The sequence below is a fragment of the Ornithodoros turicata genome, chromosome 2 (genome assembly GCF_037126465.1).
Source record: "Ornithodoros turicata isolate Travis chromosome 2, ASM3712646v1, whole genome shotgun sequence".
In the NCBI taxonomy this organism is placed as follows: Eukaryota; Metazoa; Arthropoda; class Arachnida; order Ixodida; family Argasidae; genus Ornithodoros; species Ornithodoros turicata.
In genome coordinates, this window is record NC_088202.1 from 21,657,029 (window position 1) to 21,729,117 (window position 72,089).

The 72,089-nt window shown below is 43.8% G+C and overlaps 2 protein-coding genes and 3 long non-coding RNA genes across 5 annotated transcripts; 4 read left to right on the plus strand and 1 right to left on the minus strand.

Moving 5' to 3' along the window:
• Positions 1-20,530: 20,530 nt before the first annotated feature.
• Positions 20,531-24,056, plus strand: LOC135383202 (uncharacterized). Its single transcript, XR_010419734.1, has 3 exons — positions 20,531-20,597; positions 20,688-20,750; positions 23,928-24,056. It is a non-coding gene; the product is annotated as an uncharacterized LOC135383202 (long non-coding RNA).
• A 1,538-nt stretch (positions 24,057-25,594) lies between these two features.
• Positions 25,595-27,556, plus strand: LOC135383203 (uncharacterized). The gene is made up of 3 exons (XR_010419735.1): positions 25,595-25,827; positions 27,223-27,361; positions 27,453-27,556. It is a non-coding gene; the product is annotated as an uncharacterized LOC135383203 (long non-coding RNA).
• Positions 27,557-27,797: 241 nt separating this feature from the next.
• On the plus strand, positions 27,798-28,376 carry LOC135383204 (uncharacterized). The gene is made up of 3 exons (XR_010419736.1): positions 27,798-27,862; positions 28,029-28,153; positions 28,253-28,376. It is a non-coding gene; the product is annotated as an uncharacterized LOC135383204 (long non-coding RNA).
• A 336-nt stretch (positions 28,377-28,712) lies between these two features.
• LOC135384391 (uncharacterized) lies at positions 28,713-35,077 on the minus strand. Its single transcript, XM_064613595.1, has 15 exons — positions 34,875-35,077; positions 34,585-34,768; positions 34,284-34,331; positions 33,198-33,257; positions 33,044-33,097; positions 32,725-32,775; positions 32,476-32,535; positions 32,148-32,189; positions 32,025-32,069; positions 31,803-31,856; positions 31,431-31,475; positions 31,294-31,362; positions 30,911-30,973; positions 30,703-30,762; positions 28,713-29,141 (listed from the first exon to the last, which is right to left on the minus strand). The coding sequence occupies exons 1-15, from the start codon at positions 34,943-34,945 to the stop codon at positions 28,713-28,715; spliced, it is 1,335 nt and encodes a 444-aa protein (XP_064469665.1). The 5' UTR covers positions 34,946-35,077.
• A 1,081-nt stretch (positions 35,078-36,158) lies between these two features.
• On the plus strand, positions 36,159-48,959 carry LOC135384392 (uncharacterized). Its single transcript, XM_064613596.1, has 5 exons — positions 36,159-36,199; positions 48,258-48,317; positions 48,380-48,478; positions 48,532-48,618; positions 48,853-48,959. Coding segments are annotated over exons 1-5 (354 nt in total). The 5' UTR covers positions 36,159-36,198.
• The last annotated feature ends 23,130 nt before the right edge of the window (positions 48,960-72,089 follow it).

Below are 72,089 nucleotides of genomic sequence, written 5' to 3' on the forward strand. Positions count from 1 at the left end.
TCAACAAAAAAGCACCCCGCATATTAACGATTTTCACCCCAAAGGCTCATCATGGTCATTAGAATTACAGTAAACTGCCACTGTTCTTTTAAAATAATAAGTGAGACCACTCAACATCACCTCCAGGCTTATGTAATACGTGACCCTTTCTATGCTCATACATTCGTTGTCTGAGGCTACACCTGCGAGCAAAAAAGGCGCGGAAGCCGGGTGGGCAAAGTTCCATTCGCGCATTGCGAGCATAAAGGCGGGAAAGCCTGGGAGCAAAGTTCTATTCGCGCATTCCAAAGCACAAGACAGAACGCCTTTACGGGAACACGATAGCATTCCTATACTATATTAATGATTATTGCATTGCAGTTTAGAAAAACTACAACTAAACTATAATTTTAGGAGCCCATTAAAATTCTACTTTCTATGGAAACTATAATTGCCCTATTACTTGGATCGCTACTAATGAAGCGCTCCAATTTTTTCTCTCTTCCCATTTCAGCCTTGTCATGCAGGGAAGCAGACTCATATCCAAAATAATTAATTTACACTGAGGGTGCCGTGCTTCAGGAATTCCTATCCTGCGCTCAGATGCAAGCATTTCTTCACGGATACCTTTAACAGCTGACTTCCTCAACATATCGAACACCCAACAAAATCAAACAAACAATCAGAGAAACCCTCTTCTCAGCTGTACCATGCGACTGTCTTCTTCGTAAAATCGGTGATCTGAGGAAGAGAGCAGCGAAAAATTGCGCGCACTTGTGCTTGACTTAAAAAAACCTGAAGCATATGCCAATAAACCAAGAAAAAGACACTCATGTCTGGTATCTGATAGTACCACATACACAGACGCATTGTCGCAAAGAAAGCACAGGACAGGGATACACAAATTTCCTTAGGTGAGCAGGGAAAAGGCTTAAGACCTCAGGAATAATAGCAGAGTCACTGGACATCGCTACGCGGCTAACACAAGATAACAACAACAAGATAATAGCGGCGGGTAAAATTGCAACACTGCTAAACAAGCCCCAACATGCCATCATGACGTCGCAAACCAGGAAAAAGAAGCACGCGCGCGCACACAGCAGCTCAGGAATGCACAAGGAGAGGTGCTTTATAGGAATTTCTACTCCACACACTCAGATACCAGCATTTCTGCACAAATACCTATAACGGCTGACTTCCTCAACATATCGAGGAAAGCGAATACTAACACTCAACATATAACAAAAAACAAACAAATTCCATTCTCATGAACTCTCTCCTCTGCCGAGCGGCTTTCTCCTGCTCTACCTGGATGCTGACTGTTTCCCCTCATCTACATTCTGAGTAAAAGCCGTGAAAGGAGAAAAGAACCGCGAAAAATTACACGCATGTGTGCTCCAATAGCTGTAACTGCAAGAAACCGTAGCGCACGCCAATACACTGAGAAAAAGACACCTATTTCTGCCACCAGATAATTCTTGCATAATGCCACATACACAGTCGCATTACCCTTGCGTAAAGAAAGCACAGCACAGGGATACACAAATTTCCTTAGGTGAGCAGGGAAAAGGCTTAAGACCTCAGGTCACCACACATCGCCACGCGGCTAGCACAACATGACACCAACAACATACTAGCAGCGGGAAGAACTGCAACACTGCTAAACAAGACCAGACATGCCACGATGACGTCACAAATCAGGGGAAAAAGCACACGCACGCACGCACAGAGGACAACGCATTAAACACACGGAGCGCTCTGGAATAATCGTAGCGTTACCGCACATCGCTACGAAGCTCAACGTCTAACACAAGACGGCAGCAACAAGATATTAGCGAAGGGTAAAAATTGCAACACTACTGAACAAGTCTAGACATGCGACATCGAATGCGAAAACACTGGTGATCGGGGAAAAGGCCTAAGCCTGCGGCGGATCATCATAGAGCATACACAACTTCATTTTTCTATTTTGCATAAACTAAACGCGGTCTGCTTGGAAAACGACGTACAAATTTTCTTAGGGAGCAGAGAAATATATAAATTTGTACTCCGTGCTCAGATACCAGCATTTCTGCTCAAAAACCTGCAAAATTAAGCTCTGCTTACTTCGTCAAGATATCGAACACCCAACAAAATCAAACAAACAACCCCACTTCCACTGGTAGAACACTATACAGCTTTTACGCAGGAGGCTTTCTTCTACATAAAAAGTAGAGAAAATAAGAAAAGAGCAGCGAAATATTACACGCACTTTTGCTCGCATAGCTATAAGAGAAAAAAAATAAATAAAAGAACGACGCACACGCTAATAAACTGCGACAAAGACACCCTTTTCTGCTATCAGATAATTATTGCATAATGCTAAATACTCATTTGCGTTGGCCCTGCGTGAAGAAAGCACAGGACAGGGATACACAATCTATCTTAAGCGAGCGCAGAAAGTCACTTCTACTCGAACAGCTTAATACCATAAAGTCTGAATTTTTGCAAAGAAAATAAAGTCTGAACAGCGCTACGAAGGTGACAGACACATACTAACAAACAAACAAACAAACAAACAAACACTTCTTCGAGTCTGTATTATCTTTTAAAAAATAACGAAAGCACACATAAAAAAAATCAAATCGGCTAGGTAGCCTACCAGACGTTGCGCCTTAAAGTTGGCTGCACGCAATGCGCGAAAGCATGCTGTGAAGCTAACTTGCGGTTTTGCTGGATGCACATGAAGTCCGATTCCAATTGGAAATCGCGCTAAGGACGTGCCAAACGTGGAATTTTCGCAAGATTAATCCCAATACCTGGAATTCTGTTCATTTTAGCGGGAATGCTGGCGCTTGTGCTCCATTATTCGAAATTACTTACTTACTCGCGCTTACTCGGGCAATCGCGCGCGTCCAAACCGCGAGAACGGGTCCGCGTTGCGCTCGCGCCGCGGGGAATCGCACGCGTCGCGAGTCCAAACCGCGAGACCGGGCCCGCGCGCGCGCTTCGCGGTTCGGGCGCACTGTTTTATCACTTAAACAGCAACAGAGCTGACATCGTAGTACCCTCGCGATAAATCTTTTATTCCAGCGCCGGCAGAATGTATTCAGAAAAGGCTTTGGGTGTGTAAGGTCAGCCCAAGGCGTGTTGATAGGAGCGCGCTGCTCTGTTGGGTACCCAAGCTTGCAGCCAGCGATGCTGGAATGATTATTTTATTTTATTTTATTTGGAGTCATTATCGGCTCACCTATTTAGTGAAGACCTATGAACACGGTTTGGTTTAAAAATGATGAGAGCTACAGTGTGTAGCGAATGATGTTCACATTTACGCGTCTGTATAATGATCGCTGCGTAGAAGCACGGCACCGTTTTCTTCGTAGCGAACATGCATTCCTTTCTTTCTTTATTGGTTCGCGCCGGCCGAGTGACGATATCCTATTACATCCGGAACGAGGACCGATTGTCTTGCGTAAGCATACATGTCTGTGCCGTCTTTTGACGATGGCAGGATAATTATTGACCTGAGGAATAATATGGATTTATGTGGTTGTGAAAATAGACTTTGTGTTTGTGAGTGTGAAAATGTTAGTGTGTGTGTGTGTGCCTGTGTGTGTGCGTGCGCGCGCACGCGCTGGGACCCCACTTGACAAGTAAGTGTTTGCCTTTTCGTGTGGCACGAGTGATACATTTATGTACTATTGCGTGAAATAGTGGTTTAAAAAATAAGGGCAGTCGCGTTTGCATTGCTATCTGTAGGATAGGACGAGCGTTTTTAATGGAATTGCCTCGCGAACCTGGCGAAGTCTTTGTTTTGGGCAGGGTATTTTATGAGTGCCCGACGCCGGTCCTGCTGTTGTTTGTTTGTTTGTTAGTATGTATCTGTCACGTTCGTAGCGCTGTTCAAGCGCTAGCCGCGTAGCGATACGCGGTGATTCTCCGATTATTCCTGAGCGGTACGACTTAAGCCTTTTCCCTGCTCACTTAAGGAAATTTGTGTATCCCTGTCCTGTGACACAAATGCGTGTAATTTTTCGCGGTTCTTTTCTTCTGTCACTGCTTTTACTCAGAATGTAGGTGAGGGGGGAAAAAGTCAGCATCCAGGTAGAGCAGGAGAAAGCCGCTCGGCAGAGGAGAGTTCATGAGAGTGGAATTTGTTTGTTTGTTGTTATATATCGTTGAGTGTCAGTATTCACTAGAGGTGTGCGAATATTCGAAATTTCGAATATTGTTCGAATATTGTTGATATTCGAACCCTATTCGCATTCGAAAATTTGATAATCGAGAAATTCGAATATTCGAAAATTTCGAATAATGGAGCACAAGCGCCAGCATTCCCGCTAAAATGAACAGAATTCCAGGTATTGGGATTAATCTTGCGAAAATTCCACGTTTGGCACGTCCTTAGCGCGATTTCCAATTGGAATCGGACTTCATGTGCATCCAGCAAAACCGCAAGTTAGCTTCACAGCATGCTTTCGCGCATTGCGTGCAGCCAACTTCAAGGCGCAACGTCTGGTAGGCTACCTAGCCGATTTGATTTTTTTATGTGTGCTTTCGTTATTTTTTAAAAGATAATACAGACTCGAAGAAGTGTTTGTTTGTTTGTTTGTTGTTAGTATGTGTCTGCCACCTTCGTAGCGCTGTTCAGACTTTATTTTCTTTGCAAAAATTCAGACTTTATGGTATTAAGCTGTTCGAGTAGAAGTGACTTTCTGCGCTCGCTTAAGATAGATTGTGTATCCCTGTCCTGTGCTTTCTTCACGCAGGGCCAACGCAAATGAGTATTTAGCATTATGCAATAATTATCTGATAGCAGAAAAGGGTGTCTTTGTCGCAGTTTATTAGCGTGTGCGTCGTTCTTTTATTTATTTTTTTTTTCTCTTATAGCTATGCGAGCAAAAGTGCGTGTAATATTTCGCTGCTCTTTTCTTATTTTCTCTACTTTTTATGTAGAAGAAAGCCTCCTGCGTAAAAGCTGTATAGTGTTCTACCAGTGGAAGTGGGGTTGTTTGTTTGATTTTGTTGGGTGTTTGATATCTTGACGAAGTAAGCAGAGCTTAATTTTGCAGGTTTTTGAGCAGAAATGCTGGTATCTGAGCACGGAGTACAAATTTATATATTTCTCTGCTCCCTAAGAAAATTTGTACGTCGTTTTCCAAGCAGACCGCGTTTAGTTTATGCAAAATAGAAAAATGAAGTTGTGTATGCTCTATGATGATCCGCCGCAGGCTTATGCCTTTTCCCCGATCACCAGTGTTTTCGCATTCGATGTCGCATGTCTAGACTTGTTCAGTAGTGTTGCAATTTTTACCCTTCGCTAATATCTTGTTGCTGCCGTCTTGTGTTAGACGTTGAGCTTCGTAGCGATGTGCGGTAACGCTACGATTATTCCAGAGCGCTCCGTGTGTTTAATGCGTTGTCCTCTGTGCGTGCGTGCGTGTGCTTTTTCCCCTGATTTGTGACGTCATCGTGGCATGTCTGGTCTTGTTTAGCAGTGTTGCAGTTCTTCCCGCTGCTAGTATGTTGTTGGTGTCATGTTGTGCTAGCCGCGTGGCGATGTGTGGTGACCTGAGGTCTTAAGCCTTTTCCCTGCTCACCTAAGGATATTTGTGTATCCCTGTCCTGTGCTTTCTTTACGCAAGGGTAATGCGACTGTGTATGTGGCATTATGCAAGAATTATCTGGTGGCAGAAATAGGTGTCTTTTTCTCAGTGTATTGGCGTGCGCTACGGTTTCTTGCAGTTACAGCTATTGGAGCACACATGCGTGTAATTTTTCGCGGTTCTTTTCTCCTTTCACGGCTTTTACTCAGAATGTAGATGAGGGGAAACAGTCAGCATCCAGGTAGAGCAGGAGAAAGCCGCTCGGCAGAGGAGAGAGTTCATGAGAATGGAATTTGTTTGTTTTTTGTTATATGTTGAGTGTTAGTATTCGCTTTCCTCGATATGTTGAGGAAGTCAGCCGTTATAGGTATTTGTGCAGAAATGCTGGTATCTGAGTGTGTGGAGTAGAAATTCCTATAAAGCACCTCTCCTTGTGCATTCCTGAGCTGCTGTGTGCGCGCGCGTGCTTCTTTTTCCTGGTTTGCGACGTCATGATGGCATGTTGGGGCTTGTTTAGCAGTGTTGCAATTTTACCCGCCGCTATTATCTTGTTGTTGTTATCTTGTGTTAGCCGCGTAGCGATGTCCAGTGACTCTGCTATTATTCCTGAGGTCTTAAGCCTTTTCCCTGCTCACCTAAGGAAATTTGTGTATCCCTGTCCTGTGCTTTCTTTGCGACAATGCGTCTGTGTATGTGGTACTATCAGATACCAGACATGAGTGTCTTTTTCTTGGTTTATTGGCATATGCTTCAGGTTTTTTTAAGTCAAGCACAAGTGCGCGCAATTTTTCGCTGCTCTCTTCCTCAGATCACCGATTTTACGAAGAAGACAGTCGCATGGTACAGCTGATTAGAGGGTTTCTCTGATTGTTTGTTTGATTTTGTTGGGTGTTCGATATGTTGAGGAAGTCAGCTGTTAAAGGTATCCGTGAAGAAATGCTTGCATCTGAGCGCAGGATAGGAATTCCTGAAGCACGGCACCCTCAGTGTAAATTAATTATTTTGGATATGAGTCTGCTTCCCTGCATGACAAGGCTGAAATGGGAAGAGAGAAAAAATTGGAGCGCTTCATTAGTAGCGATCCAAGTAATAGGGCAATTATAGTTTCCATAGAAAGTAGAATTTTAATGGGCTCCTAAAATTATAGTTTAGTTGTAGTTTTTCTAAACTGCAATGCAATAATCATTAATATAGTATAGGAATGCTATCGTGTTCCCGTAAAGGCGTTCTGTCTTGTGCTTTGGAATGCGCGAATAGAACTTTGCTCCCAGGCTTTCCCGCCTTTATGCTCGCAATGCGCGAATGGAACTTTGCCCACCCGGCTTCCGCGCCTTTTTTGCTCGCAGGTGTAGCCTCAGACAACGAATGTATGAGCATAGAAAGGGTCACGTATTACATAAGCCTGGAGGTGATGTTGAGTGGTCTCACTTATTATTTTAAAAGAGCAGTGGCAGTTTACTGTAATTCTAATGACCATGATGAGCCTTTGGGGTGAAAATCGTTAATATGCGGGGTGCTTTTTTGTTGAATTTTAATGAGAGAATCAATGTCATTAAGAGTAGGACAAAGGAAATAATCTTGCGATTCGATAAATAATAGGAGTCTTTGTCGGTGTCTTCTTCAGACAGGATGTGATGACGTCACGCAGTCTGTAGCAATGCATTGACCGTTACTGGAAAAAAGTGTGGCAATAGAAAAATAGTGTGTATTGTCCTGGGCAGATTTATGATGAGCACTGTTTTTGAATAAGAGGAGTGCGTGTGCTTAGAAATAGTTTGATGCTGGTTTCCTTCTTTGTTTCTTTTCGCTTTTTCCCCCCTTGTCTGACAAACATGTGCTGACATGCCTGGGCTTGTTCTGACATGCTTTCCTTCTACATGTAGTTTTTTTCTTTTTGTACAAGGCATATTCTTGACGATAGTGCTGCCTTGAATGGGAGTAGAGCTATTCTTAATAATTTTGCGATTCATTTAGTTCAGAGAGTAACCGCGAGGGGGACAGGTGTGTGACTTTATGTCTTGCTGAACCATTTTTTTTTTCCTGTACAGTAAGACTTTGGGAATGAAATGCTACAATCTCCTCTTGTTTATGGTGCTCTTCTGCAATAGTTTCCTATGCAATCGTTATAGAAGAATAAAGGAAATAATCTTGGGATAGTGATTCAATAAATAATAGGTCCCCTGTCTAGAGCGCACGCGTCCTTGAGCCACGCAGGTGCATGATGACGTCATACCGTGGCTTCACTGCAGATTGACCAAAGGAGCATTAGTGGAAAAAAACAGGGTAGCCCTGAGACAATAGGATGACGTCACGACCAATGAGAACCGCCAGCAGGGGGCGCAAGGATTCACTTCTCTCTTGGACACTGACGGGTCTCGACACGCAAATTCTGCTCCTGGCGTTGGCCGTCAGTGGAAGAGCTTAGCTTCGGTGGGGTTCTGTCTGCCTCTGATGGGCTGCGGATGTGGTTCGTCACTGGTGAATGGTGTTCGACGATGCAGGTGGAATTTGTGACGAGCGGATTTACAATGAGGGAATGCTGTGAACAGGAAAAATGATGGTGAGTGCCTTTTTCACTCTGTTCAAGTGTTTGTTTTCCTCTGTTGCCCAGCAGTCGTACGATTTGTCCTGACGTGTCCTGACATGCCCCGATATGCATGCTTTCCTTTGTTGACACTTAGTATTTTTTTCTCTTTTGACAAGGAACATTGTTGTCTTGACGATAGCGCTGCCCTGAGTTCTGCGCTCCTGGTTACCCGTACTCTGTGCTGATTTGTTGAGTGTCTAGTCCTCTTATTTGTCGTTGATGGAGTTACGTGTTAGGATATTTTGTTCTTTTGCAAGTCTCATTTAGTAAGACTTTGGAATTCCTACGATCAGCTTTCATGCATGGTGCTCTTCTGCAATAGTTTCCTATGCAATCGTTATAGAAGAATAAAGGAAATAATCATGGGATAGTGATTCAATAAATAATAGGTCCCCTGTCTACAGTGTACGCGTCCTTGAGCCACGCAGGTGCATGATGACGTCATACTGTGGCTTCATTGTAGATTGACCAAAGGAGCATTAGTGGAAAAAAAAAAAACAGGGTAGCCCTGAGACAATAGGATGACGTCACGACCAATGAGAACGGCCAGCAGGGGGCGCAGGAATGCTCTTCTCTCTTAGCCTCACGACCAATGAGAACGGCCAGCAGGGGGCGCAGGAATGCTCTTCTCACTTAGCCTCACGACCAATGAGCAACGAGAGAAGAGGGCGCAGGAATGCTGTTCACTCTTAGCCTCTCGGAGGTGGTTGCCCCAGAGGGCGCTAGGAGCGCGTATGCGTAGCGGCCGCGGAGCGGCGCCCCAGTCAGTTTCTCTCCGGCTGTCGCAGAAACCAGACGTGCGCTCCCCGCGCTCGCTCAGTTTCTGGCTGGTTGTCACGAAGAGCAGTCGCATCGGTCTGCGCTCCTGCTGTGGTGAGGTGATTTGTTGCGTAACTAATGCTTTCGTCAACTTTGTTCCCGCTTTGTTTGCGATTTTCGTGCCAGTGCTGGTTGCTGTTGACCGGGCATCCCTGGCATTTTCTATCATCTTCTGCCTTGGGAACGGCAGTAGCGCTGGCGTGATTCTTAATAGTTTTGTTGTGAGATTAGTTGAGAAAGTAACCGCTAGGGGGTGCAGCTGCGGGGCTTTATACAGGACAAAAAAGCATTACGAGTCAGTTTCTGCCTGCCTCTCGGATGGAGCAGTCGCATGGTTCTGCGCTCCTGTTGTGGTGGGATCATTTGTTGTGTAACTAGTTCTATTTTCTTGTTAGCTATTGATGGTTTGCATACTCTTGCTTTCCCAGCCTCTGTATTACGAATGTTTTTCTCCTTGCATGTCCAGAGCTGTCCTAACTTGCCCAGACATGCCATGATGACGTCACAGCTGACGTCACAGGATGTCCGGAACTGGTGCTGCGATGCTTTGCAACCTGCCTCCGTGCTCCGTCGCCCAGCGACAGTCAGCGGCCGTTCCGGACCGCTTTCTACAAGATGGCGTCGTTGATCTTCAACTAAACTCCTTCTCTCCACTCTATCTCTATCTTTTTATTTTATTTTCTACCTATTTTTTTATTTTTTATCAGCTCAAGTAGCCGGAAACTCACACAGTGGTCTGGACGTGTCTTAGATGATCCCCAATTAGTGTAATGACTCCCTGAATGATCCTAATTACTGTGGGGGGTCCCAAATTGCTCTAATTGCTAATTAATGGCGTCCAGACGAAGATGTGAGTTTCCGGATACTTGAGCTGATCCCATACTACTGGAAAGCAGACGTGCGCTCCCCGCGCTCGCTCAGTTTCTGGCTGGCTGTCGTACAGGGCAGACGTGTGCTCCCCGCGCTCGCTCAGTTTCTGCCTGGAAGTCGCCGCGGGGGAAAAGGTGAGTGATTTGACGCGCTCCTTTTCTCGTATGTTTGCCGTGTTTAGCGGTGACCAACGAGTGATTTGACCGCGCTCGTGTTAAGCCTTTTCTCGCATGTTTAGACTTGTTTTGCGGTGAGCAATCCTGTTGACGCATGTTTAGCGATGTGTGCCCGGTGGTTCCCGCCTTGTGTTTGCGGCGTAGTGTTGTGACGTTGAGGTTAGGCCTAAGCGATCGCCCCCCGTAAGCCTTTTTCCTCGTATGTTTACCGTGTTTAGCGGTGACCAACGAGTGATTTGACCGCGCTCGTGTTAAGCCTTTTCTCGCATGTTTAGACTTGTTTTGTGGTGAGCAAGCCTTTTGTTCGTGTTGACGCATGTTTAACGATGTGTGCCCAGTGGTTCCCGCCTTGTGTTAGCTGCATAGTGTTGTGGTTAGGCCTAAGCGATCGCCCCCCTGTAAGCCTTTTTCCTCGTATGTTTGCCGTTTTCTTCGTGCTGTTTTAGCAGTGGCGGTTAGGCCTTTTCTCTCGCATGCCTAGACTTGTTCAGCAGTGCTGCCATTTTTACCTGCCGCTAGTATCTTGTTCTCTGTCTTTCTCGTCTAGAGCTATGATGGTGGCGATATCTGGTGTGATGCCTTGCAACTAAGTGGCCACCTGTCGTCGATCTCAGCAACTACCCGACGTCAACAAGCGCTGGTCACCCCGGAGCCGTTTCTTCGCCGCGGCATCGTTGATTTTCGAATAAATTGTTTCTCTCCACTCTATTTCTATCTTTTTATTTTATTTTCTACCTATTTTTTATTTTTTATCAGCTCAAGTATCCGGAAACTCACACAGTCGTCTGGACACGTCTTAGATGTTCCCCAATTAGTGTAACGACTCCCTGAATGATCCTAATTATTCTGGGGGGTTCCAAATTGCTCTAATTGCTAACTAATGGCGTCCAGGCGACTGTGTGAGTTTCCGGATACTTGAGCTGATACACTACTACTGGTAATAGCATTGACTATCACTTGTTTTAATCAATGTTATGGTGTGCCTTGTCCTCTATTCATCTGACAATGTAAACATTTCGGTGCCCCAGCTGTTAGTTTTTGAATAATATGATTATTTCCTTACACGTATTTGTTGTTTGCATGTTGGTTGATTTGTGACAATATATTGTGTTATGAAGAAAGCGCTGGTTGCGGGTCCCGCTCGTTTTCAGGAAAGGAATGTGTGAAAGCCTGAGAACCCAGCCTCTCTCTCGTTCGGTGATCCCTATCATATAATTGACTAGTCGTAGTTATTACTATGATTCGATCCTTCTAGTGGTTCTTTGATATTGCTCACAATTGCTTACAGAGTGACGTCACCCTGCTGGAGCTTCTGCTGTCGCAGAGGCAGTGCTGATATTTAAAATTTGTTTTGTTAATACCTAGGCAGTTTTCAGACAAAAAAAAAATAGCCACCAACACTGTTGGCAGACGCCGAACACAGTGGCACCAGATTGATAGCTGCGTTTCCGAATGCGACTGTCCCTTTGAAAGTTGTGTCCGTAGATATAAAGTAATTATTGATAGGAGGCGGTTACCGACAATGGACCTTCATTTGTGTCGCAAGGGCACAAAAAATAGAGTGAAACACGTCACAAGGCCCCAGTCAACACAGTATTGTAAATTCGACGTAGAAAATACGTTGGCGATCAACGAAATAAACGCAGAGTCCATGATGAAAGTGAACGTGAAATCAACAGGTCAAATGTCTGCTCGGAAATACGTTAATTTAACAAATGCCGGTCAACGCATATTTAACGTAAATGAAATGCAGATTATATGTGAATACAGCGTACGAGAATGCACGGCATCAACATAAAATCAACAATGCCTGACAACGTTTCTTCTACGACACCATGACAACGAGAATTCCCAGCAAACCAAAATCCATACCTGCGATGAACCCCGAACCACGCATTGGGGCGATGCGTTCGTTCCCGGTAGGAATGCCAATCCCCGAAAAAACTCCGAAAAACGCACAACTTGGCCACCCGAGTAACGTCCCCGCAAGCTACCCGGGGATCACCCGAGCGATCACGCTGGGATGATACTGCGTGCGTCTTTTGAGGTATTGCAGTGAAGCATGCGTGCAGCGCAGAGATCGTGCAAGCATCATGCAGCTCCTCCTCCCGCTACCCGCCCACTGCCGGGGCTCAGAATGGCGAAGAGCACTGAAACTACTACTTTGGAATTTCAGTAAAATATATTTATTTCCTAAGCGCACATGGCCTTGTACACAACACGTACTACAAACGAGAGTACATAAACACCCTGTTGGAAAAACGTCTGAAACTCAGTGGAGGTGCAAGGTTCCACCTATTCTGGCTTCACAAACACACTCACAAACTTCTCTCATCTCTCTCAGAAGAGAAAATAGAAAAATGGTGGGTTGAACAGTAAACTGAGAAATGTTTGTATACAGGGTGTCCCAGCTAATGTGAACCACGGTATTAAAACAGGCGAAGCGTTCTACGCGAACAGCAGCTGATGAACCTTGTTAATCTGCCTACCCGTCCCGTCCCCCCCAATGCTACTAATAAATAACTTAGGGATAACAAAGCAAAGTTTTTCACTTATTATATAGGGTCTATGTGTCAACCAGAAGGTATAGACTGGGTTGAGAAACACCTACCCCTGTGTCTCAGTCAAAGTACACTTTTTTCTTTTTTCAAGAAAAATGCACCGCGTTACAACTTGGAAATCCACAGAAAAGGTGACATTTTTTCACATAAGCGTGGACGCTATTCTATCGAAAGGCACAAAGCTCGTGACAGATTGTCACTTCTGGTATTATTTCGTATTGTGGTAATTTCGCGATCTGTTTGCTACGAACATCGTCTACGTAAGGCATTATTAGGCAATTACTCACAGCAATTTAATTTGTCTCAAGGAAAAGATACATGTGACCAAAACATACTACTTTTCGAAACATTCAACAACTGTTCTTGATATACAACACTTTTAACACCTTTTCTTGTTACATTCCTCGTTCCATCATATGTGGCTGAGACATAGTGTACATGACAAAAGTCTTCGATTTTTCCCTCGCATAATAGAGTTTTAAGGAACAACGTTTTAAGTCAGATCACAAGGAAATATTGTATACAGTACTTCAATTAGATAAACGATGCTCCAGAAAATATCACAGTATAACTCCCCTCTGCACTTTTTGCAAGCAGAAGCTTCGAGCGGGCTACATTCTAGTCGTTTGAGCATGCATGAGAACTTGACAAGGCAGTTTGAAGGCTGCAAATGGATGATTTGAGTGTTATGAGCACTTTAGTATGCAGAGTAAAGTACATACGAATGACAATCTTGCCCCAGATTGAGGGCGCTTAAGTTCTTTTTTTCCCTTTACGACCCTTGTAGCTGAAGTTCTGTGCCACATCATCTGACATCAGTTCACACAGGATCAGTCTAGTGGTGTCCCTTTCGTCACTGCCCCCGCATCTCAGAAGAACGTGCTTCCGCATCATTAAGAAAAGCCATGAGATACTCAACTGACGAAAACAGAAGTTTACGCACAACCTTATCCCAAATACATGTAGACAATGGGCGTGGAGTAGGCGTGCGATTGTGTAGAACGTACCAATTATAGCCACTGTGATGGTAAAGAGAGACATCGAATCGCAGATGCTCTTGACGATATTAGAATGGCTCCCTCAAGATGTCATTTTCTGAAGGTCCTCCCATTGGTGCCGTTGTTAACTTGGCCAATATCAGGTCAAGCCGCGCGGTGTGGTGCTCCTGAATAAGCTTCATGGTATATGCACCATTCTGAGCACTTGAGCTGTAAAGGCTAAAGTAAATGATGTTAATTGCTTTGCGCCCTTTCGCTGGAAGCAAAGAGGCAAAGTGGAGGTATTTACTTCCGATGTGGGGAGATCTCCTGAGACAGCCCTCGAGAATCACCGATTAACACCCTAAGACCTAGAAGAAGAAAAAAACGTACAAAAGATGCAATCTGCCACAAAATCAAGGAAAACGTTGAAAGCTACATACCTGTGACTTGTGCACTTAGATAATTACGTTAAATAAAATATTCTGATCACCTGTGACCGATGTGCCAAGCATCTGCTCCGCTGCAAGACGTTGGCATCTAAACAGGAGAGGACATTTTTTACGTCAAAGCACATGATTGTCTCATGAGTACAGAGTGTTAAAAATGTGTTTACAGATTTGGAAATATGTGCAACATGAATGGAATGAAAAAGAAGAAAAATGGAGATGTAGGCACTCGTTAAGAGCACTAGCTACTCACGCACAATATCTGGGAGAAAGAAAAGGAACTAAATAAATGACAGAGGGAATCGTATGCTTGGTATAGTACGCGATCCTTTTTCTTTTCTTTTTCATGATGCTGACTACGGAATTATGATCTGCAATGCACTTCTAGCATACAGGAAAATGTTCCTACCATGTGCAGGATATACACTGCAGTAGTACGGGCGAGGGGCCGCTCATCTTGTTGATTTCTGCTTGGGATACGCACAGCTGAAACAGTTTGCTTTGCAGTTAGTTCACCATACAACAGTCAACGCATCACAATATCGTTTGGGAGAATCTCTATTGGCACACCATACTGTGAAGTTTGTGCGTCTGGTTGCCTTATTCGCTGGGACTCAGACAGCTGGGCTGACTGCCCCACTGGCTGAAGTAGACGCTCGTTCATTTCCCTCGTCTGCCATTGCATCGTTATATACTTGGCGGACTGTGTGGGACTCTGTGTGACAATGTCGAAAGCGATATGAAGCATATAAAGTGTCAAGGTCATCTAGCGGTTCTGAAATTTAGGTTGCATTGGTTTGCCAACCATGCTGAAAGCATGTTCAAAAGCGTTTTGTATGGCTGGAAATACATAATTCTGCGTACCCCGATGGGAAATTCAGGGTCCGGATGCCCAGCTTCATTCACTGCATGATGAATGTCTTAATTTTACCAGCGCTAAAGTACAACACGTTCAATGCAAGGCCATGAAACACTGGAATGAATCATACGGTGAGAATAAGGTTGGCAAGTAGGTGGAGGAGTACGGCACATCTTGGATTGGTCTGCGATTTTTGACGCTGCAGCAGAGACAGCGTGACAGCATTTCTCCTATTTTCAACAAAGAGTGATCATGCTCTATAACAATGACTCACTTGACATACAAGGGAGGTCTTTCAATGCGGGAGAACAGTCATGCTGCAGAAGTTGGCGTAACAGAATTTTCTAGAAAGAAAAATGTACTGACTCTACGCTTCCTAAATTGTGGTAATAAAAAAGATTAATTTACCTTGAACGTCGCTCAAGTACATGTATGTTAGTGGAGAGTGTCCTTCAGAATTGCACCTCTGACTGAACATCTGTACAAGCGTCCATGCACTTTAGTCATCGACACTTTGCCATCGATAACGCCTGTTCCGTACAAGCGTTGCTCAAATGAGCCATATGTGACCCTCGCTGGTATAACACATGTACTTCTCCTTCTATATCTTCATCGGAAGCGTCTTCATAAATGTCCGTGACATGCGAACCACTTGTTTGAGAATTGCGGGATAGAAACGCGCCGTGTTCCAAGAGCATTGGACCGCTGTTACTCGTATTATCGTGCCCTGACTGAGAGTACCTGCTACCCTCGTTGTACCTTACGGAACGTATTGCTTGCAGGCTGTCACTCACGGGGACACTGACATTTCGTCGAGATGTCCGTGATGGCATCCACATTTTTTTGGCACCTCAGCGTACAGTCTGGTTGCAGAGTGGTGTCTTTTCTCCCAGCTACACTCACAAGCAGTCAAACAAATGAACACAATTCAACTCGCTCACACAACTCACAACACAACGCACAACTCGCTCACAATTGTAACATCACACCACAACACCTCCATCCTGCAACCCGGACGAGCTTGCTAACAGTTTGAACGTTTGAATATCGCTCCCACTGGTCGCCTAGAAGCCGCGCAAGTCGCGTATCTTATTAAAACCACAAAATACTGGATGTGCTATGCGTAAATATGAAGAATGAAATTGATAAATTTTACATCGTGTTCGGTAACGACCATATTAAGGGTTACGTAGTAACGTTACGAAATGCAGCCGCAGTTGCGTACCGTGCAAGCGCAGTTGGAGGCGCGAAGGGTTCGCGGCGTCTGCATTCTCGCAGGCAGCTCTCACAGGGATGAATATGGGACGATTTCCTATTGCTCGCTCCCAGAGACCTGGGGGACGACGCATGGATCAACTCATCCCGATGAGGCCGTGAGATGAAAACGGGATGATCTGGGAATCATGTGTGTTTGCTGGGTTACGGGTTTAATGTAATTATATATTTTTTTTTCTTCACCCTTTACTGTTCCTACAGACATGCATACATATGGGGGCATGCATCCCGATTCTGATATACACTAATTTCGCAGGAAAGTAGAATAAATAATCTTATTCGTGACATATATGGTACAGTGTGCTGACTTGCCAGTACATATTATGGTTAATTTATGGTACGTAAGGGGGTAAAAACAGGGTGCTTCACCCTATATAATGAGCTGCTTCACGGGTCCATTCTCGAGGCATCATCGCAGTTGCTGAAATCAAAATGCAAGCAATTAGTGTAGGAACAACGGAGGCAACACATAGGCATGAATTATGCACAAGACCCATCATTATTGCCTTCTTTTCTACACGATCACATAGGTTCACAGGCTCAAATTACATACATACGCCTCTTTCGAATCACTCCTGGGGCACACCGAAAGTAGTTCCTCGCAGCGGCTGCAATGTCTTTGTCACTTGCGCTAGGAAATGCCTTGCGAATGCAGACTGAAACATATGAAAAATGCAGTAGATACACTGGCGTTACAAATGAGCAGAAGGGAAATCAATAAAGGAATATGGTCTATTAATAAGCATGGAACCTGGCAATGGATTTTGGTAATACTGATGACTGTGAACAAAACTATTTCCAAACTCACTATTCAGAAGACGGGACATATGAAGTTCTTTAAACACTTGCTTGTTGGCATTGTGTCCAGAATAACACATTCCTGATGCGAACTCAAGGGTCATGAGCCTCCTGAGTATGTTTCTAGTACACTCCGCACTATTGGAGCCACCTGATGTCCAAAGCTGCGCAACCTGTACAGCAAAATGTCGATTTAGCTATTAGCCCTCGTCAAATGCATACTGCTAGCGTACAAATGCCTTGAAGTTTGTGTCGTCTCTGAGAGCTCGCTCAACTGCCTGCAAGCCATTGTTGTCTGTTACGGGCAGGATAGAAAAACTGTCCGGGAGTGACAAATCATCCGTTGATAGGATATGCTTCTGCAACAAGGTGCGGATGTGACTGGTTTCCGTTTTTGAGTTGTTTGGTGCAGTCTGACAGCAGTTCCATTTGCTCCAGTAGCTTCCCTGAACATCCCTGAAAAAAGTAGTGCTATATGATAAGTGGTTCTTAGCTGTGAACATGCTGAGGACCCTTTGTGGGCTGGGGTGATCGATGGGGAAAACCTTCACGTGCTTAAGAGAGCAACAGGTACGCACACAAAATCACAACAGCTTCACTTAAATTAGGATGAGTGGGGAATTTAATCACCAGGAGCAATATGGTGAAATGGAACATTGAGTCGCCTCACAGTCATGGCCAAAGTCAATAACTTAAGGGTTGCTGCTATAGTTTCCACCACAAAAATACTCACTGCGGTTGGCTTTGTGGGGATCCACGTTGCTTGGTCGGGAACCTGCGAGTAGCAACATTAGGATAGCGCATAAGAAAATTGGTACACAATACCGGTAACAAGTGCAATGTAACCATCATAGTTTGGAAAGTGTGCCAACCATGTCCTCCCCCACTAGCGCGTCTTTTCCTTTGTGAAACATGCGCATCACTGTCATCGGTCTCTGAAGTGTTGCAAAAAAAAGTGTGAGATAAAACTCGTTTAGTCGCACAGGGCACATTATCTGTAGTGTCCACATAAGACAGCACAAGGAAGCAGTCACTCACCATCTGAGGCATGTCGGTTGAGGAACGATCCAGAAATGTCTGGAATTAATGCAAGTTGATACTGAGAATTGTGCAGTGCTTCAGAGAAGTACAGTGCCCAATGCATTCTGATGTTTCGTCTTACCAGAGTGTGTACTGCCGCCAAGCAGTGAACTAGTAGTGGTCAGTGCTCCATAGTCTTCTGATGGTGCAGCGGGAGTTTGTGAAAGTGAAGCTGTATATTGAGAGTACATTTAGGTGCATATGCCGAATTCAAGTTCATACTGAGAATTATGCAGTGTTCTTCAAAAAGTGCAGTGACCAATGTATTCTGATATTTAGACTCACCAGAGTGCGTACTGCTGCCAAGCGGTGAAATAGTAGTGCTCTGTGGTCCATGTGTTTGTGATGGTGCAGCGGGAGCTTGTGAGTGTGAAGCTGTATATTGAGAGCACATTTAGGGGCATATACCGAATGCATGTTTATGCTTAGAATTGTGGAGTGCTCTTCAGAGAAGTACAGTAACTAATGTATTCTGATGCTTACACATACCAGAGCATGTACTGTTGCTAAGCAGTGAGGCAGCAGGGCTCCGTGCTCGATACGGCAGTGCTTGCAACGACACTGGTGGAGTTTGTGAGACTGAAGCTGCAGATTGAGAGCATATTTAAATGAATATGCCTAAACACAGCATTAAGTGTCATACCCTCAGACTCGGCATCTGCATTAAGATCTGTTACGTATTCTGCTTCCTCAGCTTCCCTAAGGGCACTTCGGTAATCTGCATATAATGGCTACTGATGTCAGACCAAGATACAGCAAGCTGCACGTACAGTAATACGAACATGTAAAAGGCTAACCTCCAGAGAAGATGACTCGGCAACTGTAGGTTACCCATGTGCTTTGCGGATTTTCTTGCTTTTCTATGGCCCCCTTCAGTCTCATGCGGCTGTATGATGGCCACAGCGCTGTCTTTTTATCTTTCGAAACCCATGCTCTCGGAACAATTTCAATGGAATTTTCACACAGGAAGTGCACTACCGAAAACTCTGCGTGCCTTCCACCACCAGACTGGCCACTCATTTCGCCTGCAGAAAAAGGTCGAAATGAAAATTGCAGCTAAAAACCATCCTCGCTTGCGAGTCAAACACCATATCAGAACAAGAGAGAAACTGATGTTTCTCTCAGAAGTGTTTCTCTCTCCACCATATCAGAAGGCCAGGATATATTCATGCAGCTAAGTATACCAAACAGTCTATTACTGTTGTCCCTTTTGTGTCTTCAGCATGCAATGCATCTTGTCGCAGCTGTAAACATAAATTATGGTCACACTGATCTTGCACAGGGCGTGAGTTTTGAAGTGACTAATTTAAACAGCAGCTGCGATGTACTCGGGATACATAACTGCGCAGTTTTGTCCGCCTACCGCTTTCTAATCAGGGACATGATAACGCGAAAGGCTCGAAACGAAATGCAATACAATAATCAACAACAATGTTAGTGTAGGCACATTTATAATTTAATGCAGCTCACATTGCTTTTCGAAGACGCTGAACGAACGCAGACGCTAACTAAGCGTCGAGGCGCCGCATCGAAGTTTCGGCAGGCACACGCTGCTGACACAATAAAAATGAAAACAGTTGAATTCCTACACACTATTTGGCAAAATGCGCGACTGAAAACATGTGGCTAGGGGTTGAAGCTCAAATATAAAAGTGCACGCAATGCTCGCGTGTTCCAGTTTCACTTCTACAAAATGAAATACTGGATTCAATTGAAGTGTTGTTATGACTTAGCTTGTACTCTGGCTGCTGCTAACTTTCACCTGCTGTTACTGATAATTATTTTATGCCATACATCTTTCGCTTTCACAGCGCGTCCGGACGGTGAGGAGACGCGCCATGAGTACATTCCTGAAACGCTAACAACAGCTGTACAGGCACTTACTGATACTTACGCGTATGCACCCGAGAGGCAGAACTGCAGAAGGACGTGGCTCCAGCAGATATACCAATGACAGCTACACCAAACTGCCAATTGACGAGCAGGCGTGTACCACAACCACTCCAACGTCTTCTGATTCCCGGTTTGAAGCAGCGAACTTGGATTGGATTGGATTTCGAACCGCAGAAAATGTTTACATAATTTCCTCTAAAAATACCTACCTGCAGCGGTGCGAAATCTAGTTTTAACTGACACCTGAATATTTTCTTCCCTGCAAACGTGCGCTGGACTGTAACCGTCATTGCTCTTGTTATCGCATAGACTCCAGGATCATCATCATCATTATCATCAGCCAGCCACGCCGTATTGTCGTGCATGCACGACAGTACGGCGTGGCTGGCTGATGCCTTTTGATATATTTGACATGTCCGATAATTTCGAAGAGGGATCCTCTGCAAGGCAGGCGCGGAGGAACCGCGAAAGACGTGTTGAGGACCGTATGCGAGAGATATATGCGCCGACAGACTCTGACTCGCTCCACAGTCCATCATCATTCGCCGAGGCCTCGTACGTCTCGAAATCGAAGCACAACTACGCGACTTCGACAGTGACTAGTCTGTAACCCCAGCTAATTTTTAACTTCGCAGTGGTGATGCGGACGGTAAACGTTTACAGTTGTGCCAACAGCAGGACTCTCCATGGTAAGGACTCAAGTTCACGATTTTCGCGACTTTCTGTTCACTTCACCGTTCGCTCATCACCTGTTCCATTTATATTTTCCGGTGAGTTAGCAGTGACGAGGTCCACGTCGCTGCGATCAACGACAAGCATGACAGAGCTCCGGAACAGCATGCGTGAGTGTCTCCCATTCTGCACTGCTACCGAATTCGTATGTAAAATCTGACTGCGTGTATTGACGAGTTCCCGCTCAAATATGATTGGATGTGATTATGTCGTTTCAGTAGAGCACGTGAATTCTCTTTCACAACTCTCATGATTTTCTCACGTGTAATACCTGCGTACAGCATTTAACTTCCCAGGCAAAAATCTAGACTGGTTCCAGAATGGTCCCAGGCTGGTTCCACTTTGCACTGGATGGTCCCAGGCTGGTCCCAGTCCAAGTCGGATGGTCCCATTTGGGTCCTCAAGTGGGGTGACTGGTCCCACTCTGGCTCTAGAGTGGTACCACTCTGGTCCCAGAAATGGGGAGTGGTTCCACTCTGGCTCTGGAGTGGTGCCATTCTGGGCCCAGGCGAGTGACAAGTCTGGTGCAATCCCATTTTGCACCAGATATGCGTGTGTGTTCGAATCCGCTGCCGCTTTTGCCAACACACATTTTCTTCGGTTGCCTCGGACGTAAGGCCGATGTTGGCAGCTACCTTGGAAGTTGCCCCAAGACGCATATCCTCCCTCCATTGCCTGCCAGAGCAAGGCAGTACACCCAAACACCACCACCACGGCACGATTTATGCTCCCACATAAGGGTCAGCATATTTTAAACCCTTATTCTTTACTATTCGGACCCTTCCTCTTGGCGCGGTTCCACGAAAATTTGTGGAATTGTGGGTCTAGGAACATGAGGTATTGTGGAATTTAGCGATTCTTGGGGACATCTTCGAATCTATAGATTTTATTTTCATCATTTGATGATATGATGGAGGAGGAAAAGAGCTGTAAGAACATCTTGAAACAGGGAGTTCAGTGAGAACTCGATCGACTCTCATCATGTCATGACGCTTCTAGTCAATTGTAATTATATATATTTGGCCTGGAATGGGACGCGGCCTTCCTCAACTGATTAGCCTTTTTCATAATATTTTGAATATATTCAAAATATCAGCCTGCTTTAGAAATAACGAGCGCGAGTGTATATGCGCACGCTCGTTATTTCTAAAGCAGGCTTCACCCCGCACACGTAAGCACTACCTGAAGCCACCTTTACAGGACAATTTGCAGATGGTGCAGTGGTTATAACTTGCATGCAATGGTTCAGCTGCATTTTTTTAACAGTTTAGGTGCATGATACTTAACGGTTATGGTAATGGTATAAGTGGTCCATTCGTACCTCCTATTATCTTGTGGCGTTTGATGCCTGAAATCAACTTCTTAATTTGATGATGATTCAATACAATATAAAGTGGTTGCTTTAAGAGACCAGCAGGAATCTTTCCAAAATAAATGTGATGAGAAAGGGAGCAACAGTGTCAGTAACAAGCACATCTTATTAATGGATGAAAGAAAATATATAGCCTTGTGTCATTCAGATACAGGAAATCGTGACCATCACATGGGGAAAAATGTGCAACAATGTGCACTGCTACAAATGTCCACTGATGGAAGGCTCTTGATGTTACACACTATATCTCAGGTCCACTCATACCTGTTGCAGAGCCGCACAAAATATTTATCTTCCCCAATGGTCAAGTACATACAAGGATTCATACTTAGAGAAAGTTCACGGATAACTTTTGGGGAACGTTGTGTAGCCCTTGTTATATGACCTACAGAGCATACTGTCTCTGTGTCATACACGTGCGATAAAATATGGATAGATTTTGTATCACCAGAAGAAAGCACCAATATATTTTCCGCTCTGAAGTATTCCTCTCCAAGCTGCAAAGAAGTTGAATCTCTTTTGGATGGACGGCTATACGGAACACTGTGCAGAATGTAGCCACCAATAGAGACACGGTCATACTCCTCAATCCTCTGTGGTTCTCCAAACTGTGCCTTGACACATTCTCGAATTGGCTGGGAAACAGGCTTTGCTTTACCAAGTGGCTCAATTGTGCCGCCGAGACTTGGCTTTTCATGGCTGCACAAGTCCTGCACGTTGTCCGACGCCAAACTTCTCAACTGGTAGAAGCTGTTACGCATTAAAATACGGGAAAATATCTACAATGGCACACTGTTCGACGATGACACCAGGTTTAGAAGATGTCCCATATTCGTTTCAAAAGCAAAGCAGGAGATGCCCCACAGGGGGCCATGTAGCCTCACACTGTTGGGTAGATGAAGGAGTACATGAACATTCGACTTCATTTCACGTTTGTCGTAAAGGTATTCCAACATCACAACAAACCTTGTCAGCTTCTCGTTGCTGAGAGCCACATCATCTTCTGTTACTCTGCTTTTCATCAGCAGATAGATGCCTGCCACCAGTAATGCAAAATGGTCATGGTAGGTGCTGGGCAAAATGCCGTAAACACATGGAAGGCTGAAGTACAGCAACCACGACTGTAGTTCCCCCGCTTTCCAGAATCCTCTTTGCTTTACCGACTTCGGACATCGTGTGAAGCAGGATGGAGGCTTTAAGCTTTGAAGTCTCTCATCGACCAGCTCACGTTTTGTTGGAGCACCAATATAATAATCAGCACCAACATCACTGAACCACAGGTCCGTGATCTGCCTCACTGTTCCCAGCAAACACGCATGCATATAGTCAGGCACGAAACTTTTGATGATGCTGATGCCAGGAACAGTTAGAAGCGCAGATGGCCCTTTGACGCCGCGAACTATTTGGCCAGTAGCAGCAGCTTCCCTCATGTCCTCGATCATGGCTTGTTCTGTCCTGTTAGGAGATGGTCCTTCTGTCACTGGGAACTTGACATATCCTGAAATAACGAAAACTGGTTGAAATCATGATTTCCATGTTTGTTTTACATGCTTGCAAAATTTTTCAAGGATAATTTAGTTACCTCTAATGCCATTTGTGTGTCAAATTTGAACACTCTGTCCCAAGAATGAACAAAAAGAAAAACCGACGTAGGTAACCTTTTTAACAAAAATACAATAAGTGACAAAGAAAGAAACCACAGTTGGAAGTCTGGTATGATATCACAAGCACGTGCAAAAGAAAAGCTGATGCACACAAGCCTGATATTACGCACTTAAATGATGACGGAAGCATGTTGCTCATGCTGTCATGTTTGGATACCTGTAGCACAAGTACCTATCTAGCTGCCACGTGCAATCATATGCCTAGGATGCCTTATGAATAGGTGGCTTCTCACCTTCAATACATATTCCAGGATGGAAACACCATGGACATGAGTAGTACCCATTGTATTGAACCATGTTCAACATCCCAGCACGTGCAGGTGGATCGGCGACACATGTTATACAGTATACCTGAAATGTATGCTAAACAGTAAGGTGAGGCATGTAGGTATTTTTAGTTCCTATGTACCTGTACCTACCTTAGAGTTGATTCTGTTTCCACGGCAGGTCCAGTCAACTCCACTTTGTGCTAGCTGCTGCATCTGCTTTGCAAACACGTCGAGCAGGAGGATCATGTTTGGATGTCTGTTGCCATACCATAAAAGTGGCACGGATGGGCTTGTCCATCTGTAGTATGGTGGAAGTTCATTTAGAAGAACTTGAACAGGCCATATCGAATAAGCGGAGCTCCTGAATGTGGTGCTGCCATCTGTGTTGACAGTGAGAGTTAGATCGTACTTGGCACAGTTCAGCTCTGCTCGCTGCTCCTTATGGAAAGCCCCATCTGTGATGTCACATATGGGTTCGCCTCTACTGCCTTCACGGTCCTTGTCCTCAATCCTGTCCAGTGACTGCACCAGCTGGTCTGACAGAGCCCTGTCAGCAAGGAGGGACTCTATTTGTTGCTTTAATGGGAGGCTCACAAAATAATGTCGTGCCGTCATGAGGTTCCTTCCGAAGTACTGTGTGCCACAACTTGAACACACCGGTGAAATGCTGCACCTTTCTTTCAGCTTCCCGCTCGTCGTGCATAGAAGTTTCTCACAGCTGTCACAATAAAAGTGAAATGCCATGTCGTCTGGCGACGCCCCAGAGAACTTTTTAAATAGGTATGACGACTCGCGAAGGGTGTCCTTTCCGATCAGCTGGTTTGCTAATTTGAGGAGATCCTCACATGCTGACCAAGTTAATTTGTGCCTTATAACAAAGTCCATAATTAGCACCAGCGCATCTCCTACTGAAAGTGAGCTCCCTTCGTGCAGTGGAATGCTAAAGTGAGCAGCAAAAGGATGGCTGCCTTGCGTAGTCTCTCGTTGTTGTTCTTCAGGAGTTCCTCGTCCCAGCGACAGCCTTTCGCTGACTTCTTCATCGTCACTGTTATTGGGATCGGGAGCAACATCATGGGAGCCGCATGGCACCGATTGTGAGGCGGGAGATGGTTGTTCGGCAGACAGTAGACTGTGCCTTGTCGACCTTGGCATCTGTGTTTCAGAACCCGGTTCAAGATAGCGTTTACGAGACTGCTTTCTGTGCATAGACATTTCGAGAAAAGCTTTCTTCGTTCGATCAGAGTGGCGGCTGTATAACTATATATGCAACTGCGACGTTCCACACTGACCGTTGAACAAGCGATATCGGTTGCTATTGGCTAACTTAGGAGTTAGTTATAGTGTGCGTCGTCGCCATAACGCCCACTCCTGCGACATTAATTAGTATTGCAAAAGTAAAGCGAGGTAGGACAAAGCCATCAGCAGTCCGCTACAAAAGAAAACTACTTGTGGCGATGCCGCTTCGCCTGCGCGGCTATCGAGCTATCATCTTTTCAGTTACTTGGAGATTTATACGGGAACTCATACGCAACGAAAATGTTTGTAAACTGTGAAGGTCGATTATTATGCTAGCTCATACTTTTACATGGATTGCTGCGTCCTTGGAGGAAGGAAAACTAAGGAGGGAGCACGACTGTTTCTTTCCGAATCACAAAAGTGTAGTGGAAGTGACGACATATAGTACGCGTCATGAGGACGTCATATCGATCAGGTGACTGGAGGCAGCCAATCTGCGGTGAGCCTTCGCCACAACTGGGACAAACAAACTGGGGCAGCTGCCGGCGTGGATGGTGGTTTCTGGCGCCCGGCGAGGTGTTAGCAATAAGAGATAGATACGAGATACTAGCAGTTAAGATTACTAAACCGACGCACAAGTGATACGGTAAAGTTCGTAGCATTGTCGCCGCACGTTGCAAACTTTCAGGGAAACAATTGTGCTGAAAATTTTACTGGAGAAAGCAATCACGAGCTGCGCGGAACGGATATGAAATCCGACGATGTTCTTGTTAGCGGTACCTATTCAGTGCCGTTTAATTTGGCTCCATAACGTAGTATGGTTTCATTGTCTGTACCACGGTACTGAGAGTAACCTGCTGGATGCAACCGGGAAAGTACAGAACGCACGGGTGGTTATGTTGCATGTCGTCGCTGTACGCAAGTAGCTGAGAAAAATCAGTTTTTCTACTTGTGTTATCCATGAATATAACCTTCCTTATCTTGATACCATTTCTTTGTCTCATGTGATTAATATATATATATATATACGGAATGGAAAAAAAGGTAGCACCACTGGCCACCTGTATGCACTGTACCACATACTCACCCCATCCATATGAGTTTTCAAATGCAATGTGTCGTGTCCCATCTCCGGACGATTTACTGGGGAGGACAGCTCCTTTTGCAAGTGTTTTCTAGGCATTGCACATGTGGGTGCAATACAATAGTATACGCATGTACATACATCAGACACTTAATGTTTTCTTGTTTCATGAGGCACAGAAATAGGAGGCAAGTTAGCTGGTGCGAATGCGATGAGGGAAACATCTTGAGTTTGAGAAGCAAGCACAGGGACACGGATGAAGGGGAACATGGAAACATACCAAGAAGCAGATGAGACAGACTCAAAACCAGCAAGTAGTCTGCCTCGGCTGCTCCTTTGTATTTTTCCGTGTTCCCCATAACCCATGTCCCTGTGCTTATTTCTAATTCTCAAGGAGATGTTTCCCTCATCACATGTTTATGGCTTGTGCAGATGCATGACATAAGTTATATACATAATCACTATACATTTGTCTCAGAGCACAGATAAAACAAAAAACAAACAAGCAAAAGGGGTTGGGGCCGAAGCCATGCAAGATCACTGTTACACGGCAGCTGTCTCCACAATCTCAACAACTATGCAACGTGGCAACATGTTCACTTATTCGAAATAGCTGCAAAGTCCTAATTTACTGACCTTTAAACTGAGTCAGCTTTGTAAACATCTGCCTCACTCTTTTTACGTGAAGTTTTTGTGTTGTATCCTTGCTAATGTGATGCAGCCTTATGTCAATGTACTTCTCTGCTACGCACTTTACGAGATGGACATAATGATTGTCTAAAGGACTTTGATCGAACATGTGATCACGGAGCAAGGGAAAAAGGCTCCGGTCGAGGAATTTGTGGAGCACTTCGGAAGCCATTGTTGCAAGGATGTTCTTGGCCGTGAGTCTATTTTCTGCACTGGCAATCCGGACAACTTGTTCTGATTTCTGTGCAATTTTGATTACACTTTGAGATGGATAGAGCAGCCCTCCTCTGCTCTTTCGATATATAAGAGCATATGTTGGCTCTTCAGAAGGGGATGCAGTTAGTGCATTTATGCACGTTTCACACAGCAGGGACTTCTGAAGTTTGCGCACAACAAATCCTGCTATGTATGTTACTATCATTCCCCCGCATTCTGAAATGTGCCCAGGATCAGGACAGTAATCGTGGTCGTCATCAAAACCCAAGTTTTCTTCACAGCTTGGCAGCAGTTGCCTTCGATCGCTTGTCCCGTTCAAGACCTCTTCAGAATGTGCGGCTCTTGCACTGCTCACATGGAGTATCGCAATGTGCTCCTGTGGCAAGCAGTTACCAGTGGTGATGTCTCTGACTTCGTTTTGCACAATCAGTCGCTTGAATGCTGCGGCGAACTGTTGGGCACTAGGATTGTCGTTGCACCGTCCATGGGATCTGATAGCACCAAAGAAAAGTTCGAGATGATCTTGGCTCACCTTATGAGATGGTATGTACATCAGGACCTTTTTCTTCACAACCAGTTCATCATAGAGAATAAGTAGGCTTTTCATTGCAATTTTGAAGCCCGAAAATCCAGTCTTCCGATTGGTCTTCAATAGTGGGATGCCATTTGGATGTTCTCTCAGGCTGGACAGGTAAGTGTCTGCAATGTTGAACAGGGACTGAACGGAAGAGATGTTAGCTGAACACAGTGGCTTTTTCCAGTGCTTCTGATACATACTTCTTGAGTTTAAGACGTCAAAAATATTATTAATGATTCGAAGAAACTGTTCTGTGTCTTGACTTTCTTCAAATCCATAGATCCCTTGTGTGCGACATTCTGCAATGGCATCCGCAACAGACATACTTAGAACTTGAGCTGCCAAACTGACTTTCATTGGTTGTCTTCGCCAATCGATATGTGAGCTGCGGAGACGGTTAGCAAGGTGCAGTCCCTCTTTCTGTTGCAGACTGTGCAGCTTTTCGATGAAATTCCACTTTATAGCATTCCCGTCTGGACTCATTATGATCTTCTTGTCACACAGCGCATTTCTCACGAGCTTCAGCATATGACAAGGATCCATGAAAACGACAACAACTTCACCTGTTTCAGGGTGCTGGAAACTTGTCTTCAAATTTTTGGGGTCACTGAAGTTGCACCCAAGCTGTCTAAACATTGCGAAGCTTGACGGTGCCCCATCACAAGTTAAGGAGACAACAGTCGCTCCCACTTCATGGGCAAGGACAAGACTGCGTTGTACTAGGTCAGCCCTTTGTTCACCGCCAAGTCCATCAACAAGAAAATAGCCCAACGGGACCTTCCACCTTCCATTAATAGCCACTGCCATTATCACGAATGCTGCCTTAGCCATTGGCAAGCAATCGCCATCTGTTCCAGTGCCCATGTCAACATAGCCTTGGAATTGTTTGCCGTCCCATTGGAGCTGCTGTCTGATTGAAATTTCATCCACCATGAGACTGCATAATGTTGGAAAGCCTGACTTGCTATTCTCTGTTGCTTTCATTTTCAATGCATTCAGAGCTTCTTTTGAGAACCAGGCAGGTGTCGAATACACTCCGTACATAGTTATAGGCCCGAGGTGAATAAAAATGTAAAGTCAATGCAAATGCTCGCAGCTGAGGTGAGTACTGTGTGGGGAGGGGATTTCCTGTGCGTTTTGCAACCTGTCTTTTCAATAATTCTTGATTTGTAGCACCAAGGCTCTCCAAAACTGCAACATTCTCCTCAAGCAGGATCTTCTGTCTTGTTAAATCCTTAATCACACCTTTCAGCCCCGCATTTCTTTTCTTTAAACGTCGATTTGCCTGTTGAAGTCTCTTTATCTGTTTGCTGCTTTTGGTATGTAGGGACGTATAACACTTGACCCGTTCTCTTAAGAAGGCTTTCTCTGGAGTATCAGCTGTGGATTTTGCCTAAAACAGATCCATATACAACATAAATTTTTGTGATGTACATTTCTCCATTTTCTGACGTGGCATGTCCTTGTTAGAATCTTGTGAGGATGGGAAGGTTTTATCCTACAGCACACTTTGCCATCTGTGCACAGGACCCGTAAACTGACTCAAACCGGCATATATGTGGTGCATGTATACATGGTGTCTACTAAACCCCTCCTTACTGTTTTCTATCCTTTTAATAGAACTGTCAGGTCTACTTGAAACGACCACGAGTGGGAAGGAAATTTAGTTTCTCGTAAATGTTATATCCTTGTCTCCGAAATGATGTTGGGCCATGCCTCATGAATATGTATACACACCAGAATGGGTCTGTAAATGCCTGCTTCTGGTACTGCTTTTTGGTCTTAATTTAATTCAGCCAGATCACATGCTCACAATGCTTTCTAGTCCCCACAGTACTCCAGTTTACGAACTGCAGATACATGAATCACAAATCCGTTTACAGGGCTTGCGCAAACCACATTGTTGTACCTGATGTCGTCACAGGAATAAATGGGACGTTTCCTATCATTTATTCGTTGAGAACGTGTCGTGTCGTCTTTTTTCTGTTCAGTGTCTCAGGTGTTATCGTCGTTTTTACATTGTGCCAGCTCCCCTGCACTTCGTTTCTTTTCAGTGTTCAGACCTCTTGCAGGTCATGACAAATATTGATGAAGGGAGACTGTTCTTGCAGTCCTGACTGTTTCAGAGTAATATTTTTTTCCCAATAATTAGAAACACCTCACAGATAAACTACTGCACATATTACTACCATTCTCCCCAACAATTCCAGGTTCAGGAGGTTGCTCATCCTGGTATAGTATAGCTGATATGTGCCTTCAGACTACTGTTACAGGCTTATAGTCATATAAAGAAAATGGGGTTCACATTTAGCCTGCAGTACGCCATCTATAATATTTTAGACAACAATTATACTAGAGAACTTTCCATTCTACTGCAAACTTACCCCCTGTTGTAATTTGCTGTCATGATTCCTATTTAGAACAATAGCTAATTTACATAAGAACAGAAGGGACATGTAAATATAACTATTTTGCTGTCATGATTCCTATTTAGAACAATAGCTAATTTGCATATGAACAGAAGGGACATGTAAATATAACTATTTTGCTAAAAAACATGTTCATCTTCTGTAAGGTGCATAATCTCAGGGTAAATAGTCACACATGCTTGATTTCAGAAAAATTCATTTGTTTATTGATTCACATAGAGGAGTACATTGTGCAGAACAGAGTCAGTAGATGTTAGTAAAATCATCATTGAATCATCAGTCATAAGTGTTTAGTATACATTTTATTTCGAGCAATGAGGTTAAAATGCATGCACATTCTGCCATGTGAGAAGAGAATCAGTATGGATAGATTTAAATGCAGATGCGGCTATATGCACCTGGTCTGCAACCTAAAATTACACACCATGCAAGACAGAAGGATCCGGGGCTTTTGCCGAACGATGAATGACTGCGTAATGCTAGCAGCTGTGTGTCTGCAGCACCTACACACGGGACTGAGCTTACCCATAACTTTTGCGCACTTGTAGAAGGGCCAGGGAGGGAAGTAAATCTTTCCTCTTCAACCTAAATAGGTAAAAACATTTAGAATATCATTCTTTGTGTCACAAGTGTTTGCATTGGAATGCTGTTTCCTTTTGGAGCCCTGTTATGCCAACATGCTTGCAAAAAACTGACAGCTAGGGGCTGTGAACATAGAATTCACCATTCATACCTGACTTGCATGGTTTCCAGAACCAGGGGATGAGTCTTCCTCGAGTGCAGATCCACTTGTGCCCTAGAGTTACCATTTGCTCAAATAAATTGTAATGCGTAAAATTTGCATGAAATTTGCATGTGGTGCCCTTTCAGAAAGCCACATGTACTCTGAGAACTCTACTTGGGACCCCATTACGACAGCACTCAACAGTAAACTTCAAATGTGGGAGCGTAAGGGCTACTATATTCTGTGGTTTCCAAGGGCACTTACGTCACATTACATGAAAGAGCATATATGCACAACTAGGTCATCATGGCATAGGGAGATGATGATACCCCAAGTGAAGTTAAGGGGAGCTCTACACTGTTTTCCTTTGTCAGAGCAGAAGTACTATGTACCTCTCGTGGTCCTTCAGCTTCCTCAGTGTCCACGCTGACAAGAGGGTCCCACAGGAGTTCAGAAACATGCTACATTTTCATGAAAACATTTACGTAAAATTTCACCAATCCAAGCTAAATGTTGTCTGGCATTATACCTGTTCCTTTTCCTCCATGTATTCTTGTGATAGCACGGGGGATTCCTGCAACAGGAGCATGACATGATGTAGAATTTATTTCATTTATTTTGAGTATATAGGCAAAACATCAAGCTCTACAACTGTTAACTTGTATGTCAGAGGCAGTGAACAAAGGAGAACCCAGATAAGCACAAAAACCTTGGCACTAATATTTTATTCTGCGCTTTATGGCCTGCTTGGTGGGGTGCGCAGTGCATATAAATAGCTGCAATGCGTCTCTACACTGACTTAGCTTAAGTCACTGCATCTGGTCTGCAACAGGTCTCATTAGCAGTTGTGGAAATATTTAACACGCTGTGGAAACAATTACTTAAGGCAAATTTCTTTTACCTGTTGAACTTGCTCCACAGAGGGTGCACCTCCCATCACAGAACTAGAACTCTCCTATAAAGTGTGGAGAAGAAAGTCAGCCTGCATATTGCCTAATGCATGTAAATGAAGGTTTACATATTTCATTTCTGCTGAGCAAGTGCAATAGAATACCTTGGTAAACTGAACACGAAATTAAATTGACAGCCTATTGAGTAGCACATAAGCTGGATAATATATTACCGCCTGCATGTCAACCAGAGAGTCACAGGGAATTGGTGACGTGCCCTAGAATGTGAGGAATGCAGATACATAAGGCACATAAGATCACTCCTCTCCAAAAGCTGCTGTATGTATTCATTTCACCTTTTGTGTCACGAGGTTCATCAGTGATGGTGGAGCCACTACCTGCAAAATTAATTCAGCATAGCAGCTAAAATTTCTTTAGAGCATTTAGTAACTCAATACATTAAAAAAAATTTCAGGACGTGTTTGTGCACTAAGCTTGCACCTTAATGTATAATATGAAGCATAGTCTGTTAGGAAGATGAAATATACATTCTTGTGGCAGAAGATCAGGAACACAACTTTTTTTTGTTACTGGATTGTCACTTTAACCAAGTGTATACCTATGTACCTAGTATCTACACTCATATACCCCCACATGTGGTATATTAATTTACAATTGTGTTACCTGGCTCATTTGGGACACCAGCTCAAGAGGGAGGTGTTCTGTGGAAGGACTGCAACTATCCTGTGAAAAGCACTATGTTAGCTTGCATAAAAAAGTAAGCGCTTGACTCAGTGCTCTATGCGTTCCTTGCCATGTGCCCAACTGTCATCGCTGTATTCATTTTGGGGATAACGAGTTAGCCAGCTATGAATACGCATGACTTGAACTACAAAACAAGTCTAGGAGAAACTATAAAAAGTGATGCATTACCACTTCCATTTCCATAGTGGTGAGAGGGTCCCACAGCAGCTCAAAGCTAGTCTGGAATTTGAAAACACCTATGAGCCCACAAGATGCACTATTTAGATTACTATGCAATTGCATCACTAGGGGCCTGCCGTACACGCTGGGTGATGTGACGGAAGGGGGTGATGTGCTGGAGCAGTATTACACTTTCTGTACAGTAACATATATTTTTATGTATTGCAGACCATGCTACTGTGTACAGTGTATCACATATGGAAAAAGATTCATTATGGGAGAGGGGGGTGACATGCAGCCTATAGTGATGCCGCTGCTGCTATTGTACCTCTATGGCTCGCCCCTGTGTTTGCAGTGGTGCTGCGAATGATGTAGAAGCAACCTGAAAAATTAAAGCCCACATGAATGAGGCCTTACACGTCCTACAGCCTCAATGTGCATAAGTCCACGGTGGCACAGTTGCACGTCACAGCTCCTCATACCTCTTCTACAGGGAGCACTTGTGAAATGTGTGACAGGGTGCTGTCTTCAGTAGGGATGTCCTGTGGAGCATATGGAACCAGTTATTCCAACAGTTATCATATGATAAACATGGGTCTTTCTCACTCGGTTTCTAGCTATAAGCTGTTATGTGAAAAACAAGCATACAGGGTGTCCCAGAACTATGTCATTGTATTCTAATTAAAAAACTACGCCACCTAGAATCATGAGGTCAACGGCATTCGTTCTTACTAGGTTTTTGTCACCTCCTTACGTGCATGTCATGTATCCTATAAGTTTTATTATGTAAATTTTTGTGAAGGTTAACTCTGAAATTTGCCAAGTAAAGGACACTTTTTTACCCTGAAGTGCGTGCTGAATTTACTCTAATTCATGATAATTGACAGTGATAATCAAGATCTATTCTATCGAAAAAAATAGCCGAACATCACTCTTCTCGGGGTGCTTGAGCATAACGCACGAGGACTTTTTCAGCGGAGTCGCTGTTTGACGAAAGGAGGTTGGAAACCCAGCCCACAGAGTGATAGTAGAAAAAGTGACAGCTCCTGAAATTGGAAGAGGGAAGGCATGCATGGTCCCCAGCCGAAGCCGGACACGATAAGCTATGTCTGTGTTATCTCTCTCTGCCATGCCGACGTGGGCTGGGTTTCCAACCTCCTTTTGTCTGATTGACAAAGATTTTGGTGAAAATTTCGTCGCACGCTATCCTGTGCGAGCTCCGTAGAGCATGATTTTTGGCTATTTCTTCCAATGCAATAGCTCCTTAATATTCCTGTCAATTTTCATGAATTTGAGTAAATTCAGCACTCTCTTCACATTGGTGGGGTAAGTGATCTTTACTTGGCAAATTTCAGAGTTCAGATCCCAAAACTTTACATAGTTAAGCTTAGGACACATGATATGCACAGCAGGAGGTGGCAAGAACCCAGTAAGAACAAATGCTGCTGGCCGCATGATTCTAGGTGGCGTAGATTTTTTTAATTAAAATTCAATGACACGTTTTCTGGGACATCCTGTATCTTCTTGCTGATGTACACTACAATACAAGATAAGCATAACTATCTCACCATTGTGCCTTCCACTGTAGCTTCAGCCCCACTTGTGGTTCCAGCATGCTAAAGAAAATAGAGGACATCTGTTAGTTTGAAATATTTCCTGAATTATCCAGAGCGCTGTACCTTGCGAAAATAGAGATCAATGATTTTCTTTTTTTTCTTCCTGTACCACTGAGCGTAAAGTACGATATATTTATATCACGTGCGACATGCAACCAGCGTGATAACTAAGCAGTCAAGCTAAACTACCCATTTGACGATGAAAGCATTAAAAGTATCACGTGCGCGCTCTGCGTCGTTTATGTCGTCTTACCTCATGTTGTGGGAAAAATTTGGGAACTGCACATGGACGAAGTCGGACGAGAGACTGCGTTTGGACGAAGTCGTCTGGGTGAAAGTGCTTCGAGCAAACTCGGCTCCACTCTGGCGGCACCCAGTTCACGTCTTTCCCCAAGGCCTCGATCCATTTTGCTCTTAGCTGTGGGTTTTTTGGAAACCTACACAGTGACGAAAGCAATAATCAGCCGTAACTTAAAGTCCAGCATTTCTGACTAACAACTTTCAGTTTCCTTGCATATGAATTGATCGATCATATATACTCACGAATGGAATGAAACTCCAGGCTCTTTGCGAAGAGAGCGCGATCTGCAGCGTTGCACGCAGCAGGTCGGCATCTCCTACACGCTGAAGAATGTAAACGAAGTTTCAAGTGCAACTGCAGCAAACACACGCAATTCAAGATCCTTGAAACGCACGATCGCAAACCAAAACTCGCACTCACAGCTCCTCTGACAGCTGCGGAGAGCTGGGAGAGGAGGATTGTTTGTCCCAGTTGCTTCTCCTCACCCAAACTTCCGGAATCGCGCAAAATGACGTCACACTCCCTCCTTATTTTCCTTCCTCCATGGCTGCGTCCAAGCTTGTTTGTGTGCACCGGTGGGCACGTAATAAGAAGCTGGTACGCCGTGCGGTTGTCCGAATCATCATCGTCATCGTCGTCATCATCATCGTTACAAAGAGGCCCACCAGGGGGTGCCACTACAATCCATCCATCCATCCATCATCACTTTGTATGTGCGATGCGGGTGCGTCCCGTCTGTTGTGGTTCAGATTCAATTTCAACGTGCCGTGTACTTCGTGCATCGAAGTACGTATGGCCTCCCTCGCGTTATGTTCGCGTTGGTACGTTTCCTCAGGCAATTTGATGACAAGAACTACGTAATACTTGTGAAAAACATCGCGGATTTCCCGAAAAATGGTGGCTTCGACGCTAACAAGGTCTACAGTGCTTTCTGGGAAGACCCGCAGAACCCAGGCCTCTCCGGTACATATTCAGTGCTAGTACTAATGGTTGCAGGTATGTACCTCTATCGTGTAACCTTGTCATGTGCCGACTTCAGCACATTTCAGAAACTGAGGCTGAGCTTCAAGAAATGCAGCAGCGGAAACGCATCAGAATTCCGAAAGTAGCTGCTTCGGAGGTAGAGGACGCATGTGAAGACGTGTCTGCAACCAATGCTCCATCACAAGACTGCAAGGTTTTTTTCTTCTTTCGTCTTCAGATTACGTTTCTAGCGTCAGATATTCCTGCTTTCGTTTTAGTTCTGGTGTATATTTCTGCGCGAGGTACATGCCCGGGCATGGGAATCGCGGGCAGGTTGGACGCGTTCGTGCAGCAGGATTGAAATTGTGTTCGGAACCCGACACCATTGGGTATCAAAGTCGCATATTGCCGTAAACATTAGTGTTTGTGAAATGAGTTAACACTACATCACTGCACACGAGACGAGTATTGCGAAAAAAGAGAAAGAAACCACGCGCGAACGCTGGGGCTTCGAACTCTCTGGAAAGAAACGAGCTATTTGCCTTTGATTGCTTCAGACGTGTGAGGTTTCTGGAATCGGGGCTTGATTCAAAGCTAACTGAAAGTAAGCCAGAGTAGTATATATAGGTTGAGAAACAACATGGTGTCCAAACTACGGCACCCCTGCCCCTGAGCCCTGCGCGTATTTTCCCTGCGCGTTTTTTTCCCCCGTGCGGCGCCAGTGCGGAGGGTTGTCCGCGCGCTTATAACATGCAGAGACATGCAAAGAAGGGTCATACACAAAAAAGTACGAGTGAAAATATATTTATTAATGCCAATTGTAATGCCAATCAAGTTGCGATATATTTATTAAAGCCAATTGTGCTGGGAATTGTGCCAATTGTGATGCCAATCAGGTGAAGGAGAAAAACCCAGCCGAAAAACCTTCACGACCTGTAACAGAAGAAACACAATACACATAATAAAGAATATACTTACTCATTACCAATTTCACAGCTTCCATATGGATATGACTCAATAGCATTAAAGAGATATCTCTTATCATCATAGGGCATGAGTGCAAGCTTAGTCGTTTCCAGTGTATACATACATTGGCGCTTACTACATATGGTCCTTTGTCGATGACTTACCTTCACACTATTAAGCAAAACATCTTTATATACATCATGATGCAATTCCTTACGAGCAATACTTTTCTTAACACCTTTTGCTCTAGCAATTTGACTATCATCACTCAATCGGATAGAATACATTTTTGCTTTCAGAGCAACCACCTCTTCAATTATCCTACCTCCAGTCTCATCCTTGAAGTGGAACAATGCACCCTTATTTTTATTGCTATAGAGTGGATGATCAGTGGGATAGGATGAAAGATCGAGGTGATCATCTGCGATCTTTTTGATTTCCTCTTCATACTCTGACGTATGAAACACACCAATGATAGGATCGGTATCTGAATACATGATGGTGATGGGACAATTCAACTTTTCCAAGAGAGTGCAATAGACAAATTCATACATTACCAACTTACTATAATCTAAAATACAAAAACCAATCTGCAATGGAAAGCTACACTTTACCTTCCTTTTCTTCATCTCATACAACACACAATTCTCAGACAAAATTTCAAATCGAATGCAGTCGTTCGAGGAGCTATATCTTTGGGCCTCTTCTTTGCTGAATGCTATCTTAATTGATCTAAATCGCCTGGGGGAAAGGAGTGTCCTATCGCAAAGGGCGTCACAGCTTAACTTTAGTATCGTCTTCTCAAAGTCTGTTTGCGCTGCAATGCGTCGCTTAATGTTCATTTCAATGTATGGACCAAAGACCATACCCTGACGAAATTTCAACACTCTATGAATTTTGCTAACACGCATACCTAACTTACAATACAGACTCAACAAACGATAATGTACAACATACTCTGTTTTATCGTTACAAGTGAGAAGTAACTTACCCTGTGCTGCAGGTTTGTAATTCAATTGGTCTTTTAGAGTCAACTGATACTCTGACAACCAACTCTCGTCAACCTTTTGATTCATTGGAGCTAGTGGGAAATACATGGTCTTCTGGTGTAGCTCCGGTGGGTAGACGAGGTCGCACACGTAAATGGAACCGTACTCTGCATCCTGAGGATGGTTAATGATGTCCAAACTCGAAAATTCGGATTCGGGCACCCACTCGAATCTTCCAATAGGCAATGGCAATGTTTGGCAACTGGCATACAGACTGTTTGCATCCCAATAGGAGATGTAACTTTGTGGTTTCTCCGGGTCAAAGTTTGCACAATATTTGTTATTGGCAGCAGCATACCTCAATCCTTGTTGGCAAATACCACCTCTAATAGAAGACTCGATGGTTCGATACATATCTTCATCTGTAAGCAGCTCGATCTCGGCCTTTGTATACTTGAGAGCAGCCTGCCAACTGAATCCGGGTAGACTGACAAAGTGCAGCACTTCCAATCCATATGTCTTCATAGAAAGCTGTCTAAAATGCTGCATAACATCTAAAAGGAGCAGGACATCACATTCCAAATAGATCATTGTATAATCTTTCAATGACTTGCAACCAAAATGGTCATATGTTTCTCGAGCGAAAGCATAGTCATCTTCGCTGATGTGTGTTCCATTCAAATCGTCATAAAAACCCTCCTTGGTCGGCAGGCATTCTTCATTGTAGACTTGAAAGCTTTTGGTCCAGGAATATGGGTACACACCTTTCCTAGTTAAACTGGCAAAGTCATTACCATACACTTGCCGTAGGCACTTAAATGCCTCAATTCCTTCCGACACCTTCAAACTATCCACCAAACAAGAAAGGGAACTATTTAAGAATTGCGTGGTGTCCCTGAATATGAAATTGCCATATTCAAAATTGCGAATCTTCTCCGAGCTCGTCGCGATGAGTTTGGGTGGGTGTTCCAACTTCAAAGCATGGAAACAATGCAACAAGGAGCTGATGTCGTACTGAAGGTTGTGGATGAGCACGGGAATTTTGCCATGATTGCTGCAACTGATGTTACATTCGTTACAAATGATAGCCAAAAAGTTGCTGACACTGCTTTCACGGCTGTGATCGTGATGACGCACCTTTTTCCTACGAACACTAAACAACACACCGCAATACTCACAGTGTGTTGCAGCGACATGTTTACGAGTTTCTTCGTCTGTGAGTTTAATGGGGGCAGGGCAACGACTGATATCGACCACCTTGTTATCAAAACGTAACAGGCAGTCGACGCACCTGGAAGCGGCATCGGGACCTAAATATCTTTCATTTGCGAGTATTTTCGAATCATAGGTTCTGATTAGAATGCAGCAGAAGGAACTCATAACATGCTTCTGCACGGCACTTTTCACGTTCGTATTAGGGTCGAGGACAGACTCTGTATCGAGTCCGATAATATATGGAAATGCGAACATGTGACCAAACTTGTCAAATTTTAGAACATTCTTACCTGGCTCAGGGACCTCCATCAAAAGCTCATCGAAATTCCTGCACACTCTCCTATGTGACACTAGGTTTTCCCGTGTTGCAAACCCCCTCGTACACTTTTCACAAAAAAATCTACTTTTCTTACCATTCAATGTATTAAAATTCCTTATCCCAAAAAAGTGATTATCAAATTCCAATAATTGCACTTTATCGTTAAATGCGAGACGCGGAACACGCGAAGTGTGGATACCCCCACCCTGATATGAGTACACATACAATTCAATTTGATTCCGTTCTTCAAATTCTGCAATCTCGGAATACGATACCGGACCGTCGGGCCACCATCTGACTCGTGCCAATGGATTCGAATCGAGATCCACAAGATACTTACGATATCGTTTCCAATCATTTCCATGTGTTTTTTTGAGGATGCAATAGCGCTAAAGTATTGTATTTGAAACACTCATTGTCGGGGCATTTTACATTTGTGAGTGTTTTCTTTCTTTTTTTCAATTCGGCAGGAATTACAGTGTCACAGCCAATCTTCTTTTTTTCAATAGCGCTTATGTTCAATTCGATTTCGGATACGTCTCGTGAGACGTAACCACTACCTTCACCCTGATAATTTTCCAGGTTGCGCGCTAACTCGCTAATCATTTCATTTAGCGCAACCATTATATCCGCGAGACTATGAATTTCTCGCGACACGGCACTTAGAAAAGCAAAATGGCTACTCATCGAATCGCCAACTTGCTTTACCATCAATACTTTCACGCGCATACAAAATTTAAAAGGTATGGGATGTTGTTGTAATATGGAAACTATATCGTGCTGGTAATGTACCAGGTATTCGAACGGATCCTCGACATAGTCGTCATATGGTGACGCGAACAGGACGTAACGTCCAAGGTACCCTTCAAAGGCCGCAGCGGTTTCAAAGAACGGAAAGTATGGTACGCTAACACCAGGATGAGCCACCGAAACATGTTCCGCGAGATTGTTCACAACAGGCTCTGGGCTATCAGGATTTTGCACGGCATCAGCCGGCGTATTATCATCAAAAACTCCATCCATCAAAACCTGATCAAATTCTAATCTCCACTCTTCATCAAACAAAGCAGGATCTAAACTTGGAACATTAGCATCCTCCTCCATGCGACGAATTACCTCCTCAACGCAATCATACCCACAGATTCCACAGCGAGGGACTAGAAACAGACATTCCATAAATTAAAATAAGAACAGTAAGCAAGAAGCAGATTTACTTTTCAAAGATCTCAGCAGCACACCAAAACACATTTTTTGGCAAAGGAAACAAGCACTGCAACCAGGGCAACAGAACTTGGTGGAAAAAACAACCCGCCAGCCACTATTTTATAGTAAATGTGGGCGGAACCGAAAATTGCATATAGAAAATCGTTAACCAATGGCATACTAAGAAAACCAATAGGCATCCTTTCCATCTCATTCTCTCCCAAATCAACGATGGAAACAGACGAGTGCTATTCACTCTCCCTGGAGGACTGTGAGTTTTTTACAGCTTTTCTCCTCTCTTTCCACTAACTTAAGGAGATTTTTTGTTTTAGATTATGAGTGTCTTCTGACAGGCGACTTGCCCATTGTGCAAACATTGAAGACACCGCCCAGAAGTTTCTTTATACAAAATGGCAATCATCTGAGACAATGTCGATGCGGGGGATTGATTTCATCGAAATCGTCAGACTGGCTAGATCATAACATCAGACCATTTCTCGGATGCCATCCCAACTCGGATTGAGTATGAACTCGGCTGAGAGATTTCACTTGACTATACAGTGGATGATGTATGAAGACCTGATGAAATTAAACTCGTACTTGAATTGCAACGGACCTGAGAGTGACTTCACACTCATATTGCGATGTTTACCGTATCAACTCAAAACAAGACGCGGACAACTAAGGAAGAGACTACAAAAGTTTGTCGCCGTGAAATGTGACTTGTTAAGACGATACCGTGATGGTGAACAGATTTCACCGGCCATTATCAATGCCGGTTTGAGAAGACCAATCCTTCGGAATTATTACATTCAGCATTCGCACTACATCGTCCAACGAAAAGAAGACGGATCTCGCAAGATAGTGAGTCTGGAGGATTATCTTCAAAGTGCTTGTACACTGAATAAATGAGAGAATTTTTCTTAAATGAGGTATTCCTCTTCAGTCATTTTTATTACCTTGAGATCGTTGTGTACAAGGTTATTGTCAAATAATGACATAATGCTTTTGAGTGAATAATTCTTACAAAGACGGGAAGCAAATACGGAAACAAAGAGGCCACAGTGGGAGCTGTAGAGACTCTGTATACACTTGTCACGATATTCGTCAACAGGTAGATCTAGCAGTTCCTCTTCAATTGGTGGTAGACCAAAGCTGTCCACATAGATGAATCTATCATTTCGATCCATCATGTACAACAACCAATGCTCTCCCGGGCCGTCGTGTGGATGCGTATTAATGACAATGAAACCTTCTTCTTGAAGTGGCGAAACTCTGTCGACAGCGTAGGTTCCTCGATACATTCTCACAGTTTGAGGGTTCATTGAAAACAATAATTCAAGATCTAGAACGTCCACGATTTAATCCAAATGAATTGCAAGGTCAGCATTGACTGTCAATATCTTGGGGCTCTCACTTATAAGTATAATCGACACAGCGTGAGGCAATGGTTTTGCAAATTTAAGTTCAATTCTACAATTTCCCTTACGTATCGGATTAAAGTAGCCGCCAACGGACTCGTCTGCACTGAGGTTCCAATGCAATATGAATGAATTAGTTTTATAATTCTGATAACGCAGCTCGACGCTTCTATCATTCAGTTGAGATAGGAAATCATAATAGCTTCCTCTGCATAGGTCATTGTCCCAGTCGTATGAGAGTTGTTTTCGATGTCCATCAATTGTTAGTGTTACTGAACTCACGTTGAAATGTTCAAAATTTAAAGGACTCAGTTTGAAGTCACCCTGATAGGCGTCGGTCCGTGTCATAACCATTGAGATCCGATCTGGAATGCGATCGGTGTATAGATTGTCGAAAATACCATCCACTGAGCCAGCAGTTATTGTCTTAATTTTGTTCTCTAAACCTCGCATAGTATAACACGCTGGATGTTTCTTCAGTATAGACTGGTGAGAGAGGGAAGTTGAGTTACTGACTTTGACTTTACGTAATGACAGTACTGCATTGTGTATCTTGATTTGATGTTGATGAGTTTCTCCTGGACCAGTCAATAAGCGATGCATGTCGCTGGCGTGCACAGCAGACACCCTAACATCCAATCCCGGTAATAATAGCTTAATTTGATCTGTCAAATCCGTATTAACACGCATGACAACTTCAAATAGTTTGCCACCACTTGTTCTAGAAATGAGTGCTTTAGCAATATTCGAATTTGGATCGTTTGCGGCATGTTCACCTGAATCATAAATATACATTCCGCAATCATCTACCGTTTTCTGAAGATGCGTGTTGGTGTGGAGCAAAGTATCAAGCATACATCGGTAGGAATTCAAACAATTTGATGATACCAATCGCTGATTGATATACACATTAATATACTTAAACATTGCAGCTCCCAAGTTATTCACGGGAAATACAACATCGTTGACTACACCATCCGCCGTCCTTGTATACGGATCACTCCCATCGCTTCTCAATATCTGCATAGTTAGTTTAATGTACATACTAGAAACATCGAGATAGAGATCGGATAAGTTGCTTATATTCCATTCAATCGTAGATTCGCCGCCTGTAATTGTTGATACAGGGTAGAATAATTGATTCTCGCATGATTCTATAGAAATTTGAGTGGGTGGGATTTGAAAAAGCTCACACTCGCCCTTCAAAACCAATTCGGACTGGGCGTGGACTACGTTGACCAGTGACATGTTTGCGACTGAATACAATTGTCACCCTCTCCCATGTTTTATTTTTTAGGATTGTTTACCTGTAGCCCCTTTTTCCCACCCCTCCACTTCTTTCAAGATGGAAGACAGTGTGTCGCTTCTAAGAAGAAATGAATCGTTTCGCAGCTCTTTCTAAGCATCTTCCCATGACGTATGGTAACGAGTACAAAATCCGATCCCGTGTCGAGACCTCCGGCGTCGTTTCGCGACTCTTCCTCAGCAGCTTTTTATCGCATCTTCCCACGACCTATGGTAACGAGTACGAAATGCGATCCCGTGTCGAGACCGCCGATACGCACCACTTCTAACGGTTTTCTTTCAAATTGGACAACTCCGTGTCGATGCGCCGGTTCTAACGGCTTTTTTTTACTTACCCCCACCGCAATCCGTTATCGTCGCGACCTCCCATGTCGATGCGCCGGTTCTAATGGCTTTTTTAAGTGGACAGTCGCACTTATCCACACCGCAATCTTGCCTTATTTCCCACATTTTTACTATCCAGTCAGACAAACGGACGCCAGCGTTGACGAAAATATTTATTCCTCACTCCAATTGGGTTGCTTGTCAAAGACGTCTTTTCTTCTTCTTTTCCTACGTCTGCCACCGCCGCCAGCAAAATCTTTTAACACTTGCGACTTAAGCTCGGATGCACTGTTTCTAATGGCTTCTTTCAGATGTTGACCATCTGATAGTTTTCGTGCCAGGTTTTTTGCTGCATTCATTGCGGTCTTAGTAACGTATGGATGTGCTCGTCGCAGGAGTGGTAATGCAAACTTGCGCAATGATTTAAAGAATCCACTGCCCCTCTGGAACATCGGACCTGAGTACGGCATAATATTCCCCAGTCCGTGACCGTAGTGGATTTCCGGGATTTCTTTAAGATACATGTCTAAAATGTAGAGCTAGAGCTGTTTTGCCCGGTCCTTTGAAGTGGAGAGGTCGACCAGAGTCGTCACACAACTTAATTGAAATGAAATTTATTTCATTATGCAATAGCTTAAAATATTGTATGTTTTGGAAAGCATAATGAATGATACTGTCTTCCTTTGCAGAGTATGGAACTAATTTTAATATGGGAAACTTCTTTGCACCCAAGTGCGATGATTCGATAATATCGCAATAAACTATAAAATGATGGAATAATGGTGTAAGTCTGAGGTGTGTGTTTCCAATTGTACTGTTCGCAAAAGTTGTAAGTGGTGCAAAACCTAGCATATTAGAGAGGTATTCTGATAGATGAATAGTAACACCGTCAATTGGGTTGATAGTGCAGAGCTTTCTCTCGTTACTATATGTGAGTAGAGCTTTGCCTTCTAATTGATTGTTGATTGTATGTAGCAGTAATTTCGGAGTTTCATAATGATCTGGTTGAATAGTTATTCTTTTTGTAACAAGTACTTCTTTCTCTATAATCAAGTCATAAGTGCGTTCAAATGGATCTCCATAGTAGTAGGCTGTATCATCTTTTATATTAAAATTATTTAATCTGAGGAGATTCTTGAGCTGTTCTGGAATAACAAAGAGACTGTGTAATGGCTGTGTCAATCTATAACTATTCTCCCGGAATGTTACATTTCCTTCAATTTTGTGTGTTTTAAAAAAGCGATTTAATGTTGTCTTGATAGAACAACCTGGAATGAATGCGATCAAGCCATTTGAAGTAAGAATAGAAATTTCTTCTAGTATGCATAGCTGCGAAGCGAATTCCTCTCGAAGGAATGTGTCCTGACGAGGCACCTTAGAACCTATCACAATATTGCCTTGAATGGTTGACACTCCAATAGTCTCTTGCAAGTTTTCATCTATAAATTTCATTGACCGAACAGAATGTGGTAAACGGAATACATATCTCCCTTCAATATAATTGATAGAACTGTTCAAGTCTTTAAAAAGCTCTAGAAGGGCCATTTCGATAGTTTTTTTAACGATAATAGTCTTGCGAAGCTCTGCAAATTCTTTGTAATCAAGCTGCATGACACCATCATCACTCCGCGGTATACTGTAGAATAGATTACAGATCGATAGTTCTTGTAATCCAACTTCATACTTTCCACTCAGTTGTAGGGATGCATTCAAAGCAATTGTAAAGTTGTCCAGTGTATTTGTTGGATATAATTCGGTACAATCATTGGACAGGAGGTACATATAAAACTCAGAGCCTGGCAACATCGTGCACTGGAACCCACGAATTAAATGAATCGTCATAACCAGCCCACTTCACTTTATAATGAGTGACTCCATCAATTTTCTTACTGGATATAATTTTTTCAATTGGATATGGGTCATCAGGCTCTTTAATAACGCACTGCAATTCGTTTGCATAATATGTGCCCTCTTCTTCTACACCATCTGGGCCTGCAATGTAAAAGACAGGTGGATCTGTTTTCTTATTCCTCGAAATTGTATAGATAACGTGAGACCAGTGTCCTGTGTACCCCTTGTCAAATATTGATCGATTCAATACAACACGAACTTGCTGGCCAATTTCGAATGGTATTGTGATGTCATCATCTTTTTTACTATTGAGTCTATTGAAGAGCTCAACCTCGTTACTTTCATTCACTTCATTCGGTGCCATTTTAATAGTTCTATGGTAAGAATTGTTATAATCTTCTATAATCTTTGGAAGAATTTTAAGGTACTTGTGATGTCCTTTACTACGGAAATAACGGAATAGGCGACCTTTAATAGTTCTAATGGCGCGTTCAGCTAGACAAGATTTAAGTCCAGTCCTAGTAGCATATATTGAGATGCCATGACGCCTACACCAAGCCTGCACATGTTTGTTGAAGAACTCAGACCCCTGATCTACATGGATTAGCCGTGGGGTTTCCCCTCTCTGTCGATATATCTTCATAAATTCTTTCTTCACATCTTCACCTCGCTTGGTCTTGAGAGGTGTGGCCATGACTTGCCTCGACAAACAGTCTATCACAAGCAGTATGTATGAGAATCCTTTATTGTATTTCTTGTATTGGATGAATGAAATGAGGTCTGCTTGATGTAGATCATTCAGGTGGAGTGAGATGACTTTCCTTCTCTTAAATCTTCGTCTTGCATCTTTGTGGAGAGTATAGACGTCATCGCGTTGTAATTCTTGTAGTGCTTCTTTCCTTGTGATTTTCCGTGCCTTTTGATATCGTTTGACCCCTCCGAGCCCGCCGTCAGGTGATCTGTAGCTCATTCTTCTGAGAAATATTCTTCATCCGAAGATGAAATCAACTTTGTTCTTTGCGGCGACTTGTAGGTCTCCCACAATATTTTCTTCTTTGATTTTCTTTTCTGTCTGATCTTGTGTGATGGTAGAAGTTTTGACACCTTTAGAAACCAAGCGGGCCTCACTCGTTTATGACCGGATAGGTACAAGACCAATTCCATTATACTAGAGCCTTGAATGGTTTTGTTGTTATGAATGATTTCTCCTTTTTCATTCCATGACAAACTCCTCGGTATCGCTGACACTATGCGCCTAACTTTTTTAATATTTATATTATCTGGTAGAGCGTCATAATCGAACTTTCTGCTAATACTTTCCTCCATTTGTAATGGTTTTATTATTGGCGGATCTGATTCTATTGTCGGTTTCAATTGATTTTTTATAGTGTAGTACATAGCTGTTAGCATACGCTTTACCTTTACATCTTCACTTTCATTAGATTCCAAAATAGTGTCCACTGGATTTAATACCTCGATTTTTGTTGCCATTTTCAAACACCGGCTACCTTAGCTATAGCCCGCCCTGCTACACCACCTAATATACTAGTCAAGCCTGTCAGTAATAGTGGGAGTAATGGGACCAAACCTCCTCGTTGTCGATATAAAAACTTTTGTAGCTTCTTTGGTGATTTGTGCAATGTTTTATATGCGATGTATCGAATTGTAGCTTTATATTTCTTTAAATCTTTGTATAGTTTCGGTGAAAGTTTAACATTACCATTCAATATATTCTTGCAAACTTCGGAAAGAGCTTCAATGCTGTGCGGAGGAGCCTCCTTCAATATGTACCTTATGTAAACCACTATATGTAACTTAACCATTAATTATAAAGAATATGAAAAAAGTGGTTAAATTTGATTTCTTGTTTCAGCTCCAGAGTCGCCGCCGCCGATATGTATGTATTATTGTGTGTGTGTGTGTGTCTGTGTGTGTGTGTGTGTGTGTGTGTTATTAATTGATAATATCTTTTCAGCATACACACCAGTATCGGATCAGAGCAGTAAGTTTTTGATTTACAGTGTAGTTCTTTTTTCTCATGGCTGTTGTCTTTTTTTCAGTATTTAGCTCTAGTCCAACATTTTTTCCAAATGGTAAGGAATTATAAAGAATATGAAAAAGATGTTTAAATTTGATTTCTTGTTTCAGCTCCAGGGTCGCCGCCGCCGATATGTATGTATTATTGTGTCGTGTATATAGTTGTTGTTGTTGGTGGTGGTGTGTGTGTGTGTTATTAATTGATAATATCTTTTCAGCGTACACACCAGTACCAAGACCAACGCCTGAATGTAAGTTAAAGTTATAGCATAATTACAATAATAAATGATGTTCACTTACAGATTACTGGGGTCTGTCGCCACAGTGTATGTATTAATGAAATGTATAAATTGATATTAATTTAGATTCGCTTACAGATTACTGGGGTCCGCCACCACAGCATTGTATGTATTATTGAAATATAAGTGTGCTTTCATATAATAACAATATCCACTTTTTCAGGTCAGTGCTGTGTCCAACGTGAGTTATCGTGTTGTAAGCAAATGTGACGACGTTAATTTTATGTTTTCTTTCAGGAGTGGAAACAAAAGAGTTTATAAAAAATGTAATAATAGAGACATTGAACGAAATATTTAGAGATCAATAAATGTATGTATTCTTTATTATGTGTATTGTGTTTCTTCTGTTACAGGTCGTGAAGGTTTTTCGGCTGGGTTTTTCTCCTTCACCTGATTGGCAGCACAATTGGCTTTAATAAATATATCGCAACTTGATTGGCATTACAATTGGCATTAATAAATATATTTTCACTTGTACTTTTTTGTGTATGACCCTTCTTTGCATGTCTCTGCATGTTATAAGCGCGCGGACAACCCTCCGCACTGGCGCCGCACGGGGGAAAAAAAACGCGCAGGGAAAATACGCGCAGGGCTCAGGGGCAGGGGTGCCGTAGTTTGGACACCATGTTGTTTCTCAACCTATATATACTACTAGCCAGGGGAGCTTGTTTTGGATAATAGAATTTGGCAGATATTTTGAGGGCATGCTTCACCAATACTTTGTTTATCCTAGTGCGAACCATGCTTGATACAATAAGCTCATTGCTTGCCCCGGGCACCGGTCAGGGAAATGGTAAAACGCTGTCAAAGTTAAGCTGTAGTGTGTACTATTCGTATTTATTGTATGTTCCGCAGGGTCATTGGGGGAGGCCAAGGGAAGTTACAGTGGTTCTCACTTTGAGAGAGGCGACCAAGATGAGGATGTTCTGCTTTCAGACAGCATGCATGAGGAATGTGAGACACTGAATCACAGCCTCCGAGCACTTGCTAAATAGTCTAAATTCCAGCTATCTTCAGTGAGTCCTGCGCTGTCGAAGCTGTTTCCAGTGGGTCCTGCATGCGACAACCACAGCTTGAAAATCTGGTGCACTCAGGTATGGGTTTTGCTGAAGTGTACGACACTGAATAACTGCCAAGTGTAAGGACAGCAAATGGGCTTAAATAGGCTTTTATTTTGCATATACATCCCTCTTGACAAATTAGATAGTGCGCATCGCATCCTAGCTATTCCAAGAATACGTTCTCCCATTGTCATTTTCTGCGTGTTCAAAGCTGTTCTGTATACCTTCTTCGCTGCATTCAAGTCGAGAAAAAAAAACTTTCTTCAGGGAGGTCTGCCATGGGAGATCGAGATCAGCCAAGGGATTTCTGCCATGCTAATCAAACTGTGACTGCTGCCATAGCCGCTGAGCCTCCTGGTAAGGGCATGTCATAAATTTAATCACAAATATTTAGGACCTGACTTTTTCAAGTTATATCTGAGTGCACCTGATATTTTTTTTTCAAAGGTGAAATTGGGAAAATTCAGGTATAACCTACCCATTGTGCATCTCGCAAATTGGCAAGGAATTGAAAAAAAAAAGTAGGTTCTGCGGTGATGGAGGGGTAAATAGACTTTTGAGAATTCGAAGCTGCTGCTGCTGCTGCTGCTTCATCGTCTGCTACTGTTGTCACTCTGAGACATCCACCTGGTCTGAACACAGTGAAAGGCTGATTTTAGGTATGTCAAGTGGCAGCAGCAGCTCGAAGAAGAGTGCGCCATGCTGTCAGAACATAGGGTGACCTTTTTACAGCTTGATATTAATCTCATAGCTCTTGCTGAAGCATTTTCGGCCCTGAACCAAAATCACATGACGCGAACACACTACACGTTCTGTATATGATCCCTCACAATCGTACTGCAAGTAGCCGTGCTTAGTTATTATGTCTGTATGATAGCCGCTACGCTGGTGTGCGGGAGGGGTATAACAAGAACATACAACAGAGTAGTGGGGGACTCTTGTGGGAGCACCAGCTGGTTTTTCTGCTTTGGAACGGTTAAAATTGTTGCCTGTGCTGTGCTACCCTCCGTTGCCAAACAGGCGAGGACACCCCGGGAGCGGTTTCTGCCTGCCTGCCTGCTCTTGAGTAGGAATCCCGCAAATGTGAGGGGTCAACTTACAATTGGGTCACTGTCTTGTGGGGCATGAAATATTGCTATTTGCCCGCATACAACGCTGCGGTTTGCCCTAAAAAAAGAACGTCCACATAGGAAGGGGAGCACCACATAATAAAGTCAGTAAAATATGTTATTTTGAAGCAAGTATTACCTGTGGCACCCACGTAGTGAACTCCCGTGTAGTCTCTGAGGCACAGTGTCTCCTGTTCCCTTTGTCACGTGTGCTTTGCACTGCCCTTTAGCCGCACACGTTTCTCGCGTAAGGTAACAAAGTGATTGTCGTGCTTTCGCATGGCCAAGTTTGTGCCACGAGTACTCTAGTACCTTGTTGTGATCACCCCGATACTGTGTTTCTTGTTCCTTAAGTGCACATGCTCGCGCACGATGGCGCACAACAGTACATCTGTGACATCAGACAATAAGCGTCACAAAATGCAGGCATAAGCTTGCAGCCTTTTTTGTCCTCACATCATTTTGCCCTGGCTTCCCGATTTCAGAGTGCGTTGACCTATGCATTGACCTATTTTCGGGTAAATGCCACCATGTGTCAGAGTGCAATTGGGGATTTTTTTGCAACATGCTGAATGTATGAAAAATATTTGGCATGTATTTTTTTGTATATTTTGGCAAATGGTAAAAAGTTCACTAACTCTACTACATGCGAAATTGAAAATATTCGTTTATTTACATACAGGCGCATTTGACAACACGTTGACCAATGCAAAACCCTTGTCCAAGCTTGATGACAGCAGGGTTAGTAGATGACAGTATCAATTTTGCGTACACCTGATAATACCTTCCCCTTCAGTTTCATGTCCGGAATGGTTTTGTCCTCACGGAAGAACAAGCTTCTAAAATATTCAGAAACAAGAGGCCAACGCTTGTGATGAAGGATATGGCAAAGGCCATATGGGGTGACACCGTCCTTGCAGTGCGAACCTACAGTGGGAAGACTGCGCCAAAAGACCGTCGGGATCCAGAGGCACCTATAAGGAAGGAGCTGACGCCAATGAAAGTCGGACTTGTCATTGGTATGATATAACTCCGAATTTCTTTTTCTCAGGCTAATCTTACTGATTTCATCATCTAGGCATGTGTGAATATTTGAAAATTTTAAATATTGAATGAAATTATTGTATTCAATTCAATTCGAAGTCAAATAGCAATATTTGAAAATTTATTAAAATTTTTGGAATATTTTTGCAGTTGTTTAGCCCACGAAGTAGGCTTCACCTGATATTTGTGCGCATTGCAGGAAGCCAACTTTACAAGCACACTTTGCATTCAGTAGACCAAGTAATACCCAAAACACACAGTCTGGATCGGTCCACAATCCTCGTTGGCGCAATCCCACTGTCCGCACTTCGCGTTGGGGATCTTGGTTTTCATTTGCAGTCATCTGGTGGAAGCTTTGCACAATACCCCTGAAGTTTCAAATTAAGCCTTAAATTGAGCCAAATTAATTAAGAAAAAATTGGTCCAGGATGTCTACTTGAAATAAATTCACATTAATACAAATGCGATTTCATCTGTTTCGGCGCTTGTCGATGTTGTTTTCTTCGTGCGGACTGCTGCCATCGTCGCCATCTTACAAACCCGGAACCAGCAGCGCGAGTAGCAAGAAGGCGAGGGTGAAAGGAAGCCACTGCGCCTGCGCCAACCTTCCTTGAAGTGTGTAATCATGTTCACGAACGGGGGACAAGTGTCTGCGTTTGTTGATCTCTGTCGCCGAGGTTCGCTTTGTCCGCACCTGAGAGCGATAGCAATCACTGCCTAATCACAATTGTGTGCGATGTGGATCCTGTGTCATTGCGTTTTGGGTATAACAACAAAATTATAAAACACTTAATCTTTCCTTTAATGGTTACAATCTTTCATGCAGTGGACAGCATTTTGTCAGGTACAAAAACAACAGCATTGGAGCTACAAATATATATATACAGTCATTTACAAATATATATATACAGTTATGTCTCGCGTATCCGGAGTTCAGATATCGGGGAAAACTCGTTATCCGGACTACACTGCCGGGAACGAACCTGCTACCATTGGATTTTGTCTCGGTTATCCGGAATTCGTTATCCGTATCCGGACAGCAAGTACGGGGAACAATCTTCCAGGACCTGTGGGTAATTCTGATTCGCATATCCGAAAAAGTGTCAACTTCCTCTGTCCCTGCTTCCTGGCATGTGCTGTGTTCGCATTATTCCGGAAAAGGGTCACATCTCACCGGGCATTCTGTACGCTCGGTTTGACCCCCCTTTCTTCAGACGTCACTCCCTTTTGGTGTGTGCGGCCACACGGTAGAGACAGTAGACGATAAGCGGAAGAGGTCCCCTGTACCCACAGGGGGCAAGAAATCCACGTGTAAGGGCTGTTCCAAAACATTGCCTTGTCGTCTGGCATACGCCAAAGGCATTTGCAAAAAGACACAAACTTTCTGTGACATTACCCTTCTTTGAACAGCAGGGTGATGCAGCGTGTGCCCTGGCTGTTACCAAAATTCTGTCACACGCGTGCCTACCATTTCAAGCGGCCCACGTCGCATTAATTTTTGAACTAACGATCTTGGCCTTGTTTCCTTTTCTGGGGCTGTCTCCCAAATTTTTCAGGTTCCCCCTGAAATTTGCTTGGTTCGGTTATCTGGAAATTCGTTATCCGGACGAAAGGGGACGACTCCCGAGGTGTCCAGATAATCGAGACATGACTGTATACACTCGTATGACACACGTGAACATACGAAAAGAGAGAGGGTAAAGGATATAAATTAACAGAGGGCTGACAAATACCACGTGGCTGGAAAAGGGTGGTCGCAAACCCGCAGGCACAGTAGAAGGAATAATGGGCTTCCATATGAAATTTCAGCACATAATACGCCTTCTAATGTGCAGTATATTATGCCCAAATGCTTTATTTATTTTTAACTCAGTTACAGGAACTTCACTTTGGTGAACCCTGCGCTGTTTTATAGTTTGGCAGCACATTTTGTTAAAACTTCCTGTATATGCTGTTGCAGATGCAGTCATACACTGGGGAAGAGAAAATAAGGTTGACGTCTCTACGTGCATCGAGAAGAGAGGAATCATACTGTCAGAAAAAATACAAGATGCGCGGAAGAGTGTGAAGCGTCACCTCTCAGTTTAGTGATTCACCAGATCTACACAGCGTTATACTATGAACAGTAAATAAAGTTTTATTGAGTGCTATTATTGTTCAACCACAGCAACCTTCTTTTTGTCCATTTATCCATAGATTATTTGTGAAGTGGTCCCAGCTACGCGGGGACCACTTGGGAGTGGAACCCAAATGGGACCATTTCCAGAGTGGTTTATCGGACAGGTCCCATTCTGGTCCCACTCTAGATTTTTGCCTGGGTTGCTAGTGGCCCTTCATAGCTGGAGGAGTCTTGTTTATTTTTGTGCCAAAAATCCCCTGGCAGTGAGTTAATACATTGTATTCTATTACAGTTGGAGCACTACTACCAAGCAATGTGGCCTGGCATATGATTGCGAAGACTTTTCGTAAGAATCCCATTTCAAGTCATATGACGTGAAAGTGACAGGTTTCGGAATCTTCTTCAGGGATTGGTGCCTTAGTACTGACTGCGAAGACAATACCGACATCACATTACCATGTGTGCCTTCAGAAATGTAAGTTAGTTTGGTATACATTCACTTCGCGAAGCGCTGTTGCTGCACGCATGCATCGTCCAGGCAAAATCCACAGAATATAGTCATTTTTCATACCAATAACTTCCCTAAAGTTGCACATAGTGATATGCAGTTTGATACAAAGTCATGAGAGTTTGGTGCGAAGTTACAAAAGATTCACATGCCTGCACAAGAGATCTCCCCTGTGGCTTGCGCGTGACGTAAACAATTTCCTTTTGTCCCCATGTCCCTCCTCGAGTTGTCGAGTCCGATCATGGTGTGTTCTCGTTTGTCTGTACTATTGTGTGTTGTAGCTTCATGCCTGCACCACAAAAATGTTTAGCTGGGTGAGTGCTCTGCATGGGAACAACCAATCACAATTTATTTGGAAAGAAAAAATCAGGGATGGTTGAGTGAATTTGCAACGTTTGCCATGGAATGGCCTCTTGTGTTCTGCGTCCTAAATACATTCTTAGTGTGTGATTGTGAGCCTTCGTGTTGCGTTGTACTGCCCTTTTACGTGTCTGCAAGCTCAAGATGTTCTTATGCCCTGTCTAGAGCTGTACACGTTATCCCAAAAAAGGAACTCTAGACGTTACTCAGTTCCTTCGAAAAAATAGTAACTAAGCACGTTACCCGTTACTTACAAATAAAAGGAATGCGTTCGCGTTACTCGGAAGTAACGAGTTACTCCTATACGTTACATTTGCATACCAGACAGCAGAAATACGAAAGCATGACCTATCTATATCACCTACATATATGATTGTCTCATGTACACTGTCAACCCGCGTTTCCATTGAGCCCTAGACTAAATATGTACACCAAAGAACAGGGTTGAAGACGGTGATCCACAAGAGGGATTTTCAGGAAAAAACGGGGTCCATTAACAAGGAGGCCTTCACATGATCATTGACATGAGTTCCCGAGTAGAGAGACAAAGCACTAAACGCCCTGAACGCAGTGAATACTTGAAAGGAGGAACACCTTGAGTGTGCTGAAACACTGTGGACACCAGATCAATGAGAAACGCGTTGCTCTCTGCTTTTCTCTTCGCTGTGGATTTTTCCGCGTGCTTGAGCCTCATGGAATACCGCCATGTGCGTGGGGAAAACCACAACTGGCGGTCGTGGTTGGTGACCGTAATCATTAAAAAAAATGGAACAACTAACTTGCACTAACGCGTTACCAATTTTTGGAACTAAGTACGTTATTAGTTACATTACATTTTGTTAGGACGTAACTAAGTCGTTACTTAACTAAGTAGGTAACTAACTTAGGTAACTAAGTAACTAAGTCGTTACTTAGTTACCAAGAACAGTAACGCGTTACGTACAGCTCTGATCCTGTCACACGAGCTAATTTTAGTGTCACTTTTATGAAGTGCACTCCAACCAGGTGAATGTCACTTTCACTAGGTGCTTTCTACACGGCTTGTGTGTCACTTAAGCGATGATGGCAATTACGATGTATAAGATAATTTTTGCTGCAAATTTTTTGCGTGTGTGCCACAGTACCTTCCTGAGAATGTTTTTCTTTGATTTAGAAACACTTTCTTCAAATCTACTTCCAACATAAAACAAATTGGCTTCAAACATGTGTCACAACAAAAATCGCCAGACCGCAAAGCTTTCACAGGCTGTTAACGAGAGTAATGAAATGTTTTTTCAGCACAATGTCGCACTGTACTAAAATCAAAGAAACACGTTGTCAACAGTATTGTGGTGTCAGGGCCCCTCGCTTTTTTTCATTATTTTTAGCCGTAACACTAAGCCTGCCGTCAAGGCTACGCACTTGGTTGGCCGAAGAGAAGTGAAATAAGTTTGGGGAACTCCCTAAACCCTTAGTACACTTGTCGCGTGTCACTAAAAGATACCGTGTGATAGCACACGAATGACACTAGTGTGAGTGTTCGTAAGTGCTCAAACGTATGCTATACATGCAGCCAAAGAGCTCCGGCTAATTTTTTTCCTCACATACATCACTGGCTTCGCACTGGGCTTTCAGTGGTCAGTCACTCACCCTGACGGGAAGAATCGCGTGCTACGTAACCTTCCGACGCCACCCCAAACGTTGCCTGCCTTCGTACTGCTGACGATGGCCCAAAAAGGCCGAAACAGCTGCCCAGCACTGGCATGGCGACGTTCCAGCACTTACAAACACATACTCTATGTGCAGCCAAAGAGCTCCGGCTAATTTTCTTCCTAACTAAGTGCAAGTGTCACTCGTTGAAGGTGACACTGTACTAGTCCGTGTGACAGTGGTATTACACAATGTAAACAAGGGATACAAAGACTAACTCTTATTCCTCTGTCTGTGTCACTGCCAGGAGCCCTGGGAATGAGAGCACCAGCAGCGCAGAAATAACAACCCTGGCTGTACAGCTTGCCCTATGGGCCATACAGACTCAAATTCCCCTTCAACACCTTTCCACTCTGCTAAGTATTCTTCATCCGCACCACAACGAATTGCCTCTTGATGCACGGACACTATTATCAACACCCAGGAGCACAAATGTTACCTCGTGCTGTGGTGGTGAATTCATCTACCTAGGAATTTGTTACATTTGTTTCTGAAAATTTAGATTTGCAGATAAACGTTGATGGCCTACCACTGTACCGCAGTCAAACCACATGTTTTTGGCCCATCCTCATTGCTGTTGTTGGGTGCATCCCCCTTAAACCATTTGCAGCTGCCATTTATTGTGGAAAATCAAAACCAAACTGTGCGGATACATATTTGGCGCCATTCATTTCAGAAATGAAAGTGCTTATGACTGAAGGATTCTCGTACCGCAATAAGCTCTATACTGTGTCACTATTCCATTGTGTGCGGTACACCAGCCCGAGCGTTCGTGAAGTGTATCAAAGGACATACAGGCTATCATGCGTGTGAAAAATGTTTCGTTCGTGGCGAATACTTCCCAGAGGGCAGAAAGGTTGTGTACATGGATCGCGGTGCACGAAAGAGAACCGGTAGTAACTTCAATCTTCAGGAGGATCCGGAACACCACAACAGACCCTCACCACTCTTGGCACTAGGGGTCGACTTGGTTGCCTAGGTGCCGTTAGGCAGCATGCATTTGGTATACTTGGGTGTGGTGAAAAAGATAGTAACTGGCTTGTGGTTCTCATCACCAGTGACAAAAACAAAGTTATCACAGCCTGCGAGGCAAGCTATTTCCAACGGGCTTCTTGATCTAAAAGCATGGGTCCCTCGTGAGTTCAACATAAAACCCCGGTCTTTAGTAGATAGCAAATTGTGGAAGGCAACTGAGTGGAGACAGTTTTTGTTGTATACAGGGCCACTGGTACTGAAAAAGTCCTCGACAGAGCAGTGTACCAGCACTTTTTAGCTTTAAGTTCTGGAATCTATATTTTAAGTAAGAGCTGTACTTCTGATGAAATGCTTGACATTGCAGAGTCACTGTTGTGTTCTTTTGTTGCTAATGGACAGTCAGTCTATGGAAAGGAAATTTATGTGCTCAATTTTCACAGCTTAATTCATTTAGTTGACGATGCCTGCCGGTTTGGTGCCCTTGACACCTTTTCATGCTTTCCTTTTGAAAACTACTTGAGAGAGCTGAAGCAGGTGGTTCGCTCTCCACACAAGCCACTATCACAAGTAGTTAACCGAATCACTGAAGAAAGAAGTTTCTGTTTTGAGCACCGCGATTCAGTCATTGTCACTTTCAAATGGGAACACAACGAGGGACCCTTGCGTAGGGATGACAATGGTGCTAAACAGTATAAACGGGTTGATCTCCCATCTTTTTCTGTGTGTACTGTATCTGTATGTGACGCGGACTGTACAGTGGAGCTCATTGATGGGAGCATTGTTGTGGTCAGAAACATTTTGAAACACAATGGCAGAAATGTGATTTTAGGTAACGTCTTCAAAAGTCTTGGTGACTTTTATGTAGCACCTGTGTCTTCCTCTTTGCTTGGTGTACGCATTGCTAACGAACTGGGTGACAAACAATTGTGTTGGGATCTTGAGTCCATCAAGTGCAAAATTGTTCGTTTCCCACTGGCTAAAGGTTTCCTTGTCATTCCTCTACTTCACACCACGTAAGCATAGCTCTCTGTATATGTGTTATGACTTAAGTTTGTCGCTCTTGATCTTTATCTGTGTGATGTGAATGGGTGCAGAGTCCTCGCCACATATGACTCAATGCTGGTAGGTTCTCCATTAATCTATTGCGTGTTATTAATTGAACCTGTGTATGCCATAAGGCGATAAGTCGATTTATCCCCTTTTTGCAATTTTTGCTGCAATGACACCTACATACCAGTATGTACCTGCCAAAGAAAATTGAGGACCGTATTGCAATCTGATGGCCTGCTACAGGAGGGTAAGAAACGGGAAATGCATGGGTGTCAATGGGACGGACAATCAGATCAGGCCACTTTTCTCGGTTTGGGATTTTTCGACTTATCCCCTTATTGCATACAGAGGTTCAATTAGTGTTGTTTAGATGTGCATAAATGTATGCCAATTCCACTCCGTTGATCAAGCACTCAACCCAGTGCTATAAACGTTACACGATGGTGTAATACGGTGTAAGGATTTTAAATTACCCAGGCAACACATCCATACAGTGAGCTACGTGTTTGATTTCATGAAACAGTTCAGCAGTTCTGTTTGCTGGTTTTTCATTCTATGCGACAGACCTCTAAACTACTGTAATGCAAATATTGCAGTTTTACATGTTATCTTCAGTTTACATCATCAAACATGTTGCATGCTCTGCCAGTGCATCTGTACAATATGGGTAATTTGTAATTGACTTTGAAATGAACAGCACTTTTTTGTTGATTTTCCTTTGCAATACTAACAGCAGCAAAAGTAAAAACTTTGATGGGCGGCGTGCGGCACTTCGATGTCTGCTCGAAATTGGGTGGAACATGTCGGCGAAATTTGCGCAAAAACAACGTTGTATGTTCTACGTTTGCACTTGTGTGATTTTCCGTCATATTATTCAACGTCGTTTTCACGTATGCCATTCAGCTGTAAATATGTCTGCGATAAATATGCGTTACATCCACGTAAAACAATTCACATGTTGAATGAACTACACAGAATCGACGCAGAATCCATATTTACATTTTACATTCTACATTCTCCAACAATATTCAACGTTAATTTTGCATTCTACCAACAATGTGTGTTGACTGGGGCAGGTACCCTACTACCCTACGACGAACGCTCAGGCAGAGAGGATGGTGTACAAAACCAAGTAAACTTTCCAAAGGATCACAAAGGAAGAATGTTGCGCAGGATGGCCCGTTTTTTGCTCAACCAGCATATTATATTGTCTCCGAGGCGACGGGTACTACTCCAGCAGCTCTCATATTCGGCCGTGATCTGTGCACTGCCATCACGCATCTACAGCTCACACCTAAAGGAAGCCCCTGTGACTACAAGAGAGAAAATCATCCCAGGGCAACCGCGAGGTTACCACGTTTCTTCTAAAAGCGATGAAATCCCAGTGCAGGGGACACGAAAGGACGGGACGAACACGAAGCACTGTGTTCTCCCGCAACTTCTCTGGAAACCCAACTTGAGTGGCAGCAACGGTAGAGAGGAGATTGGGTCGCAGGTCGTAGCTAGTCAATGGAGAGGAGGGTATGGTTCGTCGACATAGGAACCACATTAAGCCTTGGAGAAGAACGAGACGAACGCAAGATTCAGCGTCAGTGGTAGGAGGGAGCAGAAAATCAATGCAGCAACAGTGCACATTTCCAGCCCCATACACCCTGTCATCACCATTTGTTTCGAGTTCCCACTTCTGAACCGGATGCTCGGCTTTATCCAGAGTGCAACCAAGGAAGAGCGGTTCAAGCTGATCCCTCAGCTCCACCGATATCCATTGACCTGCAAGGACAACGAGCAACGGCGCCGGTGTCGGTACACATCCGGAAGCGGTCATAGCTGCTGCTCAACCCCGAGACCGCAAATTCAATGGCGCCCACCCGACCGTTATGGGAACTTTGTCTCAGGAGGAAAGAGTCCTTTGTGTTTGGGTATTCACAAACCGCGCTGCAGCCCGCGGCGGCCTAGATAGTCGCAATATACAACCGACTTCTATCCTTTGGTCATAGTCTGTGTTTCCAATGGGTACCTAGTCACACCAGCCTGCACGGAAACACCCGCGCAGACGCCTTAGCACGTCGGGCACATGGGAAGGGCACCTCCAATAACTGTCTCCTACCACTTTCAACCACATCGTGTCGGTTACAGACACAGCTACTCCGTCATAACGGCACTCGGCAGTTTCAAGAGGACGCCGTCCGACTTAACGACCATCTCCGGTATATCGACCCGTCGATGGATTTCGTTGCCACACACCACTGCTCGCGTCAAGAAACGTCCATTCTACACCGATTACGCCTTAATGCCGCCAGGACACCTCTACTTCTCTGTAAAATGGGTCTTGTCCAGTCGCCCAAATGCCCCACTTGCGCTGTTGAAGCTGATGTTCCACACCTTCTCCTCGACTGTCACAGATTCGACACCCCTCGAGCCACGTTGAGACGACGCCTACTCGAGCTGCGGTACGCGGACTTTTCTCTGGCCACTCTGCTCGGCCCAGTACGAGAGCACACACAGCGGTCTGTGACCAAAGCAGTTCTGACTTTCTTGAGAGATTCAGGTCTTATGAACAGCCTGTGAACTCAGTCGTGCAATCGTGCAAGTCGTGCTCTCTCAACGAATTAACCTCATGCTTTCCTTTTAAAGTCATCTTCTGTGGTCCATCTCATCATTCTTTCACCGTTTGTTAGTCATCTTTTTTTTGTCACCTTTGTCTTTAATCAACCTCATCCTTCTTTCATCATTTGTTAGTTTATCCTTTATCCCCTAATTCTTTTTATTTATTTCTGATTTCTTAATTTTATTTATTTATTTATTTGTTATTCCTTCCTATTTCTTTCTTTCTTTAATTATTTTATTTTATTTTTATTTATTTATTATTTCTTAATTTTATTTATTTATTTATTTATTTCTGGAACAGCAAGCCGACGTCTCGTTTGGCTGACCTTTCTTTGTCTTTGTTTTTTTTTTTTTTCCTTTTCGTCTAATAAATATATCTCCCCTCCCAACAAATCGCAGTACTTGTACCACTGTTAGCTGCAAGCAATGCCTCTGTTTTCGGATCTATGCACTGATCTTGATTGCTCCAAAGGGAGCAAGTTCTTTACACACGTGTGGAGTGGTAGACGGCTGCGGGTAGCAGGAAGGAACGTTTCCAGGATACACTGAAAATAGAAACAATATATACAAGAAAATTATAAACAGCTAATGTAAAAATGTAGGATGCAGCTTGTTTGCTGAAGAACTGAAATTGATGCATATTTTTATTCAGGCACTATGCGAGTGTCAAGTATTTCCCTATCCATACATGTCGGATCATATCTTGCTTGTGCAGAACCCATTTGACCACCGACTGACAATTCGAAGACGAAACCTTGTTCAATACACTTGCATAACACCATGGTAAAATTAGATAATGGGCGACATCAGGTAATCCCAGCATTCCTTGCATGGGGGAAGGGATAGTAGTCCATGCTTTATTTTTGCTGACTTTGACGCAGCTTGGATCATGGGCTGAAAGACGATAAACTGAGGTAGTTTGAAGACCTTCGCGTACCTCGATGTAATGCAACTTACCAATGTTTGAAGCAGTACTAAGTATGCTGGGACTTTCTGAAGTCCGACGTTACTAAAGGGACCGTGACGTGACACATCCTAGTCTGCAAAGCAAAATGCGCACACGCTAAAAAGGAAATGATGTTATGGAATCTGAACAGTAGTCATTCTGACAGCCTGCGCTTAAATGGCACCAATTACATCAATACCACGCAGTTCAAACATTCCGACTGTAACTGACACTAGCGTCAGATTGGCGAGCACGTAGAGATCCAGCGATATTGAACAGCAGCACAGTCAGACAAAGAAAACGATACTCACCTGCTGTGCTCCACAGCTCTACCGCGTGCGATTTTGAACACCAGCAGGGACCAATATGAAAGCGAACGACAAGAAAGAAAACTCACCCCTGAAGTCCTGAGAACAAAGGGACGTTGCCTACCTGCATTCCCTGCTACAACAGGGCTCGTCGTTGCGCAATCGTTCATTGCATTGGACAGAATGCAGGAACTGCGTCGTTGACCCAACGATTGCAAGACAACATACTCGCGACGCCGGGCAAGAAATAAACTTACTAAACTTCTAAACACTTCTGTAGCGTGAGCTCTTAGCAACAAACCGAACGCGAGCAAACAAGTTTGAACACTGACCGTTACGCCAGGCTCCAACAGCTCCCCATAGAGCCCATTGTTTGAGATAATTCACACAACACTGCCCAGCAAACCAGATACATCCAGCAAATATCCGTAAGATATCTCGCCCGGGACGTTTGGATATCCAGTGGAGTTTGCCACAGATCCGTTTTACATCCATGCGATATCCCTGCGACTAGCATTTCTGCCAAGTTTGTAGATCCACTGAAAGTCCCTGCGACGTCTGTCACGGATATTTGGATATATACGGGAGATTACAAATATCGTACATATTTTGCTTTTAACAATTTTGTGCATCCGATATTTAGTGTTTGTAGAGTGCGTAGAGACCCTTGCAACTGTGTTCCAGCAAATAATATTTATTGTGTGTTTTAACCCATTTGATACTATTGGGAACAAAAACATTACCTTAGCCTAACAGGATTCATCACAGTACAGCAACACCGTGGGACATGCCAGCATAAGTGCCGAACCCTGCCCGCCTCACTGGGACCACTTGGAAAAACCTGCAGTAACCTCTATTTGCGAGCTGGATGGAACATATACTGAAATACAAATCGTTACACACACGTTCGTTAGGGGTAGCGTGGCGTAAACCATTTGTAACGGTGACGAAGATGTATCTTCGCAATTCCTGTGTTTCTGCATCAACCCACAGTATACCCAACAACATTTCTGACATCCCTTCCTATCAAATACTGTGTTTTTTATTCAGGTTACCGTCTCTATAAGGACAAACAAATATTTCATGGATCTCCCATAGACATCCCTAGGATCTGCAGGCTGCTTGTCAGGGGACATTCAAACATCCAGAGCGCGATATCCTTCCAACATACCAGGGACATCTGTTGTTTACTGGAGTAAGCCCAAAACGTAATGAAATTGTGCGATATCCCATAGATATCCTATGGATGTCGAGATATTCAAGGCGTTCGCGACCTTGTAGGGATGTCCCATGGATATTAATGGTTTGCTGGGTGAGCACACGAGCAATGAGATTGCAACATTGTAGAAATTATGCAATGCCACTCGGCCAATCAGGAGCCTTAACTTTGGCTGAGCTTTCGGCTGGTTCTGGCTACCAGCGACTTCTACCCGATTTGACGCCCACCGCCGTTACCCGATATTCAAAATAACTGACGCTCCTTTTGACTAAATGAAATATTTATTTGACACAAAGCACTGATACAAAGATCTGATACATGGGTGCACTGTGAATACAAAGTCCACTGCGTTGTTGATGCACTGTAACCAAGTTCGAACTTGAAGCAAAACGAACACAGCCCTCGATATCCGACACGGCCTGAGCGTGTCCTTCACTCTCCAACCGCTCCAACTCACGAAGCATTAAAGTTCCGGAGTTGATAGATTGTTCGTGGGATAATAGTCGTGTCCAGGAGCAGCACAACACACGTTGAATCCCATCGACGCATGAATAAACCAGCGAACACTTCTACAAACTGTTCTGCCGATTGACATCACTGAACCACGGAACACAAGAGGACGCCGTGCTGCCATCTTCTTTCGTTGCTTGCAGAGCGGAAGGCGCTTGTGTGGCACGTAATCGTAATCCTGTCTTTGTTGTCAGCCCTCAAAATCCAACGGCGCCCGAACGCGTTCTTCACTCTCGAACCGCTCCAACAGTAGTAGTGAATGACCACGACCATCCGGAAACGCTACAAGGCTTCTGGACACGTTTAATTAGCAATTAGAGCTAATTGGGACCCCCACATTAATCAGCATCATCCAATGAGCCATCATACTAATTGAGGAGCATCTAACTCGTGTCCAGACCACCCTGTGCGTTTCCGGATAGTCATGGTCATAAAAAAGAAAAAAAATAGATAGAGATAGAGTGGAGAGAAGGACTTTCGTTGAATATCAACGACGCCATCTTGAAGAAAGCGGTGTGGAACGGTCGCTGACCATCGCCGGGCGACGGAGCACAGAGGCAGGTTGCAAAGCATCGCAGCTATGACCACAAGTTCCAGACATCCTGTGACGTCATCATGACATGTCTGGGCAGGTTAGGACAGCTCTGGACATGCGAGGAGAAAAGCACTCGTAATACAGAGGCTGGGAAAGCAAGAGTAAATATGCAAACCATCAATAGCTAACAAGAAAAAGAATTAGTTACACAACAAATGATCCCACCACAACAGCAGTCACGGGGAGCGCAGAACGATGCGACTGCTCTATCCGACAGCCAGGCAGAGAAATATCCGGTAAAGGTTTTTTTCTCCTGTATCAAGCCCTGCAGCTCAACCCCCTAGCGGTTACTTTCTCAACTAATCTCACGACAAAATTATTAAGAATAACGCCAGCGTTACTTCCGTTCCCAAGGCAGAAGAAGATAGAAAATGGCAGGGATGCCCGGACAACAGCAACCAGCACCCGACGTGCACCGGCATGAAAATCGCAAACAAAGCGGGGACAAAGTTGGCGAAAGAATTAGTTACACAACAAATCAACCCACCACAACAGGAGCGCAGACCGATGTGGCTGCTCCATCCGAGAGGCAGGCAGAAATTGTGCGAGCGTGGGGACTGCGGAGCAACCGAGTGCACGTCTGCTCTCCGCGACAGCCAGTGATCAACTGATTGGGGCGACACGCCGCGTCCGCTACGCATGCGCGCGCTCTTAGCGCCCTCTGCGGCGACCACCTGCGAGAGCCTAAGAGAGAAGAGCATTCCTGCGCCCTCTTCTCGCGTTGCTCATTTGTCGTGACGTCATCCCATTGTTCCAAGGCTACACCTTTTTTTGTTTCACGCGGTCGACACAAGTGGACAAGGTCAATCTGCAATGAAGCCGAGGTATGACGTCATCATGCAGCTGCGTGGCTCAAGGACGCGTGCGCTCTAGACAGGGGACCTATTATTTATTGAATCCCTATCCCAAGATTATTGCCTTTATTCTTCTATAACGATTGAATAGGAAACTATTGCAGAAGAGCACCATGTATGAAAGCTGATCGTAGGAATTCCAAAGTCTTACTAAATAAGACTTGCAAAAGAACAAAATATCCTAACACGTAACTCCATCTATGGCTAATAAGAGGACTAGGCACTCAACAAATCAACACAGAGTACGGGTAACAAGGAGCGCAGAACGATGCGTCTACTCCATCCGACAGCCAGGCACGGAACTGAGTCGTAATGCTTTTTCTTCTCTATAAAGTCATGCATCTGTCCCTCTTGCGGTTGATTTCTGAACTAATTTAATGGCGAAATTATTAAGAATAGCACTATTCCCATTCAGGGTAGCACTATTGTCAAGACAACAATGTTCCTTGTCAAAAAAGAAAAAATACAAAGCGTCAACAAAGGAAAGCATGCATATTGGGGCATGTCAGAACACGTCAGGACAAATTGCACGAGTGCTGGGCAACAGAGGAAAACAAACACAGAGACACTTGAACAGAGTGAAAAAGACACTCACCATCATTTTTCACGTTCACAGCATTCCCTCATTGTAAATCTGTTCGTCACAAAATCCACCTGCATCGTCGAACACCATTCACCAGTGACGAACAAATCCACACCCCATCAGAGGCAGACAGAACCCCACCGAAGCTACGCTCTTCCACTGACGGCCAACGCAATTGCCAGGAGCAGAATTAGCATGTCTACACTCGTCAGTGTCCAAGAGAGAAGTGAGTCCTTGCGCTCCCTGCAGGCCGTTCTCATTGGTCGTGACGTCACCCTATTATCTCACGGCTACACTGTTTTTTTCCACTAATGCTCCTCTAGACAAGGTCAACCTGAAACAATAGTGCTGTGGTATGACGTCATCATTCAGGCGCTTGGCTCAAGGACGCTTACGCTCTAGACAGGGGACCTGTTGTTTATTGAATCACTATCCCTAGATTATTTCCTTTATTCTACTATAATGATTGCATAGGGAACTATTGCAGAAAAACACCATAGATAAGAGGAGATTGTAGCATTTCATTCCCAAAGTCTTACGGTACAGGAAAAAACAAAATAATGGTTCAGCAAGACATGTCCATCCCAGCCGAGAGCCATGCAGCTAACTGAATAATGACGCTTTATTCGTCCTCAATAAAGTCACACACCTGTCCCCCTCGCGGTTACTCTCTCAACTAAATGAATCGCAAAATTATTAAGAATAGCTCTACTCCCATTCAAGGCAGCACTACCGTCATCCTCAAGAATATTCCTTGTACAAAAAGAAAAAAACTACATGTAGACGGAAAGCATGTCAGAACAGATCAGAGCATGTCAGCGCATGTTTGTCAGACAACAAGGGGGGAAAAAGCGAAAAGAAACAAAGAAGAAAACCAGCATCAAACTATTTCTATGTGCACACACTTCTCTTATTCAAAAACAGTGCTCATCAGAAATCCGTTCAGGACAATACACACCATTTTTCCATTGCTACACTTTTTTCCAGTAACGGTCAATGCATTGCTACAGACTGCGTGACGTTATCACGTCCTATCTAAAGAAAACAGCGGCAAAGACAAAGACTCCTATTATTTATTGAATCGCACGATTATTTCCTTTGTCCTACTCTTAAAGGGACTCTGACCAGAAGTTCGACAAATCTTTCGTTTGCATCTATTACGAAGGTATAGTATGCCTCCAAGGCACACGCGAAATATTTTGGCTGTACGCGGCGGCAAAGTTTGCCAAACGGCGAGCTGAAAACTGGCTTCGCTTTTCCTCCTCAACTCGCGCAATCGGGGCCCAAATCTAGCCTCTTTGTAGTGGACATCCTCCAATTTCCGTGTGCGTGACAAAAGCAGGAGGTCCACGTTTCATTGGGCGCCCGGACCGGAAGTTCTGTTAGTGAGTTTGTGAGAGCGCCGGCATCCGTCCGGAAAGCGATCTTCAATATGGACGTCGAAGGAAGAAATGCGGAGACTTCGAGCCCGGAACTTCTTTCTGACCTTTCTGCGATCGAGAAGAAAATTCTGCGTGCTGAACAGCTCGGTAGGCTTTCGAAACGTCGCCGATGCCGCGAATGCGAGACGAAGTTAGAGCTCTACGAACATCGGCCACAGATGGAGAAAACAGCATGAGTCGCCTGTCTTCAGGTAAGCGATGAGCTTTTTAACGCACACTGTGATCGAACACGTAAACGTTCTCTGAAATTTCGTGTTCTGATATTTAATGTGCACTTGCTGTTCATGGTGCCGGTGTGGCTGGTGTGTCATAATGCCGAAGGAGATCGAATGCTTGTGCTGCAGGAGCTCGAAAACACTGCCGCATGACTGCAGTATGAGTGCATTACAACCCACGAAGATTTCCAACTTCTATGCTTCAATATGACTGGCCTGAAGGTCGCACATTGAACTCCGTGGGCAGCGCGAACCTATGAGCGACTATTCCCAAGTAAGTCACATGTGTCCTTGTCGAACAATGTTAAAATTTGGGCACCCAAAACTGGTTTGGTCCTGCATTAAAGTCGTTAAAAACTCCAGTACAGGGCGCAGCACGTAAAAAGACTGTACAGTACACAACTCTGAACTGGAGAAAACCAATAGAGGCAAATTTGTAATTGTCATGTCAGTGTGCTATGTCCTGAGTCACGTTTTTATGCATTGCCCTGCGCATAAGGTTTTAGCTTAGGATTTGAGCGATATTGGGTGTTCTTGATTGTCGATTCAGTGAAAAGTAAAACAACGCTGGTTTCTAAAAGAACACAGCATGTGTAGTAATGTACACGGTGTGGGCAGGTAAACTGCAGTTGCTCTCAGGTACATGTAGAAATGACACTGCACACACACTGTACTGTAACCGGCGACCTATTTGCCTAAACTATATTTTATGTACATCTGTGTAGACGAAGCAGATATACTGAGCATCGCAAGTTTGCAAGGTGAGTATGGCACAAGCTTGGGAAAAACAAGAGCATGGTCATCCCAGCCTGTGCAGTGAAGAGGGTCTGGCAAGCCGTTCCCACAGAAAATGCCACAGGCTTCAAGTACCCAAGATCCTAACTGGAGGTACCTCTTCGCACAGCTCGTCTATCGCATTTAAAATAATTCAGCATCTGTATTTGGGATGATTTATAGCTGTCAGGATGATGCATGGTTCATGAGTTCAATATGTTGTGTTGAAACACAACACTAGCCCTTTTTAATGAGTCTTGCGGAACGATAGATGAGCACTCCTTTCGTGACATTGTGTACCATTGCTACAGTGAACAATTCCTTGAGCAAGACTGATGAACGAACGAAAAACAGAGTCTGTCTTCCAAATATGTATGTTCCTTGTAACTTCCGTATTTGTTAAGTGACCCATGTTAATGTCCCCCCTCATGTAATGCCTGTGAGGGCCTTTGAGATATACTCATAAATAAATAAATATCAAAACCGGAAAAAGATGTAACACCTATCCTCTCTTTGTGTGAATGATACATAAACATTCTCAGAAGATCCATGACTTGAAAACCCGAGACGAGGTAGGGACGATAACAGACAAACACGGTCTCAGATCCCACGGTACCAGAGACCGTGTTTGTGTTTGTCTGTTATCGTCCCTACCTCGTCTCGGGTTTTCAAGTCATAGATCGTCACCACCAGCTCACTTGCTACCTAACTTTCCTTTCGTTATCATTCTCAGAAGATTTGTACATAGTCACACTTTGCCTGATTTTGCCTAAAGCCTAGTTCCACCTCTTACATCATCTATACCTTCTTTAATCCCCAAAGCAGTACAAGGCTAAAGTAATCAGCTACTACACAAAAAGAAGGAGGGGGAGGAAAACAAAAGCTGGCACATCTAAAATTCGAAGAAACCCTGGTGCTTTCACGGGGCTACTCACGGCTCAGTCCTGGATCAGATCCCGATGGAAAACAGCATTTCTGAGCCTCAGTGATAGATTCCCTTGATTGCACTGACTGTGAGGCACAACTCATTGGCTTGGTGGCAAGTGGGCTTGCGTCTGATAGTACAATTTGGAATGAAGGGAGCAAGGAACATCTCTCTACGGTCTTAAGAAGGATATCAACATTACCTGTCAAGGTACAGCATTTCATGTTGCTTTCAGAAGTACAACACTCCTGATAGCAGTTACCATTCGTGTTGGGTAAGCATGCTGAAGTTAGCTCAGGCAGTGCATCCAGAACTGTGAATCAGGTTCATAGAGAGCACCTGGTGAGAGGGACAGCAACAGTGTCCAGTAAAGACTCTCCAGGAATTTTGTGCAGGTTTGGGGGTCACACCTTTTAATAGTGTTGATGGAGAGCAGGGTGTGTGAAATACTGACCTCTGGTAGATGAATTCTTGTTATTTATAACCAGGTACCCATGTAAGAGAGTAATCTAGAAAAAGCCTTGGCTCTCTTGGAGGAAATTGCTAATGAATCTTGAGTGTCTTTTGTGGAAACAGGTTGTAACTGCCTTTCTATTCACCCTTCTTAGTTGCCCTAGCAAAAGCAAATATGTAATGCTGTACACCATATCTGATGCTAGCACACTAATTGCGTTGCGTGTTCTCAGGCTTCTGAAATGGAGCTACCTCGTACATACCCTGTGCCATGTCGGCAAGAACATAAATCAGACTGCCTTTACTTTTTACATTGGCCCGTCAGTGCTTCATGTGACTGCAAGAATGGCATCCCCAAAATGATAGGCAATGAGAATATTTCTGCAATGTTTTGAGCTTTGTAAAAAAACAACTTTATTTGAAAATATATTCCAAAAGCCGGGTGACGACGTCATAATGTAGCGTCCTTTACTGCAAACACCGCTCAACACAACGATTAAAAATAGATCGTAAACGTTTTGTCGCCTATCCGGGTGGCATCACCAGTACAACAAAGGCCAAAGACGAGCACATCAGCCTATCTAAGAGGGCATCATACACATCCGATAGGGGGCCACGATTTGTATTACAGGCTGAAGCATCACGCCTGATAAAGCAGGATTCTAAGAACTTTCTAGGGCCCCATCGCTAGACATGTGCAAAGGTTACTGCACCATCAAAATATATGTCCCTTAGGACAGCAATGGTAGACTAATTCGGTCTTGGTTAGTTAAGCTAAGCACTAGTAGCAAGGTATATCTAAACTGGTAGCGAAAACTAGCGAAAATACCAAATCAGACCCATCGGCAAGGTCACCAGCAAGAGGCGCGAGCGATCCTGGGTGTTGACAGTAGAGGTACGGTTGTAAACAGAAAAACTTTGCAACATGGGCGTCGCTTGTGTGTGTACTAATAGGTTATTCATAATTTCAATGTAGAAAAAACTTTCGGTTGCCCCGCTCGTGCACATATACGAGATCATCTACCACTCAGTACATTTCCGTATCCTGCTCCTTTGCGCATGTGTCACGGTTGGGGGTGTTTGTCCGTGCGTCTCTGTATCCGTACCTGTGTCCGTGCATTGTAATACGGAGTTCGTACACTCTTTGGGTCAAACAGGAAGCGACGTTCACATCTCCGTGCTGTAGACCAAGATTAACACGTGTGAACAGGTGAATATAATGCATCCCCTGTTGCTGGGCCCGCGAAAAAAAAAAGATTTCGTCATGGGACGAGCGGCCATGATAGTGTGAGTGTGAGCAGGAACCAACTGTGCACCAACGATGTCGTGTTTTGTTGCAATGGATCTATAACGGCCACTCACTGAATAAATGCAAATGTCTAATCACTAGGTGTACGTATAGCTCTGGGTGAGAAATGGGCCTTATGTGAGCCTTCCTAATTTCTGTATGGTCATCACGATGCCTTTCTGTTTGGAGTTGTCAAAATCTGTGATAACCGTATGTATTTGGAATTGATATGATTAATTAAACCTGATATGCTTTATTTTTCTGTTTTCTCGTCTCGTATTGTTGACTGCGAGCGGAAAAGGGAATACAGAGCAAGTGAAGTGGGCCAATGTAAACGTGCATGGTTAATTATGCACTAATTATTATTCATACTAGTGACGTCATCTCTGACGTTATTTATTTACAATCGTAGTAGTCCGCGCAATGGATGGATGGTGCTGACCGTCTCAATCATGGCATCATTCTGAAGACACAGGGGCCTATGGGAGTTGCGCTACCTGTTTAAATATACCTTGCTAGTAGCCCTGGCAACATCCCTTGTGTACTCTTTTAGTCTTGTCCCGCGTCTTTTGTCTATCTCGCCAATGTAGGTTGCATCACATTCTATGCACTCAACTTGATATGCACAGTCAAAATGCCTGATGGGCACAGTGCCCTCCAAATACGTTGGATGAAAGGAATGCGCACCACCGATTTGATTCCTTTGATGTTGTTTTTGATTGTTCTCTGTTGTAGGGATGATGCCAACTGGATAGGCAATGAAACGTTTACTCTATTCTTAATTGTTGTGTTAAGCCGGTGTTCTCAGTGAAGGATTTTACATTATGAACTTTGTTTGAATGATGATTAGTGGCGAGCTTCATACCCTGGGCCACTACTCTAACAATTGCTTGGGGTAGTGTGGCGAAATGGAATAACGAGCCTTGTAAACAATGTACTTGGAAATATATTTATTTATCTCTCATAGGTTGAAGAACCCAGTGTGGGGTTACATAACGGAGGGGCATGTAATCATACAAGACCGATCACCAAAAGGACTTGCTTTTGGCTAGATTAAAATGTGAAGCGATTGTAACATAACAAATGCTGCATGGTGACGATATGATAGGTTCTCCTCACGAGGTGTCGCAACGGTTACGGTTAGTTGAGAAACTGCATATCCAGTTAGCAGGATCAAATTTTAATTAGGCTACTTTGGCCAACACGCGAGCGTACAGCACAGTGTCAAAAGCTCTTACAAAATAAAAAACATACTACATCTACGTGGCCCCAGAAACCAAGACAGTTCAAAATGCTGTGAACGAATTCCACTACGTTAGTTTTGCCTGAGTACCCTTTTCTAAAGCCATGCTGGAATTTAAAAAAAGAAATCGACAGACTCAACTTGGTTGACATCGTGGTAGTACATGATGTGCTCCATTAGTTTACAGGGAACCCTAAAAGGTGGAGCTGGTTAATAGATAGAAGGAGCATAGTTGTCACCTCTTCTGAGGACAGGAATCAGCTTGAGACCTATGTCCTCGACTCACACACATACTAAGCACCTTTCACACAGATTAACGTTTCTTCATTCCAGCTCTTTCACTTTTAGATGTTCATCTCTGTTGAGTGGTCTGTCATTCATGTAATACAGATTGGAATTGAAATACAGGTGCGTAAGGGATGCTCTGAAAGAAAAGTGTTTGGTTTTAGTCCTCTTAATGTTTCCGAAAACGAAAACAAACTTCACGGTGACTATTCTTCTGAAATGAGCAATTCCAGGATGACAGCAAAAAATATATCTCACCATATCATTATATTCACCTGGCACTTCAATTGAATAATGGCAGTTGAAGATGATGATGATGATGAATTTAATGGCACATAAGCAACTCGGGCTATAGTGTGCCAAAACCATGGTAAAACTGTGACTTGTTAAATATCAGACGATT

Coding starts and splice junctions, on each gene's coding strand:
- LOC135384391 (XM_064613595.1), bottom strand. CDS start 34,945: ATGCCGACCTGCTGCGTGCAACGCTGCAGATCGCGCTCTCTTCGCAAA. Junction 34,332..34,584: donor AATTTTTCCCACAACATGAG/GTAAGACGACAT, acceptor TATTTTCTTTAG/CATGCTGGAACCACAAGTGG. Junction 30,763..30,910: donor CTGGAAACCATGCAAGTCAG/GTATGAATGGTG, acceptor TTACCTATTTAG/GTTGAAGAGGAAAGATTTAC.
- LOC135384392 (XM_064613596.1), top strand. Junction 48,479..48,531: donor AGACAGCATGCATGAGGAAT/GTGAGACACTGA, acceptor TCTAAATTCCAG/CTATCTTCAGTGAGTCCTGC. Junction 48,619..48,852: donor TGAAAATCTGGTGCACTCAG/GTATGGGTTTTG, acceptor AACTTTCTTCAG/GGAGGTCTGCCATGGGAGAT.